General features: G+C 37.9%; 1 protein-coding gene across 1 annotated transcript; it reads left to right on the top strand.

Moving 5' to 3' along the window:
* Positions 1-29,796: 29,796 nt before the first annotated feature.
* On the top strand, positions 29,797-71,681 carry TRHR (thyrotropin releasing hormone receptor). The gene is made up of 3 exons (XM_047782929.1): positions 29,797-30,046; positions 30,602-31,472; positions 70,907-71,681. The coding sequence occupies exons 2-3, from the start codon at positions 30,684-30,686 to the stop codon at positions 71,312-71,314; spliced, it is 1,197 nt and encodes a 398-aa protein (XP_047638885.1). The 5' UTR covers positions 29,797-30,046; positions 30,602-30,683; the 3' UTR covers positions 71,315-71,681.
* The last annotated feature ends 408 nt before the right edge of the window (positions 71,682-72,089 follow it).

The following is a 72,089-nucleotide window of genomic DNA, read 5'->3' as shown; positions in this document are numbered from 1 at the left end:
TAATATTGTAAAAATGGCTATACTTCCCAAAGAAGTCTACAGATTCAATGCCATCTCTATCAAATTACCCAAGACATTTTTCACAGAACTAGAACAAACAATCCAAAAATTTATATGGAACCACAAAAGACCCAGAATTGCCAAAGCAATTCTGAGGAACAAAAACCTAGCAGGAGGCATAACTCTCCCACCTCAGGCAATATTACAAAGCCATAGTCATCAAGACAGTGTGGTACTGGCACCAAAACAGACATACAGACCAATGAAACAGAATAGAGAACCCAGAAATAAACCCAGACACCTATGGTCATTAATCTTTGACAAAGGAGACAAGAACATAAAATGGGAAAAAGACAGTCTTTTCAGCAGGTATTGCTGAGAAATCTGGACAGCTGCATGCAAATCAGTGAAACTAGAACACACCCTCACACCATGGAGCAAAATAAACTCAAGATGGGTGAAAGACTTAAATATAAGACAAGACACCATAAAACTCCTGGAAGAGAATATAGGCAAAACATTCCCTGATGTCAACCTTATGAATACTTTCTCAGGTCAGTCTCCCAAAGCAACAGAAATAAAAGCAAAAATAAATCAAAGGGACCTAATCAAACTGACAAGCTTTTGCACAGCCAAGGAAACCTAAAAGAAAACAAAAAGACAACTTACAGAATGGGAGAAAATAGTTTCAAATGATGCAACTGACGAGGGCTTAATCTCTAAAATATACAAGCAACTTATACAACTCAACAGCAAAAAAGCCAACAACCCAATGGAAAAATGGGCAAAAGACCTGAATAGACATTCTTCCAAGGAAGATGTACAGATGGCCAACAAGCATATGAAAAAATGCTCAACATCCCTGATTATTAGAGAAATGCAAACCAAAACTACCATGAGGTACCACCTCACACCAGTCAGGATGGCCATCATTAATAAGTTCACAAAGAACAAATGCTGGAGGGGGTGTGGAGAAAAGGGAACCCTCATGCACTGTTGGTGGGAATGTAAGCTGGTACAATCACTATGGAGATCAGTATGGAGGTACCTTAGAAATCTATACATAGAACTACCATATGACCTAGCAATCCCACTCTTGGGCATATATCCTGACAAAACTTTCCTTAAAAAAGACACATACACATGCATGTTCATTGCAGCTCTACTCACAAAGCCAAGACATGGAAACAACCCAATTGTCCATCGACAGATGATTGGATTAGGAAGATGTGGTGTATATATACACAATGGAATAGTACTCAGCCATAAAAAAGAATAAAATAATGCCATTTGCATCAACATGGATGGAACTAGAGACTCTCATACTGAGTGAAGTAAATCAGAAAGAGAAAGACAGATACCTTATGATGTCACTTATATCTGGAATCTAATATATGGCACAAATGAACCTTTCCACAGAAAAGAAAATCATGGATTTGGAGAATAGACTTGTGGTTGCCAAGGGCAGCTAGGGGGGGAATGGGATGAATGGGGTACTTGTGGCTGCCAAGGGAAGGGGGGGGATGGGATGAATGGGGTGCTTGGGGTTAATAGATACAAACTATTGGTTTTGGAATGGATTAGCAATGAGATCCTGCTGTGTAGCACTGGGAACTATGTCTAGTCCCTTATGATGGAGCATGATAATGTGCGAAAATAGAATGTGTACATGTATGTGTAACTGGGTCACCATGCTATACAGTAGAAAAAAATTGTATTGGGGAAATAACTATTAAAAAAATAATAATAAAAGGAGAATAGATAAATTGTGTTATAGTGGAATGCTTACATAGTAAACTTTTAAAAGTCAAATGAACTACACCTGGACACAAATTTATGGATGAATCTTAGCAATATGATTTTAAGTGAAAAAAATAAGTCACAGAAGGTTATATACAGCCTAATATTTTCTTTTATAAATCTTAGAACCCCTTATTATGATATAGTGATTCTTAAAAGTACCACAAGGAAAGAATTTTGTCTGGTTCACTGCTGTATCCAAAGTTTTGCAAACAGTATTGACACATAGTCAATGCTCAACACATACCTGTTTGCTTTCATTAATGATACAAGATTTGTCATGTATGTATTTATTTTTTGTTATGTATTTAAAAATATATTTTTTATAGTTCCACTTGCATACCTTTTTAAAATGCAACCAATACCAAAAATCTTTATCAAGCAAATAAAATTAGAGTGACTGAGTGGTTTAACTATACACCATAAGCATTCTTTCTTGTTGATATTTAATAGAAAATTTGGTATTGAAATCACACACTTACTTTTAGAAAAGACAGAGGATCAGAGACAGAATTATTTCAAATTTTTTGTATGATGTAGGGATCCAAGCAACTAATATAACAATCTTTCTCTTCAACTTATAAAATGTATCAAGTGGCAAGGTGGGAGTTGTTTTGTTGTGTTATTTATAAGGTATTTCAAGGAGAGACCCAAATAGACATTTCAGTGCTTTACTGGAAATAACCTACCCACCTACTTCCCTATTACCTATCTATTTATACCCAGTCTTATTCCAGGAAAGATTGAGTGTGGCTTGCAAACTTATGTAAAATACTTAGATAGCATAGATAAAAGCAGAGTAAAAGGAAGAAACAAAGGACTTAAAATGCAACCAGGAAGACTGCTAAAATGTAAAATGTACATCGTAAAGACTTATAATTGCTGTTCCCGGGTCACAAGTTGGCCCTGAGCAGTCTACCAATTTCATGGGAAAATGGAAACCTGATCAGTTCTTCAACACACAAGATTCATAACTGAGAAGCAGCAATGAATCAGGAGAAGTACAATGATTATTGTCATAAGATCAAACAGGATGTGTTCAATCATGTCCTTATATTTTACTTCCGTGTAGGATGATGATCATGGTAGAGAACAATTTAGTGAAAGCAATTCCACGAGCAGACAGTACCCCCTGGTGACTTGCCTTTCCATATTTATTTATTTGCCATAATGGGCATGTGTAGCTTAGAATTACAGTGTACACAGCTCGCAGTTGCTAAAATAGTCTCTTATGTGGAATATTCCTATTTATTTTTGTTTCCAAATTATCATTTCGTTTTTCACATAATATATTTCTAATCATTAAGCACAGAAATAAAAAAATACTCCTGTATCCTTAATGGTGTGGTTCAAAAAGGAACTACCAATAATCTTGACTTATGTTACAAGTTTTTATGTTCGCTGCTCTATAAAAAAAAATGATCTTTACCTTTAAAAATTCAGAAATATTCTATTTCCTTTCTATTTGTGTAAACCTGTGAAATTCAGCACTGCATCAGCCAGAGCACTTGAATTACCCTATTGTTATTTTAATTATTTATGACAAAGAAGCGTAAAGGTTATATTGTTTGACAAAGTCATGATGACTAAGCCAGGAACAGAATTTTTAAAAGGGCAAGTGTAAGATTTTGCTTTTTGACATATACCTGTTTCATCTTATAAAAACAGGGTTAAAAAGAAAATAGCTTAGTTTTTAAATCAACATTGGGAGGGGGATGGAAATTTTAAATTACAATTTAACAAGCATTTATTGTGTAATGGCCATGTGCTAAGCAGTGTACTAGAGGTATTCACACATGTATACTATAGTAAGTATCCTGGCAACAACTCTGTGAAGTGGGTGCTAGTATTTTACAGATAAAGAAGCAGAGGCTCTAATGCTAAGGCCAGGAAATTTTTTCTATAAAGGGAAAGAGATTAATTATTTTAGATACTGTGGGCCACTAAATCAGTGTCGCAACTCCTCAGCTCTGCTGCTGTGATGTGAAAGCCGTAGAAAATACTTAGCCTAATGGGTGTGGCCATGTTGCAAGAAATCCATACCCCCCAAAACAGATGACAGGTCTTTGGACCATAGTTCGCCCATTGAAAACATTAGTAACTTGCTCTAAAATCCGTGGTAACTTTCTCAAGATTACTCAGCTAAAGTAATTAGTTATTGATGGACAAATTTTATTCAATTTTTTTACATTTTATTGCCGTATAGTTCATTTACAAGGCTGTGATAATTTCTGCTGTACAGCAAAGTGACCAAGTCATACGTATACACATATCCATTCTCTCTGATTCTTTTCCCATGTAGATTACCACAGAATACTGGGTAGTGTTGTCTGTGCTATAGGGCAGGTCCCCTTTGGCTAATTGTTATTCAGTTGTTTTTAATCTAGCCAAAATAATGCCCCAGAAAACTTGTTAGAAAAATATTTTAAAATAATCAATAATTGACTAGTAGTTTTATTTACATGTTGACAAAAAACACTTTAAAATGACTCACAAGTATTTATTGAATGTATGCTATGTGCTACACTCTGGATTATGTTCTAAGGACGCAGAGATTAATAAGAGTCTTAGAGTTTATTGGGAGAAATGGGCAAAGAGATGGAAAATGACAGTGCATTACTGAGAGCAGAATAAAATGGTAACTCTTAAGAACGATTTCTGACTCAGCAGATGAATATCCGGGATTTGGCTCCATCCTCTCTCTCACTTTGGCTTCTTAACCCCTCTAACACCAACCTGGGGTTCCTGCTCCACAGTAGTGTTGATGCACCAAAGGTCAAGGCAGGAATGGCTCCTTTTTGGGAAGGTGTTGCTGGACTCAAAGTTGTTGACTTATTGTAGAGCTCTTAGGTAAATCAATCTATAAGGCTAACAAACCTGTGTCTGTGACTATTGATTGTTTTGCATTTTAATGTGAAAGTTATTAGGCTAATCGACTCTCCCCATCAGGAGCAAAGCTTAGAATAAACACAGGAAAGGAAAGGGATGGAGAAAACCCCTGCTGCTAGAGCTCTAAATCCTCTGAAAGGAGGAACCATGAGGAGCCATGTCCACAGCTGTACCTCTCTCCCTCCCACACCCTGCACACATACACACTGGTGCTGGATTTTATGTGAATATTAAAAGCATTGAAAGCATGAAAGTATTAGCCAGGGAACGTGGACATTTCAGGGTTGGCAAAGACTCCTCTAAGAAGAGAGAATAGCATATGCAAAAGGAAGGAAAAAAAAAAAAGGCACGAGAGAGTTCCAGGAACTGGTAATAGACCAGTCTAGCAAGAGTCTAGACTAAGGAAGGAGATAATAAGGAATGAAAGCTAAACATGCCATTCTGAGTCAAAACACAACTCAATCCTTTGGCATCATGAACTTGTTAAATAAATTTTTCCCCTTCCCATGGACTGCGTTAGCATTCTCTAGCATGTCATAATAGCTAGTTAATAAAACAGTTAACCACCTTCTATGTTATTAGCTTTTGGGGGTATCACAACAAACATATCTACCATTTTGAATATAAACAAATATAATTATTTAGAATAAATAACCTATTCTAAGCTTTCCCTAATCTTAGTAACTTTATCTGAGATGTCATGGTTGGGAAGCTCATAAAAATCATTCTACAATTTAAAAATACTGTTAATCAAGCCTGAAAATTAATATTTTCTTTCTTGTGCTTGCAGCAACAGTTCTGAGAGTTTCACTTCAATTAGATATGTCCAATTATAATAAATGCTTCTAATGAGGATTCAAAAGGATAGTAATAAAAGCAAAGGAACAGGAACTCTGAAGAGATAGTTCTAAAGGGCAACCATTATTCACTTTGTTGTAATTCCCCTCAGAATTTGTCATCTCCCTTAAAAGAAGGAAATCAGAATTATATACACCATGTTAATTAGCAGCAATTGGACCTTGGGAGCTTTTTCGGGTGGTTCACATAAATTGGAAAACAAGTGTATATGATGTCATGCATATCAATCTGAGTACTTAGGGGTAATAATATTAATTTTAATATACACTAGGAAAAAAGTGTTAATTCTTCCCCATTGCCCTATGTCCCTGTTGTCTTAGTCAGGTGTACTTGTGAAAAATTTGCCAGAAGATAAATTGTAAAGGCAGTATTTATTCATTTTAATCTATGAGTACATATTTTAACTGTAAAAAAATTAATTTCTCTTAATTACCAGGACATTAACTCTGCCAGATATGGGTTTGTGTGACATAGATGTGAGCCTATTACCTGACTAGACCTTAAGCATTAAAAATCAGGTGTTCTGGCTAGACTTTCTTGTAATCACATGAGTAGCATTAGAATCAAAATCTATTTGAATGAAACCTATAAGCACAACATTTTCTTTCATCAAATTCGCATCTGGCCAAGATGGAGTAGCACATTTCAGCTATAAAATTGATGGTCTGAATAGCAGATAGATTTACGCACAGAGGCAGGAGAAACTTTGACAGATTTGTCCCTAACTAATAATACTAACAAATTTTGCTCTGCTTTTGGTCATAAGAAAGTCTAAAACCTTTAGGAAATTTCACAAGATGTCATGGAGTCAATATATTCTTATTATCTTAGATTTTTTAGTTCCATGGTTTAGTTTAACTCTCAGACTTCTTTGAGTTAGATAGATTGGTTTTATCATCTTATCTTGCTAATAAACTTGACCAATGACACAACCAGGAGCAAGCAGAATTTGGATCCAAGTCTATCTAACTCCAAAGTCTCTGCTTTTTCTTATGTACCTACAAAGTGCCAGTCCTATGTAAGCTTTTCAAAACATGAAGTTAGTGGCTTGGAATATGTAGCCACTTTACTCCTAGTTCTCATAAATCAGTATTATTCTTTCCTTCAGAATAAAAGAGATACTTTATTGTCATGGGAAAAAGTCTGAAATAACTCATTTCTATAGAAAAGTTTATGTAAAGTACTGAACAGAAGAGTCCCAGAATTAATATATTTGTTCTGTGTATTACAGCTGACACTTAAATATCACTGTATAAAAAATTGACACCTATGATTCTCAATATAATCACAAAGCCAGAGAACATCTCCATCTTGAATATTAAACATTGTAAAGAACCTTTCTACAGGGATGTGGCTATTGCTCTAATAAATTAACCATCCATCCCCTCCTGTATTCCAATTATGGAAAATCTACCCCAACAAAATTCCAATGGAAAAAAAAATAATAAGGCACAAAATGAACTACAAATTTCCTCAGGAAAACTGGGGTAAGGAGGTGGAACTGCCTCATGGATTTGACATTTCCTTTTCTTCTAATCTCATTTAGGTCTTCTAACAACACAGGAGTTAGGAAAGCTCAGAGATGGTCACCTAAGGGAAGACTCTGCTTAATGAGAACACAGGAAGGGAAGAATAATGCCTCTAAGATTCTCATTAATAAGGTGCCCGTCTACATTTCTTCCCAAACTCCACCCCTAGCTCTCCAATAACTCTTTCTCCTTGTGGTTCTTCCCAGCTACTTGAAGTCCTGCACGTTCTGGAAATGTCTTCAAAGGAAGAGCTATAAATAAACAGAAGTAACCCCCACTTTCTGCCACATCCTTAACTAGATGCAGCAAAGACGTTAAACACATGGGCTCTGGAACCATTTGGCTTGGTTTTGTCTTCCTGTTTTGCCATGAACTTGGGTATGTTGCGTATGCCTCAGTCCATCATATATAAAATGGGGATAATAACAGTATCTCCTTCACAGAGTTGTGGGGAAGGTGAAAAGTGAAATATTTATAACAGTACCTGGAAAAGGGTAGGTTTCAATCAGTGTTAGCTATGGTTAATATTTTGAAGAAGTAAGTTTAATTCTCTAACTTATACCTATATAATTATAAAAATTCCATTTATACTCTCAGTTTAATTGTGAAAAACAGTGTTTTTGTTCCGGGCTTCATCAGATTCTTATTAAATATTCAGGGGAAAATATCCCATCTGTCTCTGAACAATATTTCAAACCTCACTGGTCACTAACTTCTCTCTACTCAAAGCTTTTCCATGCTCCTACACTTTATGATTATGTCTTTTTCATGAGTTGAAAGAGGAGCATCACATTTTGCCACATTTATTTCCTCTAGCTTTTAATATTAATAATAAATATTGTCATTTATCTATTAATTCACTTTTAGTCACAACCCACCTAATGTCATGCAAGTCATTCCATGGGTTTTTTTCCTCCTGTTGGCCATTAAAACCAACAACTGTTGTTTTAATTTCTTTTGAATCATATAAACAGTTAGATTTACAGAAGTTAACCCAGAAATCCCAGGTTTTTTAGAGACTTTCTAGATCCAAGCACTGAAAGTCCCAGGTACAGAGAACTCCTTTGATCCCGGACAAACTGAGACAGTTGGTATTTCTACATCATTCATATTGAAAAAAATGTATAGCCGTTGTCTTTAAAATATTCCAAACCATTAGAAAATGAAGCACAGTGAAAATGACTTTGGACTTTAGACTCAGAATTGCAGGTTTCAAATAACACCTTGTTGTGCCTTTCACTCTCTGAGACTTCAGCAAGTCAGTCAAACATTCAAGGCTGTCATTTATAAAATGAAATTGGAATGTTGGTCTTCATTACACTAGCTCTGTTGTGAAGGTCAAATGTAGTAATGATCATGCATCCAGGAATTTGATGAAGAAAGTTTCACATATGTTATCTCATCTGATCTTAAAATTTAGTGCTAAATGGTGCTCTTATGAATTCACGGTAATTACTAAAATTTAGAAGTTAAAATGAAATGTTATACATGAAGTTTTTGTTCTTTTCATACAAATATCCCATATTCAACCATATCTGCAAACAATTTTATTCTATATTTAGTCAATATTAAATTCACATAAGAATTCACATCTTCTAGTATTCTAATACTCTCTGTCATGAAAGTCCCAAAACCCTCCATTTAACATTTGTAGCACAAATATCTTCTCAGTTCAAAAGGGATAAGTTAGAAAAGATCATTTTAAATACTTCTGTCTCTCCAGTGAGCTTTTCACCTGTACTTAGAAAGGTGTTCATCTAGGATGACCGTTTTTCCATAAGCTGTATGGTATGCTGTTAGGCAACCAGCTTCTGAGAACAGATTTATAACCATCCCTTTATGAGCCATATGATCTTGAGCCAGTTATATAGCCTCACTGCACCTATGTCCCAGCATCTGTAAAAGGGGAATAATAATAGCACCTCCCATGTACGATTGTTATGAGGATCACATGGTTGGATACAGGAGGGGAGTGTAGAACAATACCTGGCACAATCAGTATTCTAAACAGTGTTTTATCATCCTTATGACTTTACAGCCTTAGAACTGAGAACAAGCTATTGATAGAGTTGGTTACTGCCATCAGAAGCAGTATATGTTACAAATGCTTGAAGGCAGGTGATCCTGGTCATTGTGTCAAGCAAGGCTATCCTAAAGAATAACTCAGGAGGAGTTCCTGTCATGGCTCAGTGGTTAACAAATCCGACTAGGAACCATGAGGTTGCAGGCTCGATCCCTGGCCTTGTTCAGTGGGTTAAGGATCCGGCCTTGCTGTGAGCTGTGGTGTAGTTTGCAGACGTGGCTCGGATCCCGTGTTGCTGTGGCTCTGGTGTAGGCCAGCAGCTACAGCTCCGATTCGACCCATAGCCTGGGAACCTCCATATGCCACAGGAGTGGCCCCCAAAAAGGCAAAAAGACAAAAAAAAAAAAGAATAACCCAGGAAAGCAGCCTAATCTAGTCTAATTTAATAGACTTTCCTGTTGAAAACCTTAATCCCAAACGATTTCCAGGTTTTAAGTGTGCGGAGTCTTCAGTAACTTCTCTTCTCAATTTGAACATCAGGACCTTTGACATTTCAAGTACATACCAGGGTCAACGAAAATAGCCTCTGTCTCTATCTCAGTGCCTTCCATTCTGAATTTTTAAGTTAATAATTTGATTCTTCAGTGCTCCAAACCAAAAGATTCTTTGTTTTTATCCTAACCTTTTCATAGCTTGTCTTCTTCAAGGAAATGTTGCCAGAACATCAATATTTTCTCCATTAGAAGGCTGAAGAATTGGTTTCCACACAATTCAGTAAAAATGTGAGTGTAATTGAAAATGTCTCATTTAGATAGTTAAGCCGATAATTCCTCTGTCATCATCTGTGATCCTGGTGACAATTTGGGACAGCACTCCCCACCCCCACCCAGTCTCTACTGTCACTGCTTTCCCACCCTCTCCTCCGTACCTCACAAATTGTGCAGTGAAAGTCACCTTTCACCACACAAGAGGAGATGATCAATGACTTTGTGCTCTGTATAGTTACTGAAAGTGCAATTACTACTACAGTATCTTCTGCTGAAATGAAGCCTATCATATCTTATTTGGTTTTATTAATTGCTGAAAATTTTCTTTAACTCTATGAACAACATGGCACATACTTCTCAGTTTTATTCATTGGAAAAATAAGGTGGTGATTAGATCTTTGCACTTTCTTCTACCTTGTATATTTATTTATTACGGGCAAATGGGTATGACATCTAAGGCGTATGCAGTGGCTGATGAGAACCTTGCAGAGTAACTGCAGAGCTTGGTGCCCGTGTTCCATCTCATGCAGTTGTACCATTAGTCCCTTGATTCAGCTGAGCCCCATCACAACCCAGGATGCCTTCCTGATTTCCTTCATGGTCTAGTCCAGGTACCAGCAGAAGCATCATCCAAGCATCATAAGATCATAAAGTTTTATACAGGCTCGTATTTGGGTCCCTCCAAACAACTCAATCATTCAGTATTCCCCCTGCTTAAATTTCTCATTAGGGCTCTTCAGAGATCCAGGTTTGGCAATGTATCCTGGATTTATTATTCTCATTTACACTCTTCTTCACCATGTTCCAGACTGCTTTATCATGTTTGGTTCTCCAAATTAATGTTCTCTATGTATGTGTACTATCTTCCTAATAGGAGAACTATTTCTTTATTTTCCTTAAATCCCTCATATTCTGGAGGCTAGAATTCACATCTCATTACTCTGTCCTTCCTTTGATAACAAGAGTAATTAGTTCCTGAGTTTTAATGATTCCTCTTCTATGGATTTTTATGCATCTTCCTCCTTTTAAAAAAATGTGTTCAATTGAAGTATAGTTGCTATACAATATTATATAAGTTACAGGTGTATAATATCGTGATTGACAATTTTTTAAGTTTTTCCTTTATGGTTAGTATAAAATATTGACTATATTCCTGTATAGTACAGTATATCCCTGTAGCTTATTTTATACCTAGCAGTTTGTACCTCTTACTCCCTTCCCCCTGTCTTGCCCCTCCCTCCTTCCCTCTCCCTACCAGTAACCACTAGTTTGTTCTCTATGTATGTGAGTCTACTTCCATTTCATTATATTCACTAGTTTTTTGTATTATATATATATATATAATATTATATATATATATATAATATTATATATTGTATTATATTATCCTCATGTCACAATTCTAAGGTCAACAACAATAAGTGTAGTTTAAGGGAGATCTACTGTGGGTCATATCCTTTATCCACTTCCCACCATGAAATGAAGGGTTTATTACCTCTACTTGGTTTTTCTCTGTTTCACTTATTATGATGTGACATATGCATTTTTTTATAGGTTTATTGGTTGCCTCAACCATTTGAATGTAAGCTGAGTACTGTATATGAAGTGTAACTGCAGTGTAGTGAGACTAATGTCTCACAAATGTGGGGGCATTTGTGCATCCGAGTGATGCCACTTCCTTCAAAGTGTTGTGGGAGATGAAGGCAGTCATGGTGGCTGCTCTAGTTCCAAACAGTTGGGGAGCTCACATCTTAGAATTTGACAGAGACCGTGGCATCTTTTGTTCTTTGTTTGTTTGTTTTCTGGAGTGTTTTGACACTTTCATGTGTGCTTTTTTTATTTTATTTTTTTTCCCATCCTGCTTGGGTAAAGGAGGACCCAAAGAATGAGTCTGTTTTCTGCAGGAGGCCTTGGGGAGACCCAGATCTTGTGGTTAAGAGCTCAGCCACCAGGGACAGAGCACCCAAGTTCAAATCTCAGCTCTGTTCCCATGAGCTGCACAATCTCTGATGAATTTCTTACTATCTCCTTATCTCAATTTTCTTACCAGTAAAGTGGGGAAATCAAAAAGAGCTCTACATCATAGGGCCTAGGCCAGGGTTGAGGCTTTGGGTAGAGTTTAAGTTATTTTCCTTCGGGAATAATGTCCCTGGGAGCAACCAGAAAGGAACGTGACATTAATAAACAAATAAGTATGGGCATTAAACTTCTATTTTTACCTCACGCAATATTCTTAACCAATTAAGTTAAATCTGAATAACTAAGTACTTAGTGATTTTAAAAAAAATTATCACCTGTATAATTAATGTCTTACATCTTTTAAAAATAATAAAATCTCAATAATATAAAGAAAGAGCAGAACAAAGTATTTCTAAATTAGCATTCCTATTTTGAAGCTAAATTAAAAGTTCCTGAGAAATTAAAGGGCAGCATCTAGTTCCTCATTAGCTTGCCTTCAAGACTGTTTAGTCTATGCTCTGTGCTTTGGAGTGATTTTACTGCCTCCCTTCAATAATCCAATGTACATAAAGTTGTGTCAACCTGACAGGTCAAATGCAGTTTGAGGGAACAAATTGGAAAATAGAATCAGTTATTGGATAGTTTTAAAGATCTTCAAATTGTTTAATTACAGCCTTTACTGAATTTATTAAATCTATTTTTATTCCCCATTCATAAGAGAGTGGTTATCCCCAAACCACCATGTAGAAACAAGACTGCCATCTGCTCTAGCTTGAAAGCCTTAATGCAATGGATCCCTTGGGCTCCATGACTCACTCGGACCAATCCAGCATGTGGGCCATGAAACTGTTCACATGCTCCAGATATGTTCATTTGCAATGGGGTTTTACAGAGGTATGTGGATTCAGACTTGTATATGGCTATGGAAAAAAAAAAATAGTTTCAAGCAAAAGTATGCTTCTTTATTACAAAGTAGACGAGGATTTGAAGAATTCAAGTAGTTCTTGGTTGCCTCTTTAGGCACTTTGCAACTCATGGTCACAGGTAGAATATTCTGATGACTGGCCTTGGCCATGGCTCTTTGATTCATTCTTCTTCAAAAGCATACATTTGTTATAGGCAAGATATCCCTGCCTATGTGACATGTGCAACCCCACTTTCTGATTCTGAGCATTGTACAAATAGCCCTTGAATCTAATTTATATGATGAGCTTGAATCAGACAAGAGGGATACCTTTATTAATGCACAAACAGAATTCTTTCACATCCAAGATGAAAGTCTGTGAAGTACATTTTTTTGCAATGGATTTCCTCTATTGCTTTTCCTTTTTTCCTATTATTTGCTTTCTTTCTCCTGTTTCAAAGTGTTAATCTGATGCTTTGAGAAAGTTTCCTTTAAAAAATTTAAGATGCTCATTATGAATTCAATGTAGGCATTCAAAGGAAAATCTCTAGGACTCCTGTAAGTTGTATGAGATGCGAAGAGCACTTTTGTGACTGATGTGATAGTGTATTTTGACCTTCAGAACAGCAACAGGAGTGTCAGTAAGAGGTAACACAGCAGACATACATGGATGTTATATGGGCATGCAAAAAGATAAAGCATTGTTTTCTAAAATGCATTCTACTCGACTAGGGCTTGAAATACACACATACTCACACAAACACAAGGTAGGAGAAGGGAAGAAGAAATTCCATGGTCAAAAACATCTGGGAAAATCTACACACTCTAACCCTTCATAAAAACTCTCAATATACTTTATTACCTTAAAAGGCATGAAAGTGTTCTCTGGTGAAGAAATCTGTTTACCCCAGGACTTCCCCAAGTGTTTAAACCACAGATTCCTCATCACTTGGGATTAGCAGGACTTGTGTTTTCAGTAAAACACTTTTGGAAACATTATCTCAATAGTCACCAGTTAAGGCCTATATCAAGAATTAGCTGATGTATTAATTTTAAAAATAATTATCATGTCAATGTTAGTCATATTTTTCCTGTGAAGTTATTTTATTTCCTCAAATGTCATTTGCGTTGGTTGAACCGCCGTTAAGTTTAGAACACTGGAATGTTGAAGTTTTAGCTACAGAAGCTGGGAGACAAGCCTTGTTTAAATCAATAAATAATTACTTTTCTAACTGGATTACTAATTTGACAGTGGTCTTTGCCTCTTCCACTCCTGGGTAATAATCACAGTTGCCACTGCATGCTTCCCATGTGCCTGGTGTGGAGTGAATATTATTTCCCGACAATCATACAGTTAGGTAAGATCTTCCTCATTTTATTAAGAAGAAAATGGAACATCTAAGATGTTGAGGAATTTCACTAGTAAATAGAGAGTGAAAAACTGACACCAGATCCCTTTGTCTCCATCTGCTTTCCTCTGGACCTCACATAGCCTCCCTCTACTGTGAGCTTACCTACCTTCTTCTTTTAGGCAGAATATTATGCTTACATCCAAAAGAAAAACACAGTGGTCCTACTGGTTTTAAAGGAAGAAAATGGGCTGTGGGCTGTTAACCTGAAACTAAACACTATCTGTACACACACACCTCTTTCATCACCATTATCACGCTTGCACGGTTAGTGACTTGCTCTTGGCCTCCTTTACCAGTTTGTGAATGACTATGTCTTTTTGTCTCAGAACTTACTATAGGACCTTGCAAAATTACAAATACAATAATATCTAACACTATTGAGCAGTTACTAAGTGTCAGACCTTGATTTAGATGCTTTAAATGTATTGATTCATTTTCTCCTCACACCAGCACCATAAGATAAACACTATTATTATCTTCGTGTTACCCATGAGAAGCCTGAGGCTCAGAGAAGTTAAGCAAATTGTCCAAGGTCACACCCCTGGTAAGTGAAAGGGGCTGTAAAAAATTAATAAATAGAAACCTCAATTAAATAGAGTTGGGAGACCAGAAGGGGGAGCTCCCACACCCCCTGAGGAGAGCAAAGCCCAACTGGAAGAAAAAGACTCTTCTGGAAACAACTCAGCCAATTTAAAGCCATGGACTCTGGTTACTATAGCCCTCCCAACTTCTTTTTCTCCTCTATAAAAGTGTTCTTTCCTTGCCATGTGGGGAATTGCACGTGTCTTACCATGGTTGCAGACCCTGAATTGCAATTCTCTGCTGATCCTGAATAAGTGCATCTTTGCTGGAAAAATATCTGGCAGTCTGTTTCAGGTTAACAGGGCCAAGGTATGAGCATAATAGGGACAAATGAACTCCCTGCTGAATAATTAACCAAAAGGCTCACCTTCCTTGAATTCTTTTTTTTTTTTTTGTCTTTTTGTCTTTTTTGTTGTTGCTATTTCTTGGGCCGCTCCTGTGGCATATGGAGGTTCCCAGGCTAGGGGTTGAATCGGAGCTGTAGCCACCGGCCTACGCCAGAGCCACAGCAACGCGGGATCCGAGCCGTGTCTGCAACCTACACCACAGCTCACGGCAACGCTGGATCCTTAACCCACTGAGCAAGGGCAGGGACCGGACCCGCAACCTCATGGTTCCTAGTCGGATTCGTTAACCACTGCGCCACGACGGGAACTCCTGAATTCTTATTCTGTTCTTTTGTACCAGTCTAAGAACTTTTTATGAATTATGGCTTTTATTCTTTCCAACAATTCTAGGAGATGGGTATGATAATTATCCCCCTGTTTGGTTTTGGTTTCTTTCCACAGAAAAAGATTGAGCAAAGGGAGCCTTAATAACTTATTTAAAGTCACAAAGCTTGTAAGCGATGGGGCCAGGATTAGAACTGACTCCAGAACCCAGGTTTTTTTGAATGATTTGAATGAATGAATAATATAATTAAGTTTTTTAAAATGGAACTAACTACACCACAGCTCAGTAGAGAATCATCCACCTAAAAAAGTTTCCTATGAATCACATACCCATGAAAATCACTAGTCTCAGAAAATATCTGACATCATTTTTAAGAAGCAGTAAAAGGTGTTGATAGTGGGCTCCACCATGAAATTCTCCAAAATGACACTTGGATTTTCCTAAGTTAGAATATTTTGGTACATCATTCTTTCTGATGGCTTGTACCTTAAAATAAAATTAATGAAATAATGGAAAAAATAAAAATCATTATAAAATTTTTAAAAAAAATCCTGCTGTATAGCACTGGGAACTATATCAAGTCACTATATCGTGGAGCATGATAATGTGAGAAAAAAGAATGTATACATGTATGTGTAACTGGTTCACCTTGCTGTACAGTAGAAAATTGACAGGACACTGTAAACCAGCTATAATGGAAAAAAAAATCATTATAAAATAAAATTTAAAAAAATTAAGATGATGATTGAGCCTCTGGGGAAAATTAATTTGCAAGATTTGAAAACAGTCATCAAAAAAGAAAACAAATTATCAGAAGGACAACTTCTAGATATTTTAAAAATTTCTCCCCCTCACAACAAATATCCCTCTGCTCTAAGCTTCCCTAAAGGACCAGAAACCAGAAATAAATGGGAAAAGTTAAATGAGGAGAGAAAATATCAAACATCATAAAAACAACTTTTTATTTTCATGGAGCAACTCTGGGAGGGCAGTTCTCTGCTGCCCAATAGCTGAATGATGTTCACCAAAATTTGCCTCTCTGGATTTATGAGGTATAAAAAATGGCCATCGTAAGATCCGAATATGACGAGACCAGTCCTGAAATCACTGCGTCAACATTTAGAAAGTGCCATGGAAGGCAAATAAAAATGATTAAATTTTGTGTGACAGAAGGTGCCGACACGCAAAGCACCAGCAACCGTTTCCACAGGGAAGTATTTATCATCAATGGGCCATAGATGGTGGCCAGGGCAGGTGGACGAAAGGCAGCCTGTATTGCTTTGGTGACTGCCGAAGAAAGGAGGGGCCAGTATATTCCCACCATAAGTCACATTGGCTTTTTTCATGGATATCAAATCTTACGACAGACTTCAGTCCAATTCCACCATCACAAAGCATCTCCCCTCGTGCCCCGAGGATGCCGAACAGGAGCCTGCTGGCCAAGGCAACCCACTGCCTGTTATTTTAGTGGCCCAGGAGCTAAGAGTAGTTTTTACATTTTTAAATGGTTGGGAAACAAAATCACAAGAAGGATAATATTTTGTGACACATACAATTCACACATTTGTATGTGATTCAAATTTGATTTCTCGTGAACAGCAGTGTGAAACACAGCCCATACTCCTTTATATATTGCCCATGGCTGCTTTTGTACTGCAACAGCAGAGGTAAGCAGTTACAACAAAGGTTAGTATGGCCTGCAAAACCAAATATATTTATCTTCTGCCTATTACAGAAAAAGTTTTCTGGTGCCTGGTCTGTGCAATCTTGAGTGAGGGCTGTTGGAGGACTCTCCAAATCTGCCTTACCTAGGTGACAACCTGCTGTCCAAGAAACCTTCCTTTCCATCCACTGCCATCTGTCTCATTTTTCAATCTTTGCTCCTGTGTGTGAACCTGACACACTACCACATTTCTGCCATGCCACCAATAGGTTAGCTTATTCTGTTTTGAAATAGTTGGGTAGAAGTATAAGCATGGCACACCAGCAAAACTAGATGAGGGCGTGCTACAAAATGAAACTAGAAGCAAAACTAAATTTCCAAAGTATAGTTATTGTGACTTTTAAAATATTTGAGGAGTTCCTGCTTTGACACAATGGGATTAGTGCTGTCTCTGGAGCACTGGGAGGCAGGTTCCATCCCCGGCCCAGCACAATAGGTTAATGAAATGGCATTGCTGCAGCTCACAATATTAGGTCACAACTGTGGCTAGGATCTGATCCCTGGCTTGGAACTCCATATTCTTTCTGCAGGGTGAACAAAAAAAAAAAAAAAAAAAGAGTCAATGTTCAGGTGGGAAGGGAAAGAAATAAAATCTCTTATTTGAAATTAATTATATGGCTTCCATCAAAGAATAGAAGGTTAAACTATTGTCCCCCAAAAATGGTCCCTTCAGCTGATGATCTAATCACTGAACCTCCTTCACTGTGGCTCAGCAATTCTCGCCTGAGAATCAGAAGACACAAGTGAGTCACTTGCTGTATGCATGAAACAGCAATCAAGGAGGAAAAGCAGAGGTAATAGGGAAAGTAGTGCCTCAGCTTCCATGATCACTGGATTTCAGTTATCTTAATAAATTAATTAAAATCCATGTTTAATTTAAACATTAGTTTGATAAAAATTGCACCTGAATACTTCATGCCTGGCTTTTATCACCCAGGAATTGCTATAGCAACAGGACAGGAGCAGTATTTGGCATTTCCTTAACCGCAATTAAGGGGGTAACCAATAAAAGGTGAACTTACAACAAAAGAACCATGAAATATACATCATTAGACCAGTAGAGTCTTGTGTTTTCTCTTGTGTTAATATGCATTCCAGAGTTACAGAGAGCAGGAAGGTAAATATAATGATTATCTCTGAAGAGGATATATTGCCCTGTGCGCTCAAGGGGATTTATCTGCATATGTATAGTGGGTTTAAAGGTCCCCAAGAACTTGATTCTTTGACATTATGTGGGTTTTTCTGCTCTGTTCCTTCATGCAGCTCTTAGCCTCCTCACGCTCCACAAGCTAGTGGCCTTATGTGTGTGATGCCCAAGAACTTGGGCCTTTTCCACACAGAGGTAAACCAACAAAGGCGAGCTAGATAGAGCAGCCTTGCAGGCTTCCAGTAAAGGCAGTTGAACAGACATGTTAAAATACCAGAGGCACAACCAGAGGGCCCAACTTCCCAACCCAGGTCCAGAAGGCAGATTTGTCCAGCTGCAGAAAGGAAACTCACCTTTTCCACTTTGATTCCCTCAAGCTGTCTGAATAGGAGACCCACCATAGCATGACACTGGACTACCTGAACCTTAAACATCCTTTCTTTTGATTCTCAAGAAGAGCCCAAAATACTCTCAAACATTTAAAACCGGAACATGTTAATTATCCCAACACCTATACGTTATAGATGAGGAAACAAAGATGCAGAGAATTGAAGTAAATTTCCCAGGGTTGTTCAGCTGACACTCAAGGCTTCCATTTCCACTATACACACACCTCGCCTCCCTGCTCTTCCAAGTGAGAAACCAATTCTTTTTTTAAAATGACACTGGATCACTGCACATTGTACTGAACTCCAGTTTGCAGAAAGTTAATGCTGCTTGTTGAAACATTGTTAAAAGCATGAGTGTAGAATGAGAAGAAGATATTCCCATGGCTATTTCTGCCCTGGGAGGTGGTGGGCAGTTGCCTTAATCTAATTGATACAAGCAAGGAAAATTGCTGCCTGCAGCATCTCCCACAAAAGGCAGTCAGTCAGTCAATAGAGTTTCGATCTTTGAGGTACACAAAGCCCCTAGGTAAGCCGATTCAGCCAGAATTTATTAGGGGCAGGCATAATATGGTAGAAGTTTTCTTTTCCCAGCTGCATCAGTGTTCAGTTACACATATGCAGTGGAGCCTAGGGGAATGCAGCTATTTTGGCAAGGTTCAGCATGTCTTCAGTTATTAGGAAGATGTAGAAAAAAATGTTTATTTCCAAAAACATTCTCATTACTAGGAAACATGTTAGTAAGTACATTAGGGCAACCCATAGTTCCATAAATGTGCTCTGCCCTGCCACCCCTTCCCTTTATTATTTTCTACATCATTTTTGTGGAAGTGTAGTTGATTTACAATGTTGTTAGTTTCACCTATACAGCAAAGTAATTCAGTTTTTATGTAGTAGTGTGCATATCTTAATCCCAAACACCTCATATGCCCCCTTCACGCCCCTAACATACACTCTTTTCTCAGTCTGAAATCCTCCTTCCTCTTCAGGTCCAGAATTGGCTTCTCCCTGAGCCTTTTTCATCCTCCAGGCCAAGTTGGTGCCCACTCTTATATACAACTGAAAACTCATTTCTTCATGTTTTTATTGTTGAACTTTGAAGGTCAGATTTTGTATTTGCTTGTCTTTCCTACTGGACTGTAAACTACTGAAAAGCAAGGTTTTCCCTTTATTCCCCACAATATTTGGAATAAGTGGATGCACAGTAAATATTTATTTTCTGAATGAATGTCTTGTGAATGGCACTAAGTGAAGTTTTTGGTCATCTGCACATCTCAGCAGTTCACAATTTTTCTCTCCCTAAAAACATGCCCTTGAACACTTTGACCTCTTACTGCTTTAAATACACTTACCTTCCTCTTTCATTCTTAAATTGATTAAATCATTTGGCTAAAATTCAGAAGTAAGCTGAACATTAACACTGGCTGTGATTGCCAAGAGGACGGAAGGTCTACAAAGCTAGTACACTTGCCCGCGGACACTGGGTTGGTGGGATTTGCACATCTTCTCTTCATCAGAGTGGCTTTCAGACTCTTGTCCCAGACTCACGTAAGCTGTTCATCTTATATTATCGCCATGTATCCCATAGATTCTAGAGCCAGACTTCCAGGTCTGTCCCCTGGCTCTGGAATGTATCAACTCTCTGTCCTTATGAAGTTATTTAAGCCCTTGGATTTCTCACCTGCCAAATAGAGTTGGTAATGAGATTTATCTCCTAGGATTGTCATGAAAATTAACTGATTTATCATACATTAAAATTCTTAGAACAATATCAGGCACTATAACAATGTCAGCTACTATATTATTACTTGTATTTATTAAGGGAAACTAGAGGTTTATGAAATAATACTTACCCATATTTATCTGCAATCTAAAGAAGCATTTGTCATGAAACTTGAAACTGATTTCACAACCCAATTTTGGGCCTCAACATGCGGTTTGAGAATAACAGTGCATAGCACTTTCATTCTCTTCTTAAACATTTATTTAATAGAGCTTGGTAAATGCCAGTCATTTGAAGGATCCTTTAGAACAGACAGAGAGACTCTAAAGCTTCAATGAGAAAGAGTCATAAGAATGGGCATGCCAGTCCTCCTGATTTATTTCAGGAAATTGTTCAGCAAAAAAAGGAGCTACACTGTACAGTCCACTCATCATTAAATAGATCTGAATTCTGTATTTTCTCCGGCACTTCTTTGCCATACAGATGGGCATCCCGTCTCTGTAGATGGTCCTGCCACTTCTTGAAACCAATAAGTACTTAGCTGGGTACAACTTTAGAGAACCAGGCCTCAAAAATCACCAGAATTAGAAAGCAGCCTTTTTCTTCTACTCTAAATATAGTAGCCATTAGCATTTACTCAGTACACTTTTATGTGGGCATAGTTCTAATAATTTTAACTACTACTTCATTTAGTCCTTAAAAAAACCACCCAACCATATGAGATAGCTATTATTATCCTTACTTTTCAAATGGAGATATCGAGGTGCAGAAAGGTTAAATGACTTGCCAAAGTCACACAAACAGTAAGTGAACTGGGGTAAAAGACCAACTGTTCTGAGTCAAGAACCATGGGCTTTGGATATTTCGGATATGCTTTTGCAATAGGGCTCTATGTATGGCCAAGGATGGAGTCAGGCACTGTATGTGTTACAGAGTAGCATTCACCATGGGACATTCTCAGAGAAAAACATGGCACCTTCTGCTGCCCACTGAGAATTTTCTAGCCACAGAAACTTCCCTGTAACTGAGCTGGTTGATAGGGGCTATTTGTCCAACTCTTACTGCTCTTCTTTCTCCCGGGCCTGAGTCCCGTTAACCTTCTCCTTGGTCTTGTGAAATTACTCCATACTTTTTCACATAGAATTAGTCACTCCTAACACTGTACACCTCTAAAAATGTGTACATACCTCAATTATAGCTAACACACTGCATTATGATCAGCAGTTTGTATAAGTCACCCCTGCCAGGCTGGGAGCATCTCTGTGCTTTTCATATTCACATTTCTATCTATTGTGTCTGGCAGAGAGCCTGTCAAATAATTGGCACTCGATAAGGGAGCATTTAAAAAGTGTGAGTGGATGTACAGGTGGCGGGACAAATGAACATTTACACTGAAGGTGAGAAATCACTCTGCGATGTTGTCTCTCAATTCATTCACCACACTTCTTTCCTGCCATTGTTCTTCAAAGAGGATTTCCCAAAAGACTGGAAAGTTTGAGAAAAATTATAATGAAATACTTCAGAAACATCTGCCTTAGAGGAAATTACTATGATGATTTCACAAACTGAAAATTTGTTCCACATTAATGCCTCTTTTTTTTTTTTTTTAATCATTTCTGGTATTGAAGTGGCCTCTGATTCTCTAAAATGCTATACTTTTGATTTTGGCAAGTCTTACTTCTCTCCTTCAAACAAATCAGTATTTGCTCTCACTGTCACTCCCAACAAGCCCCAACCACCTTCTCCAAGGGTTTGGGCCATGTGTAGGGTGTCAAAAAACATTTCTTCATGGAAATGTGGTCCCTTCTGTACATCGGTGCTCAGAGAATTTCATCAATAACATCAGCTGCCACTAATAGCCTAATGATTAAGTGACCAGATTTTATTCGTAACCATTCTCTTCCTCTCCTTTTTTAAAATAATTATATACAATTTCAGTATTCTGTGCTCTTTTTTCTGCCTTAGTATACTATGTAAATAGTTCCTGATGACTAAAACAAACCTTTTTTTCAAGGTTTCACAATCATTATAATTTCAAAGATGTCAGTAAGAATTTCAGTGCCATAGATTTCCTCATTTGTTATGAACATAATTATGGTGAATGAATAAACACTTGCATTTTGTTAATTAGTTCATAAAATTACAGAGGCATGAAAACATTTAATGTTATAGTTCACATTTACTCAGTTTTAGGAGAGTGATAAGACACTAAGTTGTCCATAGAGATATATCGTAGCCAAACCACTAAAAAGCCCCATTAGATACAGGAAGGCATAGTTTATAACTTAGAAATTTAAAGGTGGCATGTGGTGGTTTAGAAAATTTAATGATACCAGTTTTATTTTCCATGAACACATTATATGTATAGAAAATAAATATAAATAACTCTTACCACGTGTCAAGAGCTGGACTTAGTGCTTAATATGTGTACTATGTCATTTACTCATCACATCTGTTCTATGAATTATATTTTAAGTCAATCATTTGGGAAAGTTAATTCAGTCATTACTGAACAATTTGCAGTTCACTTTTATATACTCTGTGCTGTATTCTCTCTGCTGCATGCTAAAGACACAAACACATAAAGCACAGTTCACTTTCTAAATATAGGGTTACTTTCTGCTTTGAACTTCTTATGTGTAGCCATTATGTAGATTTGTATGAAAATGAAACACTATGTAAATTCATATGAACATGGCAATCATTTTGGAAACATTTTAGTATCTTCTTAAAACTGTAAACATGTATAAATTTACATCCCAACAAATTCATTCTTGGAATTTGGTGATTCTTATCCCAGAAAAATGACAAATTGTTTCCACAGACATTTTATTTGCATGCATATTAGTGGAAGGTTTATTCATTATAACCAAAACCTGAAAATAATTAAAATATCCACCAACAGGTGATTGGGTAAAATATGATATATCCAAATATCCATACAATGGAATATTATACAGCAATAAAAGGGGGCAAACTATTGATTCATGTAACATAATGGATAAATGTAAAAAAAAAATGCTTATTTTTAAAAGCCAGACACATAAGAGTATATTTTGTATAATTCCACTTATGTGAAACTCTTAAAGGAAAAATATAGTCTAGAGTTTGAAAGCTGAACATTTACCAGAACACAGAATTGTTCAGGGGATAAAGAACTGAACAGGAAGGGCCACAGGAAACATTTTAGGATAATGGAATTTTTCTGTATCTTCATTGTGGTAATGGCCACAACATTTTATGTATTTGCTAAAATTCATAAAACTTTACATTTAAAGCGAATTATTCTTATTTTACGTACATTGTACCTCAGTAAAACTGATATACGTATCTGGGAAGCAGTGCTATGTGTCTGCATCTGTGCATGTGACACAATAAGAGCTGAGGAACTGAAGGCCAAATACAAAGTTGATAGGCTTAGTAGGCAAAGAAAGTGCTTTATTGGTAAAGTCTTACACATCTATTTACTTTTAAGGATATAAATTTGAACTTGAGATTCTTAGCAGCCAGAATATGCTATGGTCAGCTTACAAAATGGAATTTTATGATAATTGCAGTAACTTTTAAAAATTATATAAATTTTTAAAAATAGATTTAGTGTTCCATGAAGCATGCAACAAATCAAGATAAACACAAGCTTTGAAGTTTTGAATAAAATTCTTACTCTTCAATCTTTTGTGTAGGTCATGTTCCCAAGTGACACTTTGGGGAAACAGTTATAACTGGTGTTAACCCTTCCTGACCATCCTTCACCGGACCTGAGAACAGACAGTACAGACTGCTGAAGGTAAGGAATTATGTGTCTGTGTTTTTTCATTTTAAAATATGTTTAGGTTGAGTTCTACTGTACTTTATGTTTAAATCTATTAAGATCCTATTTTCTCTGCAAATGTGGACACTAGGAAATGGAAATATAATAGTATATATGGTTGAGAAATAAAAAGGAAGGGCAACTTGTACCAAAAATGCACAGTTTTTTTTTTTTTTTTATTGGCCCACACCTGTGGCATGTGGAAGTTCCCAAGCTAGTCAAATTGGAGAGGCAGCTGCTGGTTTACACCACAGCCACAGAAATGCAGGATCCAAGCCACGTCTGTGACCTATGCCACAGCTTGTGGCAGCACCAGATCCTTAACCCACTGAGTAAGGCCAGGGATCGAACCCACAAACACTATGTTGGGTCCTTAATGTGTTGAGCCACAATGAGTATTCCCCAAAATACACAGTATTACCATACAGCTTATTTACTTTTCAGATTCTATGCCTTTTCCAATAAGCACAAACACAATTTCATAATCCCGTTACATAAAGTATTTTCCTTTGTTGATCAACAGCCAACAGTTTTCTCTAGCTAATATTTAAATTTCAGGGGAGAAAAATGGATTTTGACATCTATTCTGTAAAGTTTTCCAAATGTTTTATTCTACTCCAGGCTCTGTGATGAAGTTTATACCTGAACAGAGGAAATTTTGAAAGATCCTTAGTTCAATGTCTAGATGACTCAGCATCAAACCCTGAGTTGATTTGTTTTGCAACTCCTGGAACCCAGACCTTCTATCCCAATTCCAATGACCTAGTCTTCTATGGTTTCTGTGTCTGAATTTCATTTTAAAAGACTGCACTACTCTATGCTTCTAAACCTAGAAACCTGCATAGTTTTCAATTTCTCTCAGGAACCAGACTCTGCCTGTGTTCTGTTGCCTCTGTTTTCTGATGTTGTCACCTTTCTGAATCGTGGCCAGTGGCCTGTGTATAGTTTACTTCATTTCCCTGGCCCTCCCACAGCCTGGGCCCCCACATCCCATCACTCTCTCACCTCCAGAGACCAATATTTGTTGGTGTAGCTCAGTGGATCTTTTTTTTTTAATAATGGTTTTTATTTTTTCCATTATAGCTGGTTTACAGTGTTCTGTCAATTTTCTACTGTGCAGCAAGGTGACGCAGTTACACATACATATATACATTCTTTTTTCTCACATTGTCATGCTCTGCCTCAGTGGATCTTAATTAATCACTGTACATAGCAAAAGTTAGGCTTCACTTCCTGACTGACTAAATAAGAATACCTGGGAAAGAGACCTAAGAATCTGTATTTTTTAGAACTCTCCAGATGATTCTAAAATTCAACCAGGGATGAATAGAGGGAGGTATGGAATTTCAGGAGGCTCAAAACAAAAATAATCAATTTATAACTTTCATATACTTCACTTTGACCATTTTTGAAGTGTCAAAATGGGTACAAAATAAACAATAATAAATAAAAGATCAAACTTTTAAGTAAAGAATCAATACTTGAAACAAGGCAAAAGGAAAAATTCAGAGTATTGATGCTGTCTTTAAAATGTTGACATTTTATTTCTCATAGACTTTTTGCATTAACTTTAATTTTTTAAAATATTGCATTAAAATATTGATATTATTAGTTACTGAGATTTATGGCACCCCCTTAAATTCTGCCCTTGCCTCACCCTAGTCTGGCTCTTGCAGACCGCTGACCTAGCTTAATGCTCTACACTATCTCTGACCCCAGTGCTGCTTGACTACAGTGAGCATAGACCTTCTCTTTCCCAACATTCCCTGACCTGCCAAGCCAAGCTCCAGGTGTGACAGCATGGACAGGGAGCGATAAATACAAAGAAAAACAAGTCAGCTGCTTTTGTCCAGAGCCCCAGTCTCTTTCTCAGGCCCTAATCTAATCTGAGGAAATACACCAAAGCACAAAATACTTAGGAGGGCTAAGCTGATATGTACATTTCTAAAACATCCTCTAGGTGATTCTGATTCATCATTGCTCTCCACCTCCCACACCAGAACTACTGAGCTAGATCATGTAGTACAGTATCACTCAATGTGTGGCCCACAGACAAGCAGCCTCAGCATCACCTGGAGTTTATAAGAAATACAGATACTCAGGTTCCACCCTTCAGCTACTGAAACAGAAATTTGGGGTCAGTTTCATCCAGATTTTAATAAGCTCTTCTGGAGATCCAGATATGTGCTACCTAGACAGCTAAGATAAATTTCAGATACCAGGGTAGGGCTTTCCCGAATTCCTCTTATGTCGGAATTCATGTGTAGAATTCTTCTTGTGTGAAATCATCTCATCCACTTTGTCCCAGGGACAGAGACTTGGCCAAATAGATAGTCTCCCAGGGGCATCCAGGAAAGGGAAAACCAGATACTGAGAGCAAGCTGTCTGGTTGGGAATGCCAAAGGTGGAAAGCAGAAGTGCTAAATCGTTCCTCAAGTGCAAGGGTCAAGACTGAGTCCAGCCAAGGGAAAAAAATGTCCCAGCTTGGCGTCCAAGGACATTCTTAACAAAAGAGCCTATAAGCGTGATGCTCATCTTCATTGTGGTATGCTCACTTCCAAGTGGCACGTGAGTGAGAAGGGCTGACCAAAGGCATAAGGTCGAAGGAAATGGGCAAGGCTGAGCGCGGGCAATGAGAATGTGTGCACCATCTACTTGCTGTAGCCAGGATTTAGCAGCCTTTTTTCAAAATTGATGCCACTGAACTCTTTACAAAGGATGTATTTCTCTCTAGTCAAAGGTACTCAAAAGATACAAAAATTGCAGGTGATTAAAGTTTAAGATGATACTGTGAGAAAAAAATCTCAATCCAAATGTAATGTTTAGTCTAGCAATTCCCTAGTTTTGTTCAGGTCTTTACGCACAGGGAGCATCAATTAGCTATTACCTGACTGAGGTTTACAAACAACCTTCGTTCTGAAATCAGTTACTTTGAAATTATAATTTTTCAAAGGCATGAATTTGATTGAAAACAGAGAGGAGGACCATCGTGGACAGGCAAGTATGAGATGGTGAAGGCAGAAGCTGGACTCTTCAGAGCTGAAAGAACAAGTTACAGGGGAGGGAAGGAGCCAAGGATGGTCTGAGTCAGCGCAAAAGGAAGGCTCCTTACTGCAAAAGCTGCCTGGTGGTCATCAGTGGTTGTCTCATCAGCAGCTCATACTCCTCACGTTCAAAGTAGAATCATAAAATCACCCTCGGCAGCTCTCCAAAATCCTTGCCATTTTACACAGCCGGGCCTTATACATCCTGTCTCCTCCAGTCAGAATATCGTCATTCATCCCATCAATCAAAAAAAAAAGCTGTACTTTTCTTCAAGACTGTTTTCAGATCAGACCACTCCCCCATCACCCACAAAAGCCTTCTCCTTCATAACTTAAACCTTCTCGATATATCTGTTCATATCTGTGACTGTTCATTAGTCTGCTTTTCCCAAGAGACTGCAGCCTATCTGAAGGTAAAAACAAAGTGTTATATATTAGGTACCTGTGCATAGTAAGAGTTTGACGATTAAGTGCTACAAGAATGAATAGAAACATAAAATACAGACTCAGAATGATGTCCCTGCACAGAAGTGCTGAAGAACGCGCTGTGGTTTGGATGACAGTGGAGGTGTCGAGCAGATAGCACTGTGAATGTTCTCTCCCCTCATCTTTACTACCCAAGTATAAGACTTGATGTAAGGTCTCTTTGGGAGCCCTGAAATCTCACTAACATCCTGGGGCAAATAAGAGAGGAAGATGTGCTTCATGAAGTGTGACTCTTCAAGAGGCCTTTCAGATTGGAGGTAGTGGGGCTGGGATAGGGCAGGGAGGCAATGCCTTCGAAAGCATTTTCCACTCCAAAATGCAGAGGAAGAGACCAGAAACAAAGTGTTTAGAGTAATCTCTGTCCTCTAGGGCAAGGAGAGAAGTAAAGGGGACACCCATTACCTAGTCTGCTAAACCAGTTAGAGAAAAAAACTAGAATGTGGACAGAAATCCTATTCAGGATGGAAGAATTTTACATTTGGCTGGTACCATCTATTGTCTCTCTCAGGATCGTGAGTGTGACATAGGGGTCGTTAATTTGTAAGTACAGATGATTTGGAAGGAGAAGCAGATACTCAAGGAGCCCTCAATGGTTCAGAGAGTAGAATTCACTCGTTATGATACAGACCTTCACTTTCATACCATTGTTACCTAGCCTTGAGCATGGTTTTGATACCCCTATGGTCCTGTCTACTCAAAATCTATTCTTCCATTGACATCTTCTAAAAAAAGAATATCTAAACTTCTTAAAATAGAGAATCAACCCATTCGCCATATAGGGAATTAAGTTAGAGCTGTTTTTCATGGTCAGTCTAAAACAAGAGAGGACAAACATTAGCACTTGGTGTATTCAATTAGTGCCTGGAAAAGAAAGACATACTTTCTGAGATCCTATTAAAAAGTATAAAGATTTGCCCATGGGCTACCTTAGAGAACTAAAAATCATACAATCATGCCAAAAAAAATTTTTTTAATAAAAAATTTAAAAAGAAGAGTTCGGGGAAGTTCCCGTTGTGGTGCAGCGGAAACAAATCCAACTTAGTATCCATGAGGATATGGGTTCAATTCCTGGCCTCACTCAGTGGGTCAGGGATCCGGCATTGCCATGAGCTGTGGTGTAGGTTGCAGACACAGCTCAGATCCTGTGTTGCTGTGGCTGTGGTGTAGGCCAGTGGCTGCAGCCCTGATTCGACCCCTAGCCTGGGAACTTTCATATGTCATGGGTGCGGCCCTAAAAAGCAATCAATCAATCAATCAATCAATCAATTTTTTTAAAATCATGCTGAAGTACATTTTTCAAAAAAAAAAAAGATGGTTTATAAAGTTTTGTTTCTGAGGTGTGGTACCCAAGTGGCCCTCATTTAGATTTCCAGTGAAGAGTTTTCCACCCAGAAATAAACTGACATAAAACACTGCTGGGGGGGTCATATGGTGGGTGAGGAGGGGAGTGGCATCCAGAGCAATCAGAGAGATTCTAGTAAGTGATGCAGAGCCAGAGCTGAAAAACAAAGTTCACAGATCATATGTAGGTTTAAATTGATTGTTCTTAGCTCAAACAGGTTTTTTGAAAATAATCTTTATAAGTCTCAGAAGATTGCAACTGAAATGGTTTAAAATCAATTTTAACTCATTTTCCATTCATATAATATGAGAGGAGGGAGCCAGTTTCACTGGCTCACTGGAGAAAGAGTCTGAGGATTTTCATAGTAGAGAAAGAAGTTGATTTCAGCTTCTTTTTTCAGACAGATATTTCAGGTTCAAGGGCTGTGTCTGGATTGAGAAGGATTTGCTATCCCCAAAGTCCTATCAAACAGGGAGTGCAGGGCTGCTCAGATACTGGAGTTCCTATAGAACTTTAGATTATAAATAACTATAAGACCAGCTGCTTCTGGACCCCTTGCTTGTGATTTCAGCATTCCAGATTGAGAACTGTATCATTAGCACATTTAAAAGTAAATCCTTCAAGGGAAGAAGATTATGAATCAGCGAGGACTGACTGGCATTTGTGAGTGTGAGTAAGTGTGTGTGGTATTGTGTGTGTGTGAGAGAGAGAGAGAGGAGGGGGGGAGACATAGCGAGCATGTTCTCATTAGGGGACGATCTATGATTTGACAGCCTCTCTGCTGCTGCTCCTGCTGCTGCTTCTGCTGCGGCTGTATGGTCTGTCATCAGTTGGAAAGGGCTGTGAGGGTTTAGCGGAACCGCAGTTCTGAAGACGGAGCAGTGCTAAGTGGTCTCCCAGTCAAACAAAGTAGAGGAGGTTTTCTGCAGGATTGGAAACTCTCACTTATTCATTTGCCTGGAAAAGCAGGCAGCACTACAGAGGAAAAGGTAAGAAAAGAAATTGTTCTCTGTTGGGTCTGTAAGCAGGGGGCATGGGGAGATGTAGGTTCAAAGGCTTGCTGTTTTGTAGCAGGGGGATCTCACCCTTTGAGAGGAAAGGAGGCAGATGCTAATTTTCTGTCAAGCTTGATCATTGAGCCTCTTGGCTCCCCCCACCCGCTGCCCCCTGCAACCCCTGGTATCTTTTTCTTCTTTATTGTACTTTTCCCAAGCATCTGAGAGATTTCTTTGTATTTATTTTTCAGATAGCAGATATTGTTTAGGTTTTTTCCATTGAGCACTCTCAAAACAGGGAGCATTTTCTGTGTCTTTTTTCTTGAGCATTTTTCTCCTTTAAGAGGAAACCGGTCCTTTTTATGGTAAGGTGGTCAAAACAGGTACTCCATCCTACACTAGAGTTTCAATAAATGGAGTTTTCAGGAGTACCTATGAACCCAATTACTGCAGATAAATGGGAGATGAAAAGAGAGGATGTGAGAGTTACCTGTGACTTGATCTGAAACGGTGACTCTGTGAATGAATCTGGACTATAACTCTTCACAGGGGGAGAGAACCACTGCGATAAAGGCAGGGCGCTGGGAAGATGTGTTGAAAAGGGTTTCAGAGAAACCTCAAGCCACTAAAGATGGAAAACGAGACAGTAAGTGAACTGAACCAAACACAGCTTCAGCCTCGGGCAGTGGTGACCCTAGAATACCAAGTGGTCACCATCTTACTCGTGCTCATTATTTGTGGTCTGGGCATCGTGGGCAACATCATGGTAGTCCTGGTGGTCCTGAGAACCAAGCACATGAGGACCCCTACAAACTGCTACCTGGTGAGTCTAGCAGTAGCTGATCTCATGGTCCTGGTGGCCGCAGGCCTCCCCAACATAACGGACAGTATCTACGGTTCCTGGGTCTATGGCTATGTGGGATGCCTCTGCATCACTTACCTCCAGTACTTGGGCATTAATGCCTCCTCTTGTTCAATCACAGCCTTTACTGTTGAGAGGTACATAGCAATCTGTCACCCCATCAAAGCCCAGTTTCTCTGCACATTTTCCAGAGCCAAAAAGATCATCATCTTTGTCTGGGCTTTCACATCCATTTACTGTATGCTCTGGTTCTTCTTACTGGATCTCAATATTAGCACCTATAAAGATGCTATTGTGGTGTCCTGTGGCTACAAGATCTCCAGGAATTACTATTCACCTATTTACCTAATGGACTTTGGTGTCTTTTATGTTGTGCCAATGATCCTGGCCACGGTCCTCTATGGATTCATAGCTAGGATCCTCTTCTTGAATCCCATTCCTTCAGATCCTAAAGAAAATTCTAGAACATGGAAAAATGATTCAACCCATCAGAACAAGAATTCAAATTCAAAGACCTCTAATAGATATTTCAACAGCACAGTATCTTCAAGGAAGCAGGTAAGCAAATCTGAACCTCTAAGTCCACCAAGTAGGTATGGGAGAGATGGGATCCCTTATGACATGGGATCAACTTTGCCCTCCTTAGCTGATGGCAAAACCAGAATATAATCATGCAGATATTTCACAGTGTAAGCTTCTGCTTTACATATTAAATCCATCTCTAAAACAACTGAAGATCTAAAAATAGTTGGGAAACTTGATGGTACATCTGCAGGCACCAGTTCCAATGCCATTAAGGAATAAGGAAATACAAAAAGAGACCCGAGAATTCCACCTTTAAATGTTTGGGCCTCTCTGAGAAAAGTTCTGAAAATATTTAGACCATTTCTGGCTTCCATAGGGAACAGCTGAGTATTTTTAAGAATTCTATTGTCTGACAAAGATTTGACAAGATAGTTTGAGAAAAGATGAGTCAAAACAATAATGAGAGTGAGAGAAGTTCCTGGGCTTTTTTTCTTTCCTTCTTTCTTTCTTTCTTTTTTTAATTTTAGTGGAGAAAGATTCTATCACCTTCTCCTCCAGGTCCCTGCAAACTGCCCCAGCCTGCAGAAGCTCAAAATATACTCTACTCAGGAAACATTCTAATAAAAAGGCTAACACCAAGCTCAATCTGTTACAAAGAATGATTGAATTTTTTAAATATTTGCTTTTCCTGCTAAGAATAACTAAAAATCCCTTTATGTCTCTGATCTCCTGAATGCCCAGGTGGTTGCAGTTGAATAGTGGTTTTACATGAATGAAGTGCAACTTTGTTTCAGTAGATAGGGTTCATAAGACAATATAGGAATAAAAGTACTTTTCTATCACATGCACATTTATCTATATTTACACAATTGTTTTAAGTTATCTATGAATTTAGCTTTCCGTCCCTTTTCCTTCTTTGTTGAACAGAATAAACAAAGGATAAACATCCTCAGAGCTGAAAAGAAAAACTTGGAATCAACAATACTGGCTCTTTGGGCTGAATTTTCTCCTTTTTTTTTTTTTCTTTTTTTAAATCCTGCAGGAATATAGTTCTTCGTATGTGCATAGATACAAACTAAGTGTAATTTTTAAAATATGCACATGAATCATCCATACTATCACTCCCTAAACTCTAGATTAGCTGAAATATGAAAAATGTAATCAGACATTGGGCACACAGTGAAATAAGTTACTAATAAATGTGTTTTAGACATGCGTAAAATGAATAATGAACTATCACTGAAAAGAAATGTATACATTTTAAATGATACCATGATACTTGATTTATATAATATTTATTATTACAGATGCCTAGATGATAGAAAGGAAAGACCTGAGCAACTCTTGCCAGCTCTTAGATTTCTGTCCTTTGGGTCTAGCAGTGATATCTAATACAAGGCACATTTGGCCATCTATTTCCTAAAACTTAATTAAGGGAGATTTAGAGAGATTTGTTGGCCATCTGCCAAGACAAACATTAACAAATACAATAAGAGAGTAAAGAATATGTACATCTCAATTAGAGACTAAACATGGGTTAATGTCTGCAGCAAAGAAGGTCAGAGAGTAAATTCATTCATTAGACTCTAATTTATATTCTTGTTATGAATTCTAAAAAATTGTTTGTCTGGTCTAATGTCTTCCCTTTCAATTACTGTCATTAGTACCTATCAGCATTACTAATGTGCTTTAAATTGCTAATTGTGTTACACATTCACACTCTTATTTGAAAGCTGTTACAAATAGGCTGTCCTTATAGAGGCTGAGAGGCAAAAGAAAAAGGCAAGGATTTGACTCCAAACAACTTGGGATTTAAAACGCCAGGGTTCTCATCAAGTTTGGATGTACGACACTGCATAAGCAGAATTCTCTGAGCCTCAGTTTCCTCATCTTTAAGGATGAGGATAAATAGCAACAAGGGCTGGCATGAGGGTTCAATGAAATATCTTACAAAAGACATCTAAAAGGGAGCATTGGTACACCTGAGTGTTTAGCCTCTGAATATATATATATATATATATTTATAAATATATATATATAAATATATATATATAAATATATATATATAAATATATATATAAATATATATATAAAAATATATATATATAAATATATATATATAAATATATATATATAAATATATATATATATATATATATTTGTCTTTTTAGAGCCACACATGCAGCATATGGAGGTTCCCAGGCTAAGGGTCGAATCAGAGCTTTAGCTGCTGGCCTACACCACAGCTACAGCAATGCAGGATCCAAGCCGCATTGCGAACTACACCACAGCTCACAGCAAGGCCAGATCCTTATCCCACTGAGTGGGGCCAGGGATCGAACCTGCATTCTCATGGATACTAGTTGGGTTTGTTAACCTCTGAGCCACAACAAGAACTCCTTTCTGAGTATTTTAATCTGTTGGCAACTGTAAGGGAAATAGAGATTTATCCTTTAAAATATACATTCACCATTTAAACATAGAACATTTATTGAACAGGTGTGTATATGATATAGTAACAGGTGTGTATATGATATAGGAACTTTTTAATAATTAGGCATTTGGAGTTGTCACAATAACATCACTGTCACTTAGCATCAGGAGCTTGGGATGCCAGATGTCCTGAAATGTACTAGACAGCCCTGCACAATGAAGTGCCCTATTACAAATATCAATAACACCCTCCTTATGGAACAAGGGATGCCATTATAAATCAATAGAAGTGCACTGAAGTAATATGCCTGTAATTCAGTCTTGATTATAGATATGATGGGAGTTCTGAGAAAAGAAAGGAATCTATTGATCTAGAGGGATCAGAGGAGCCTTCATGAAAGAGGTAGAATTTGAGAAGGTTCTGGAAGGATGAAGGATAATTTGGAAACTAAAAGTCAAGAGGGATAGCACTTTACACAGAAAGGACACAGCTGGGATGAGAATGGTATAGGTTTAGACAGGGGCTCAGACTGCAATGTGTAGAGGGGATTTTTATTGTATGTAGTGATTTGGTTGATGAAAATGAATGATGTCTTTGGGGAAACAGCAAAAAGTAAGATTGGATTGACCATGTGTGTGTGTGTGAGAGAGAGAGAGAATAAGAGAGAGGGCTATGGAGGATCCCAGGTATCAGGGAAAGGAGTTTGAACTTAGTACAAGGGCAGCAAGAATATGAGTGGTGATCAGGGGGCGTTGATGAGGAAAGTGATGTTTGGGGATGATGAATCTGACAGCTGTGGACATGGGAGATTTGGAAGCTGAGAGACTGGTGGCAGAGGGACCACTTTGAAAGTTGTTGGCTGTAATTCAGGCATGAAGTAGCAAGCCTCTAACAGGAGAATTTAAAGTAAGGTGTGAACCAGAGAGATGTTTCAAAGAAAGAGAGGGTGTTATGTGAACATGTCAGATACAGAGGCTGAAGAGAGGACAATTCAGTGTGGCATCAGGCTTCTGAGTCTGGAAGAACATTAGTGCCCCAATGAATGAGTGAGAGCCAGGAAGGGGAGTCAGTTTTGTCCAAAATCAATGACCCCTGGATCTGGCTTTTTCCTCTTCTGAAATGGTTCTTTTTTTAAATTTTCAAAAGGTTCTAACTTCCACCTCCTATAACCCAAGAACTTTTATTCTAATATTTTCTTTGCATGTTTTTCTTTCAGGCAAGTTTAATTTACATTTTAATAAATAGTCTGTTTCAACCAGGTCTTTCTAACCAAGTTATTAAAGTCAAATGTGCATAGCCTAAGAGAACTACATTTTAAGAGGAAATAAAATAATATTTATATGGAAGGAAAAATGTGAGGTTTCTGGTTGTTGATTTGTTTGCTTTTAACTATTATCTCCTCTGCAGAAAATCCCAGCAAGAATCTTTTTTTCTTCCTATTATTCAGATTCAGTTATATTTTAGGAAACTAGCTAAATATTTGGTAAATTCATTGAAACAAATTAGTCTGAATAATTGTGGAGACAAAAGCGTTATCTGACTGACTAAATCTTTTGCTTTACAATTGGTTGTTTTGATATTGAGGAGACATAGTTTAAATTATCATGTTTGTCACATTTCAGCACCAGCTATACATTGCCAAAAGATCACGCTCAGTTTAGTCAATTCAGGTTTTCAGTATTGTGTAGATAAAATGCCTTTATCACTGACTGTATATTTCAAAGGAATTGACTGGATCTTTTGGAGACACAGAAGTACTTTGGTAAAGGTCTACACTATGGACAAACACATTCAATTCAAATATTTGCTTTCCACGTGATTCAGGGTTGTGTGGAATATTTTATAGATCTGGCTACCAGTTTCATTTTCAGTCAAGTCACTCTAATACACTTTTTTTTTTTTTTAACCAGTATACCTGGTGGAGCAACTGTGTAACATAGTCCAAGTAGAAACTCCAAGAGTTTATGGCCAAATTTTCATTTTGTGTTTTATTTGACTAAACAAGCCTTTAAAATACCAGTTTTTGTTTCCATAAATTTCTTAAAAGCAAGCCTTCAGCCTTACCAGAGGAATGTTGGTAGCCCGAGGACCAAAGCAGCTTTCCTTTGAAAGCAATACACGCCTTTTGTTTATTGCTGTTGTTGCCACTATTGCTAATGATGGTAAAAAAGCAATCGTGTGTATTATAGCAAACACAGAAAATTAGGAATAAGAAAAAGGCATCCTTCACCCCATCTCTCAAAACCACAACTTACTAGCATTTAGTTGTATATTTCATATGTTTCACTTGATCTTTATAGTCAAAAGATAGATATATAGTGTTATATGCTGCTTTTATACAAAATGTTGAAATTAATATTCTCAAAAATAGCACAGAGTGAAAGAAAATGGATAACATCATGATTCAGTTTTCTCAGCCTCAGTTTGCTCAGTAATAAAATGGGAATAACAACTCCTCCATAGAGTTATTCAAATCAAATGAGAAGCATCAGACAAAATTCATGTTTCTGTCTCTCCTCCCACCTGTACCTTGAGCTGCCCTCCATCACTTCCATCCTTGTCAGTGCCCTCCGCTTCCTGAACCCCACCCCCACCCCCAGGAGCCTCCTGACTCTGCCTCTCTCTTAAGCAATCTTTAGTAGAAGGATGTGCTCATGGAAAATGAAGTCCTCGGATAAAGAAAGGGCTTAAATGTGTCTTTCCTCTTTTCCTGCCTCTCTTCAACTCCTGCTTCCGGTGTTATTTACTTTTTAAAGAAGAAATCTAACAAGGAAAAGCACGTAAGACACAAAGGAAAGGAGTCATCATGGTGGGATATCAGGCTCTAGGACTGACTTTTGGAAACATTAAGTCCCTTAAGTTGTATGGGTAGCTCAATCGATGATTAACCTTCAAAGGCAAATTAATGATATTAAACTTTAGGATTAGGCCTAAATCAGAGGCTTCTCTAGTTTAATGGGACTCTTTTCACAGTGTTTTCACAGGTTTGCCCTTCATTTTCCATTGTTTTATTTTATTTGTCTGGGTCAAACTATATCCTTAATAGTGTAAAGATCTCTTAGATGGCAAAAAAAAAAAAAAATGCAGTTTTTGTCACTTACCACACAGATATCTAAGTGTGGCATTTTATTTTATTATTAAAGAAACGCTTTCCATTTTCTGATTCACATCCTATGTAAGGAAGAACTACATCTGCTGTGAATTGCCTCAGCGAAAGTGCCCTGCTGTTACATATTTTGTGTCCTTTGGTTAGATGAATGAACATTGTTTATTCCCAATTTTATGCTTGCCACTTTGAGACATAATTTTACCAGTAGAGAAAAATAAACTTTTCTATATGCCTACACAAAAGGAAGAATCTTCACTCCTACAGAATTCTCAATTTGACCACACACCAAAAAACACCTTAAAATCAGCTACCTTGAAAATGACTAAGTACTTTATATTTCTTTAGGTAGCCTCTTGTGAATTCTTCAAATTGCAGATATTCCAAGTTCCAGATGGATGAAGGCCATGTTCTTAGTCTCCTTTGCTTGTTCTATGTGTTGGGGAAAGGATGAAAAATATAAAGCTCGAGTTATGTCAACATTAAGCAGAATTTTACAATAGGTCACTTTATATTCAATATCCTTTTGGATTTACTGGAACATTCACTCACGATCCAAAAAGCATCTAGCACTCTCCTAGGTCTGGAGGCCACAGGGATAGATAAAGACAAACCCTTCACCTTTAAGGAGCTTGGCCATGTACACAAATAGTCCTGAGCAGACCATTATGTTCTGCAATAGAGGACATAGCATCCATGAAGGGAAAAGCCATATGGGGGAGAATGGGGGAAGGCTCCAAGGAGTACTTGGCACTGATCTGGGCTTATAAAGATGGGCAGAATCTCCAAAAGCAGCAATAAAGAGACTGGGAGAAAAGGAATAGAGTTCAACAGGAAAAGAGGCATAGATAGGGAGGTCTGGGCACGTTCAGAGAGAGAATAGTCTGCTATCATTGAAGTGGGGCAATGAAAGTGAATGTCTCCTGAGGAATGTCTGAACTAGACTGTGGTCCTGCCACATCTAACTCCCATCTCTCCTCCCCAGCCCTGACCTTTGTCATTCCACCTACTTACATCCACACCTGTGGTTACAGCTCCCACCTGAGTCTCCAGCACACAGCTCTAGCAAACCATCTCCTGACCCACACACCAAATTGGGTTTTGGACATGTGAGTACCTCAAATCCAGTATGTCTAAAACTAAACCCATTATTTTCCCTCATAAATCCCTACCCCTTTCTTCCTTTCTTTCCTATTTTAGGCTTCCAAGCCACAAATCTTGGAGTCCTTCTAAGTACCTTTCTGTCCTAGGTACCCACCCCCAGTCTAGGTAATACCCAAGTGCTGGTGACTCTAGCTCATAACACATATTTGGCCTGCTTTGTCACACTAACATTGTCCTAGTTCACCATTTCTCACCTGCTCTATTCCAGAACACACCTCACTAGGCCTCTCTGACTCCTATTCCGCTGTCCCCCAAATCACTGTGCACACTGCTCACTAAGGTGTTTCTCCAACAAACAGATATGTTATCAAAATGCTTTTTATAGTTCCCTAAGGCCTAGAGTTTAAACATCTTAGCATAACAAATAAGATTCTGGCTCCTTCATATGATTTTAGCTTCATCACTTGTGGCTCTCCTAACTGACACTTCATGCTCCAGTGACTGAATTATTTGTAGTTCTCTGAACTTGCTGTGTTCTCTCAGCTGGAACACTTTCATCTGGCAAACTCCCAATTATCTTCCAAGTCTCAGATCAAATGGTGCCCCCCATGCATTCCATCAAGCCTCCCCTGAGTTTCTCAGGCAGATGTATAAACCAAATGCCTAGCTATAACTATGTACAGTAAGTATTCTACCTGTGTTTCCACAGTACTTTGCAGACACTCCTGGTTTAGTCATTCTTGTGTATCATAGTTGTCACCTGTTAGTCTTCCCATTGTCACTAACATCTGTAAGATGTTAGTAAGATGCCTGTATCCCCGATGCCCTCAACACTGAATATGGCATGGAGTAGGCTCCCCAAAGTGTATTTAGACAGTCATGTGTTCCAACCAAAGAATACAGGCTTTGCAAGAGCAGGTGGCTGGCATGTCTTTCCAAATCTGTGTTCAGTGACATCACACAGGTTGCTTAAAATTGGTCATGGTTAGAGTGCTAACCTTGTATAAATCAGCAAATGTGACATATCAGGGCCCCTCCTGTTTTGTGAAGAGCCAGTTGTTAACTATTGGTCAGTAAATGTGTGTGTGTGTTGTGATAAATGAAAGTGTAAAAGAGTACATGCATGCATACTTTGGGGTGCAGTCAATTCCAACACTCTCTTTTGCTCCCTGAAAAATTGTTAATTTTTTTATGCTTATCCTTCTCTGACTTACTCTGAAGAACAATGATAATCACTATCTCATGGATCTTTCTGTAAAATATGAAATACTGCCACTCAAAAACAATCAGATTAGTGTTTGGGGGTTGCGTGTGTGTGTGTGTGTGTGTGTGTGTGTTGATATATACCCAGGAATGGAATTGCTGGGTCATATGGTATCTCTGTTTTTAGTGTTTTGAGAAACCTCCATCCTTTTTTCCGTAGTGGCTGCACCAACTTATATTCCCACCACAGTGTATGATGGTTCCCTTTTCTCCACATCCTCACCAACATTTGTTATTTGTGGCCTTTTGAATGATAGCCATTCTGATAGGTATGAAAAAACAAAAAACTAATTTGAAAAAATACATGCACCCCAATGTTCATAGCAGCATTATTTATAATTGCCAAGATATAGAAGCAACCCTAGTGTCTATCAACAGTTGAATGGATACACACACACACACACACACACACACACACACACACACACACAATGAAATACTACTCAGCCATAAAAAAGAAGGAAATTTTGCCATTTGCAACAACATGAATGGAGTTAGAGGGTATTTATGCTTTGTGAAATGTCAGACAGAAAAAGACAAATACTGTGATATCGCTTATATGTAGAATCTAAAATGTACAACAAATTAGTGAATATAACGAAAAAGAAGCAAAAGAAACAGACTCACAGATACAGAGAACCAGTGGGGGGAGGGAAGAAGAGAGGGGCAAGATAGGGGTAGGGAATTAAGAGGTACAAACTCCTGTTTATAAAATAAATATCTGCAAAGATATATTGTATAGCACAGGGAATACAGCCAGTAGCCAATACTTTATAATAACTATAAATAGAATTATGAATTACCATATTGTACACCTGTGACATATAATATTGTACATCAGCTATACTAAATTTTAAAAATTAAAAAAAGTTGGAAAATATAAAATTAGGCTATAGCTCTACAGTGTGCACAAGAGGCAGCAAGGAACAGGTGAACACCGTACATAAGGCTGGAGAACAAACCCCCAACAGAGAAGAGTTACTTCTACTTCTGAAAAACAAGTAGGCATTCACTAGGCCAACATGAAACTAGCAGAAGTAGTCATTTACGTAGGCAAGTGGAGTCCAGGGTAAGACCTCAGAAGTCTCTGTATGTCATTGAAAACCTCTAAATTTGGTTCTAAGGCATCAGGGAACCACTGAAGGACTCTAACAAGAACAGTCACAAACAGGATTTGACTTTAACTTTTTATAGTGAAGCCAGCCCAGAACCAGGAGGCTTCTGGAATCTAAGCAGGAAGCAAAGGCGGCTCGAGTTAGGGCATAACAGGAGAAAAGACCAGAAAGGATGTAAAACAGTAAAATCATGGGATTTTACTACTAATTTGGCAAATGAAAAAGAGAGAAGTTCTTAAAGGGAGTCCCAAGTCCTCAACTGGAATGGCTAGACAGACAGGCAGTGGTGTCAGCAAGCATGGCACCGGCAGAGAAGAATTATATATATATAATATATATAATATATATTATATATATATAATTATCCTTCCCCATAGGTGCAGGTGTGTCGCTTCTCCCATGTATATCAAGCTCATTTATACTTTGCAACCTCGTGCATGTGCCTTTTCCCACCTGTAAAGCCCTCCCCAGTCAACACTCCCACACCTCTCTGAAAAGTTCAAGTTCCCAGCTTAGGCTGCAGTTAGATTGTTCCTATCTCTGTAACTTTGGATAAGTTATGTTACTTCTTGATGCTTGGGTTTTTTTGTATGTAAAATAGGATATTAATGATACCCACTCATAGCGTTGCTGTGAGGAAATCCCCAGTACAAAATAAGAATTCAGTAATTCTTTTTTTTTACTATATTTAAGTAATATTTAAAATATTATTTACCCCTGCCTTATTCATGAAATAACAAAAAATGTATAGACTGGTAATTCTTTCCTGAAGAAGACAAAGTGTAGAGGTTAGAATAGCTGTGGATCTTCCAGGTTCATCTAACAGCATGTTCATAAAGTCAGATTAGTAAATTTTTTGAGCTCCTGCTATGTGCCCAAAGAGAAATACCTTAGGCACATTAAGTTCATATGAACTAGCTCAGTATATCTTCACAACACTCCTGAAAAGTAGGAACTAACAGTAGAAGATATGGAAGCACAGGCAAGCAAAGGGACCTGCTAGTTGTGGCAAAGCCAGGATTTTAAGCCAGGACACCTGTTCCATTTCAATCAGAGGGCAGGAGAAAATCAAATCAAGGTGAGATGGTGAGGGTTAAAGTAAATTTCCTGGAGCTGGAGATTTGGTCAGGGTTAAAGAAACTGAGAGGAGAAAGGTTGTTCCAGTTAAAGGAGGGAGTCGGGAAGGATATGACAGTATTATCAATAGGAGAAAAAAGCCCAAGATTTTAAAAAGTGTGTTCTGTCTGAGGAATAGTAATGAGATTAGCTGGATGTGGGCCAAAAGTTTATGGAAAATAAATTGGGAGGCTGGGGGTGGATCAGTGAGGTCAGAAAACCAAGCATAGGACCACCGGCACCTGCCTTCCCAAGTCCCTGTGATGCTGTTGAGCAACACCAAGGAAACCCCAGTCTTTAGGACGCAGCTCGCTCAACCTTGGTGTTCCCCTTCCAATGGGCCCTCATTAACCTCTGCCCATCCACTTACAGAACTGTCACTGGTTCCCTTTTAAGCCATAAATGCCTTTTACTCTTCTCAAGTCATTACACCTGGATTTTTTTTTTCATCTGAATACCACACACCCTCCCACCACATCCAACTTCTAGTATTTCCTCAATTCCAGTCTTAACACTTCCTCTCTGCACTGTGGACCAAGAGTGTGTTCTCTCAGCCTCACCAAACTATTGCATGAGCTTCCTGATCAATCGCCCTACCTCTTAATTGCCCTCTTCCAGTTCATCCATCCCCCAGAGTGCTGCTAGAATCATCTAAACACAAACTTGAGAACATCACTCTGCTGCCTGACGTCTTCCAATACCCTTATTTCCTATAGGTCTAAATCCAAAGTCATTATCATAGCACACTGGGGCAGTTATGTTCTGCTTCATGCTTACTTCCCCAAGCTCGTCTCCTTCCTGTCCCCAACATACTATTCTACAAGCAGTTTCTTCATCCAGCCACATTCTCTCCTGCCTCCATGCCAATATGATTCTCCCCTTGCTGCAAGCATTCTGTACAGATGCAAGAACAAAGTGCTGCAAGTGGAAGGGAGAAACATCCATCCCTGCCAGCAGAGAAAAGGAAAGCTTGCTCTAAGAAGTGATCTATGAGAGTGTGAATTGAAAGTAACAGGTCAGGAGTTCCCGTAGTAGCCTAGTGGAAACAAATCGAACATCCATGAAGACGTAGGTTCAATCCCTGGCCTTGCTCAGTGGGTTAAGGATCCAGCATTGTTGTGAGCTGTGGTGTAGTTTGCAGACATGGCTCGCATCTGGTGTTGCTATGGCTGTGATGTAGGCCAGCAGCTACAGCTCTGATTCAACCCCTAGCCTGGGAACCTCATATGCTGCGTGTGTGGCCCTAAAAACACCAAAAAAAAAAAAGCAAACAAAAAAAAGAAGAAGAAGAAAGTAACAGGTCAAAAGGGCCTGCACGCATCATGTTGTTGTAGTAACTTATTCAAATGTCTCTCCTCCTCCAAACTGCATATCCCATAGTGGCAGAAACATTTTTCCACTCATTTTTGTGTCCACAGTCCCTGTCATGGTGCCCAGGGACTGAACTAGTAAAGACTATAAAGGATGATGAAAGTAGAAAAATCAAATATGACTAAAGCTTTTTCCACGAGACTGAAAATGGTAAAAATTGTCAAAAGAAATGTTAAGGGAACTATGTGAAAAACACATCTTAAATCTTTAGTTTAAGATGGGGATATGGAAATTTTAGATTATAAGTATTTAAGTTTTAGAAAAATTTAGTGAGTAGTCAGGATCAGATATTGCATCTGTGAGACATTGGACTAATGGAAAGAAGGTGTGACCAAGTTCGGATTGATTGATTAATCCTTTTTATTGAACTGAAGTTGGCATACAATATATCCATTTCAGGTGTGCAATATAGTGATTCAACACTTATCAATATTATTAATTGATCCACTATAAGTCTAGTAATCATCTGTCACCATACAAACTTATTACATTATTGACTGTATTTCCTATGTTGCACATTAATCCCTGTGACTTATTTATCTTATAATTGGAAGTTTATAACCCTTAATCTTCTTTACCTATTTCACCCAATGCATCATCACCATGCCCTTTGCTAACCACCAGTTTATCTGTATCTATGAGTGTGTTTCTGTTTTATTTTGTTTGGTTTATTTTCTAGATTCCACATACAAGCAAGTTTCATTTTATTGCCCTTGACAGGTATTGTAGTTTTTACAAATTGAAGATTTGTGGCAACCCTGTGTTGTTGGATGATAGTTAGTGTTTTTTAGGAATAAAGTATTAAGGTGTGCTAATGTTATTGCACAGTTAATAAACTATAGTATAGTGTAAGCCAGAAATTCATGTGACTCACTTTATTGTGATATTCCCTTTATTATGGTGGTCTAGAACCAAGCCTGCAATAGTTCTGAGGTATGTCTGTATAAGGAAGTTATACAGTATTTGTCTCTCTCTACCCCACTTACCTCACGTAGCATAATACCCTCTAGGTCTATCCATGTGTTGCAAATAGCAAGATATTCTTTTTTATGGCTGAGAAATATTCCATTGGAGATTTCATATATATATATATATATATATATATATATATATATATCAGTCACCTTCTTTATCCATTCATCTGTGAATGTGAATGGATATTTATGTTGCTTCCATATTTTGGCTGTTTTAAATTATTCTTCAGAGAGCATAAGAGTGTATGTTTCTTTTGGAATTAGTAGTTTTGTTTTCTTCAGATAAATACCCATAAGTGGCATTATTGGATCATACAGTAGTTCTATTTTAATGTTTTGAGGACCCACCAAACTGTCTTCCATGGTGACTGCACCAATTTATAGTCCCACCAACAGTGCACTGGGGTTCCTTTTAATCCAAAGCTTGATATTTGCCAATTTGTTGTCTTTTTGGTAACAGCCATTATGACAGGTGTGAGGTATTATCTCAAAATGGTTTTTTTTGTTGTTGTTTTCATTGAAGCAAAGTTGATTTCCAGTGTTGTGTTAGTTTCTGATGTACAGCAAAGTGATTCAGTTATCCATATATATATATATATATATATATATATATCTTTTTCATATTCTTTTTCATTATAGGTTATTAAAATATATTGAATATAGTTCCCTATCCTATACAATAGGACTTTGTCATTAATCTTTTATATATAGTAGTGTATATCTGTTAATCCCAAATTCCTAATTTATCCCTTCCCCACCTTTTCCCTTTGGTAACCAGAAGTATGTTTTCTATGCCTAGGAGTCTCTTTCTGTTTTGTAAATAAGTTAATTTGTATAATTTTTTGGATTCCACATATAAGTAATATGTGATATTTATCTTTCTCATCTTATTATGGTTTTGATTTGCATTTCCCTGATATTAGTGCTGTTGAGGTTCTTTTCATGTGTCTGTTGGCCATCTGTATGTCTTCCTTTGAAAAAGGTCTATTCAGGTTCTCTCTCCATTTTTCAATCAGGTTTTTTTTTTTATGTTGGGTTGTACATGTATTTTGGATACCAACCCTTTGTCAGATATATCATTTGCAAATATCTGCTCCCATTCAATAGGCAGCCTTTTCTTTTTGTTGATGGTTTCCTTCACTATGTGAAAGCTTTTTAAATTTGATGTAGTCCTATTTGTCTAGTTTTGCTTTTGTTGCCTTTGCCTAAGGAGGCAGATCCAAAAAAAGATATTGCTAATGGAATTCCCACTGTGGCTCAGCAGTAATGAACCTGACTAGTATCCATGAGGACGTGGGTTCAATCACTGGCCCCGCTCAGTGGATTAAAGGATCTGGCATTACCATGAGCTATGGTGTAGGTCACAGACGTGGCTCAGATCTGGCATTGCTATGGCTGTGGTGTAGACTGGCAGCTGTACCTCAGATTTGACTCCTAGCCTGGGAACTTCCATATGCTGTGGGTGTGTCCCTAAAAAGACAAAAAAATTAAATAAAATAAACGAAAAAATATTGCTAAGACTAATGTCAGAGTATATTGCCTACATATTCTTCTAGAAGTTTTATGGTTTCAAGTCTCATATTTAAATATTTGATATACTTGAGTTTATTTTTATAATGGTATAAGTAAATGGTCCACTTTCATTCTTTTGAATGTACCCTTCTGGTTTTTCCCAACACCATTTATTGAAAGGACTTTTTCCCACTGTTTATTCTTTCCTACTTTGTCACAGATTGACCAAATCAGTGTGGGTGCATTTCTGGGCTCTCTATTTTGTTCCATTGGTCTATGCTTCTGTTTGGGGCCAGTACCATACAGTCTTGATTACTATAGGTTTGCAGTATTGTTTAAAATCGGGGAGTGTGACATCTCCAGCTTTCTTCTTGTTTCTTAAGATTGCTTAGCTATTTGGATTCTGCTGTGATTCAAAGGTTTATGTGCTTTACTTCTGTGAAAAATGTCACTGATATTTTGATAAGAATTGCATTTAATCTGTATGTGGATTTGTATGTTTTAATACTACTAATTATTCCAATCCATGAGCACTATGTATCTTTCTATTTGTTCATGTCTTCAATTTATTGCATTAGTATCTTATAGTTTTCAAAGTAAAGGTCTTTTACTTCCTTGGTTAAATTTACTCCTAAGTATTTTATTATTTTTAATGCAATTATGAGTGGGAGTGTTTTATTAATTTCTCTTTCTGATAATTTGTTATTAGTGTACAGAATGCAACATATTTTTGTGTATAGATTTTGTATCCTTCAACTTAACTGATTCATTTATTAGTTCTAATAGATTGAGATGAAACTTTATTGTATTCTATATATAGTATCACATCATCAGCAAACAGTGGCAGTTTTAATTCTTTCTTTCCAATTTGGATGCTTTTTATCTCTTTTCTTGTCTGATAGTGTTGCCTAGCTAGAACTTTCAATACTGTGTTGAATAAAAGTGGTGACTTATAGAGGACATCCCTGTCTTGTTCTTGATCTTGGAGGAATAGCTTTCAGCTTTTCATCATTGTGTATAATGATAGCTGTGGGTTTTTCATATTTGGCCTTTATTATGTTGAGGTTTATTCTCTCTATACCCACTTTGTTGAGAGCTTTTATCAAGAAAGAATGTTGAATTTTGTCAAATGCTTTTTCTGCATTTATTAAGATTATCATGTGATTTTTATTCTTCAACTTGCTATAGCATATCATACTGATTGATTTGTGGATATCGAACTATCCTTGCATACTTGGAATGAATCTCATGTAATCATGGTATATGAACCTTTTAATGTATTGTTGAATTCAGTTTGCTAATATTTTGTTGAGGATTTTTGCCTCTATTGGCAATATTGGCATGTAATTTTCTTTTTCTATAGTTCCTGTATCTAATTTTGGTATCAGGGTAATACTGGCCTTGTAGAATGAGGTTGAAAGCCATCTTTCCTCCTTAATTTTTTGAATTAGTTTGAGAAAGATAAATAGTGTCTCTTCTTTAAATGTTTGGTAGAGTTTACCTGTGAGGCCGTCTGCTCCTTGACTTTTGTTTGTTGGTAGTTTTTTATTACTGATTTAATCTCATTACCAGTGATTGGTCTATTCAAATTTTCTATTTCTTCGTAATTCAATCTTGGAAAATTGTATACTTCTAGGAATTTATCATTTCTTCTAGATTATCCAATTTGTTAGCATGTAATTGTTTATTATTCTCTCTTATGATCCTTTGTAATCTGTGGTGTAGGTTGTAACTTCTCTTTCATTTCTCATTTTATTTGTGCCATTTCTCTTTTTTTCTTGATGAGTCTGGCTGAAGGTTTATCAACTTTGTTTATCTTTTCAGAGAACCAGCTTCTAGTTTCTTTGATCTTTTCTATCTTTTTAGTCTCCCTTTATTTCTGCCCTTATATTTATTATTTCCTTCCTTTGACTAACTTTGAGTTTTGTTTGTTTTCTTTTTCTAGTTTCTTTAAGTGTAAGGTTAGATTGTTTATTTGAGATTTCTCTTGTGCCTGAGGGAGCCCTGTATCATATGAACTTCTCTCTCAGAACTGCTTCTGCTGCATGCAACAGATTTTGAAAAGTTGTGTTTCCATTTTGATTTAACTCAAGGTGCTTTTTGATTTCCTCTTTGATTTCTTTGGTTGTTTAAATGCATGTTGTTGAGCATCCATGTGTTTGTGTCTTTTCCAGTTTTCTTCTTAAAGTTGATTTTTCATTTCATACTGTTATGGCTAGAAAAGTTTCTTGATATAACTTCAGTTTTGTTAAATTTATTGAGACTTGTTTGAGGCCTAACATGATGTATGCTAGAGAATGTTCCATGTGTACTTAGTAGAATATGTATTCTGCTCTTTTGGAGTGGAATGTTCTATATATGTATCTATTAAGTCATTATGGAATAATGTGCCATTTAAGACCAATATTTCCTTACTGATTTTCTGTCTGAATGATCCATATGCTAATGTAAATGGGGTGTTAAAATCTCCTACTTTATTGTATTACTGTCAGTATCTCCCTTTATATTATTTAACATTTGTTTTGGGCATTTAGGTGTTCCTATGTTGGGTGCATAAATATTTACAGATGTTATATTCTCTTGCTGTATTGATCCTTTTATCACTATGTAATATCCCTTTTTATCTCTTGTTATAGTCTTTGTTTTAAAGTCTAGATTCCTGATTTAAGGGTTCTACCCCGATTGCTTTTTGTTTTCTTTTGCATGGAATATCTTTATCTTCCCTTCACTTTCAGTTTTGTGTGTCTTTAGATCTGAAATGAATTTCTTGTAGGCAACATATATATGTGTTTTGTTTGCTTATTCATTCAGCCACCCTATGTCTTTTGATTGGAGGATTTAGTCCATTTACATTTAAAGCAATTATTGATAGGTATATACTTGTTGCTGTTGGCAGTCACTTAATTTTTCACTTAATTTTTAGCACATTCTAAAAGCACTACAATTTTCTACACCCCTACATTGTACCTTTTTTACATTATATTTTATATCTTTTATTTTGTGTATTGTTTTACTAATTATTTTAAGTATAGATGATTTTACTATTTTTGTCCTTTAACCTTCATGCTAGCTTTATAGGTGGTTGATCTACTACCTTTATTCTGTGCTTGCCTTTACCAGTGAAATTTCTTTCTTTGATAATTTTCTTGTTTCTTGTTATGGCCTTTCCTGTTCCATTAAAAAAAAAAAGTCCCTTTAACATTTCTTGTAAGACTGGTTTTGTGGTGATGAACTTCTTTAACTTTTGCTTCTCTGGGAAACTATCTCTCTTTCAATTCTGAATGATAACCTTTCAGGGTAGAGTATTCTTGGGTATAAGCTTTTTTTTTCCCCCAATACCTTAAATACATCATGCCAGTTCCCTCTGGCCTATAAAGTTGCTGCTGAAAATTTAGCTGATAGTCTTATGAGAATTCCCTTGTACATAACTTGTTGTTTTTCTCTTGCCACTTTTAAGATTCTTTATCTTTAACTTTTGATATTTTAATCATAATGTGTCTTGGTGAGGATCTCTTTGGATTCATCTTGTTGGAAACTCTCTATGCCTCCTGGACTTAGATGTCTGTTTCCTTTAGCAGCCTTTATTTCTTCAAATAGGTTTCTGTATTTTTCTCTCTCTTTTCTCCTTCTAGGACCCCTATAATGTGAGTGTTAGTACACTTACTGTTGTTCCAGAAGTCCCTAAACTATAGCTATTTAAATGTTTTTCTTTTTTCCTTTTGCCATTTTGATTAATTTCTACTACCTTGTCTTCCAGAACACTGATCTATTCTTCTGTATCCTCTAAATAGCTATTGGTTACCTCTCTATATATTTTTTATTTCAGTTACTGTGTTCTTTGGTTCCAATTAGTTCTTTTTTATACTTTCTATCTCTTTGTTGAAGTTTTCACTGAGTTCATGCATTCTTCTCCTGAGTGTTGTAAATATTGTAAAGATGTTATGGCTATTACTTTTAACTTTTTATCTGGTAAATTCCTAATCTCTGTTTTATTTAGGTTTTTTCCTGAAGTTTTGCCTTATAATTTGGAAGTTATTTCTTTCTCTTCATTTTGCCTAATTTTCTGTGTTTGTTTCTGTGTATTAGGTATATCAGCTATATCTCTCCAGTATTGAAAGGATGGCCTTATGTGGAAGGTGTTCTGTGGGGCTCAATGGCACAATATTCCCTGGTCAAAAGAGCCAGGTGCTCCAGGGGTATCCCCTGTGTGGGCTGTGTGTGCCCTCCTATTGTGGTTGGGTCATGAATGCTGTGGATGTGTCAGTGGGTAGGGCTGGTCCCCAGCCCAGCTGTCTACAAGGCCTGTCTGCAGCTGCTACAGGTACATTGATATGAGGGTTACCCCTAGTGCAACTGGCTGGGAGACTTAGCCTTAGTTGTCGTGTTTGGAATGTGGGGTCTGGCCCCCTGGAGCTGAAGCCAACTTTGGAGGGGCCATCTGGGCCCACTGTGTTGAGCGGGGTGGGTCCTGGGGAATGCCAGGACAAGGTGTGTGGTTTTAGCTAGGTTGATGAAGCATGACAGAAATGGCACCTGCTAGCACAAGACCAGCTAAGTGAAAGGAGTGTTAAAAAAAAAATTGCTCTCACCAGTGCTTTCAACCCCAGAGAAAGTGCCACCAGATCCCTGTCCCTCTAGACCCACCCTTGTATTAGTGAGTCTTCTTCAAGTGTAACCCAAGTTCTTATCAATCTGCTGACTCTGTGCTAGGACTCAAAGGGAGTGAATTTATGCAAGCCTTTCAAGATCGGAGTCTTGGTTACCAGCCGTCCTGCACATAAATTCCTCTGGATTTCAGAGTCAAAGGTTATGTGGCCTCATCTTCCTAGTACAGGTCCCCTGGGCTGGAGAGTCCAATATAAGGATCAGACCCCTCACTCTTCAGGGGGTACTCTGTGGTTGTGATATCCCTCTACTTGTGGATCACCACTCCAGGGCTGTGAGTCCTGACTAGACCTCATCTCTGCCCTTTACCTTTCTCACTGTGGCCTGTTCTTTACAACCTTAGTTGTAGAAAATCTGCTCTGCTCATCTTCAGGTTGTTCTCAGAGATAATTATTTTATATGTAGTTGTAGTTTTGATATGTCCCTGGGAGGAGAAGAGCTCAGGAAGCTTCCTCCCCCATCACTTTGATACAGACTCTGGCTAGAGTTGGATTTTTTTAAGAGAAGGATAAAAACTGAGTTTTGGAGGACTGTGCATTAGAAGGCTGGAAGAGCACTGAAATCTTTACTACAGAGATAAACATTGTTTTTTTCCTCTCTTAGAACAGCCAGAGAGCCAAAGACATAGTTTTCATAAATGATCCCAGCTAGGAGAGAAAGTAAAGAAATAATGAGTCAAGGAGAGAGAGAAGGTTCAGTTAAATGAAGAAGAGGATTTATGTAAAACTGATAATTCATGGCCTTTTGCCTCTAGAGTTAAACACAGCTCTTCAGAGCTGCATGGGAGGCACCTGGAAATAACCTGAATAAACTAAAATTTAAATGAGCTCTGAAAATTAAACAAGGCTAAATACATGTGCACATGGAATAGGATGAATAATATAAAACAACTGACATCCATATTCAGTTGAAATAAAAATAGGTAATATTATTTTGGAAAAGAAAATACTGCAACCTTTTCTAAACCACACTGGCGACTTTTAGCTATATCCCTTGGAAAAGATGGCCTGAACATAATTACATAGTAGCTGCAAGTAAGTAAACCATCCCATGTCTCTCCTTGGATTCTATGCCTCTGTTGTTTGAGTTTTATGGGGATTTATGACTATGGGAGAACTCAGCATGCTTTCTGCAGGCAGCAGGTTTTAGCTTGGAAAATAAGGAAGTGACTCAGTGAGAGAGGTGGTGCCACCATGAGAATAAGCGAGGAAAGGGACTGAGTAAATGCACAGCACCCCATGCGTTTTTAAAGATCATTTGTAAAGCCAAGTGACTCAAGCCTCCATGTGCAGGAATGACATCCTGCCATGTTTCCTCTGATAAGAGGTCAACTTTGTGACTGATTCTACTTGGCAAACATTTGAAAGATTTCACTTACAGAAAATCGGGGTGGGGAAGAGTGGGAGAAAAGAGTACACTGAGATATTTTCTGCTCTACCAGGAAGGATAGGAGTAGGCTCAGATTCGGGGTAAATTTAAAGGAGAAATATATAACTAGAGACTATGAAAGTGCTACCGTGGACTAGTAGGAAAAAAACATGAAAGTAAACTGATCATTAGAGCTATAAAGAAATAAGTGTTATGAGAGGAAAAAGCACAGATTCGTGTTACCTGACCCCGATGGCTTGGGGAAAGGTGGGCACCAAAAGGCCTTCTGGAAGAGAAGGCTCCTAAGTTGAACCTTTTAAATTAATAGAAGCTTAGTGAGTAAAGAAGGGAAGGAAAATGGTTTATGCAGAGGGAATTATACAGGTGAAGGCCAGGAGTCCAGGAAGAACACAGTCAGGCCAAAGAACTGCAAGTAGCTCATTAAGACTGGGCAACAAAAAAGGAGACTAATAGGGTAAGCAGGGGGACAAGAAATAATGTCTTAATCTAGGATATTGAGGATTTGGACAATATTCTAAAGGCTATGAAAAGCCATTGGAAGACTGCAAGGCAAGCATTATAATTAGATTTATGCTTCAGCATGATCCTGTTTTCCATGTAGGCAAAGGATTAGACCAAAGTCAAGGGCATTCGTTAGGAGAGTGCTGCAAAAATATAGGTGAGATAATCCGAATAATTCTGCAAAGGCCTACCATGATAAGGCAAATAGCAGTAAGAAGAGAGAAAAATAGATATATTTGGAATAGAATCGATAGATTTGATATATGTATTTGTGTAGAAAGGAGGAGAGAAAGGAGTCAAACACTTGAACCATTGAGAAAGAAAGTGGTGTGACAGTTGAGAGTCTGCATTCTGGAATCTCATGCCCATACAAGTGCCCGGAATATGGAAAAAACAAATGTTATTATTAATCAGATAGTATAATTTGCCTAAATGAAGACAATTAGTAGAGGAATCTCTTTCAGGGGGAAGAGGTTGATCATGTTAAACTCAAGTTTTGTATTCCTTGTATTTAAATTTTTAATAGAAGACCAGGGCGCCATTAGAAATAAAGAACTAGAACTCAGAAGAAATATCTGGCCTTGATATGTAGATTTGGGAACAAATCAGGTTTGTTGAAGACTCCAGAGTAGGTATAATTACAGGAAGAAATTTTGAGGAATAGAAAGAAAACCCTGGAGTAGCTGGAACTGTAGGGAGAGTGGAGTGAGCAGCTATGAAACAAACAGGAGGAACTGCCAGAGAGGAAAGGAGGGGAAACAGGAGGAAACTGAGTCACAAAAGCCAAAGGAAGAGACTTTCAACTATGGTCAATAAAGAAGTCAAAATAAGAGCCTAAAAAAGCACTCCAAAATAGACATCAGTAACCTTTGTGGGTAGCATTTTGATAAAAGTCTCAGGGGAAGTAGATCAGATTTCATGGAGCTGGCAAACGAATTGATGAAGGGAAAAAACTGGAACATAAGAGTAAACAGTTGTTGTAACTAACTTGATTATGAGAGAGAGAACCGTGATGACAGTGAGAAGTAAGATAGGGTATTTATATTGGTTTTACTTGTATTTTATTTCTTAATATGAAGAAACCTGAGCCTGTTTAAATCCTAAAAGGAAGAGCTGGTAGAGTGGGAGGAATTACTTGTAGATACACAAGCGAGACTGAGCATTGATAGAGCAGTTCTCAAGGATGCAGGAAAGGATACCATAAAGCGTGTAGACAGAGCTGTCAGCCTTGGAGGGAAAGGGGCATCCTTCTTTTCCTTGTCAGCAGGGTATGTGTCTAATTCACTGACCCATTCACAGCACCTCGCACTGTGCCTGGCTCGCAGAGTATCCAATAAATGTTTGGTAAATAAATAAATGGAAAAAGAAGTGAATTAAAGCAGGAGTTAATGAGATACAAGGAAGAGAGATGAGGATGATCATGTTGCAGGTCAGTTTTAAGTTCTGGGGGCAGGAAGTGGTAAGTTCTCATAAGCAGAACTCTGTGTTTGCAGTATCAATTGAGAATGAAGAGGCAGTGGCAGAGGGAGGGGATATAGCAGTTCATTGTGGGAAATGAAAAAGGCAGATGACAGAATGATGACAGGCTTCAGTCCCATTTCTGTTTAAAACAAATGAACCAGAGCAGTAGTAAATTGCAGGTGATCTAACTTCTTAGTGATGTCTGAATAATTGCAGTGGGCCTCTTCTGGGACTTATTCCCAGTATATGCATTCTCTAGCAGATTAGGAAAATCCATTCTTTTGTTTGGACAATCAGTTCTTTTTACATATGGTGCTCTATTTAGAGGAGCCATTTCATTGCCATCAAGGTTGTTTCCTTTTCTGTTATAGCAAGCCACAAACCCACAGTCAGTTCAATTTCATTTTTAGCACTTCATTCCCCTTCACTGAGGCAACGATCTTATAATAAAGGGCCAGATTAGATCAGTTGCAATGCATTGTCACAGGGCAGGGATTTCTACATTTGCCAAAATTGCCGTCTGAAGCCTTGCCTCCAGGTCGATAGGAGCCAGGTGCCTCAATAAACCCCTCAGTCAAAAGCATTGTGAACAGGACCAGCTCATGGGCAGTAACCCCTTCCTCACCATCTAGAGACAGATCTCCCTTTTATCTGCATCCTCAGCTGAAATGCCTAGTGTTCATCCAGTTCTTCCTTCCCCTCAAACATCTTGGCTTTTGTCACTTTATCTTTAAAGGATTTTGGAAACAGGCTTAAAAGCAATTAGCCTTGAGACAAAAGCAACACACTCTATTTTGTACACGGTCCTTGACTTTAAGTTTTCTATTGACTTTATCTCAAAGAAAGAGGGTATCAAGAGGTGCAAACACCCTTAATAAACAGGGAATCAACACAATCAAGGGTTCTTGACACTCCTTGTTCAGATGCACACGTACTGGGTTCTTATGCCTCACTAAGACCCTTGAGATGCTAAAGGCAAAAGCCAGAGAGGCTCCACATGAGAACACTTTTTTCAAAATCAGCGCTACTCTCTCCTCACACTTCAGCATCACACAGAATGTTTGTTTATTCCTTAGGAGAGTTCTCCCATCTCAAGAAATCTGTGACAGCCACTCAAAATCCAATGCAGACCCAAAATTCAGACAGGTGGAAAACTACTGTTATTCACCATGGCTTTTAAGCTAATGAATAACAGTTTCTGATGCTGGCTCCACCCCAACTCCACCCATTTCCTCAGAATTATTAATCAAGAGATGTTATTAAATCACATCAGGCTTATTGTTTCCATCCCAAACATGCTTTAAAATAGGCACTTAATCATGCATATACCACAAATAGAAAAAGCATGAAGACTGAAACACCAAAAGAAAATTTAGTGTCCTATTGAGCTCATTTAGTCCAAAGACAGGAACTTCTGGGCTGTGAATTATCTTCTCACATAATTTTTAGTGGCCATTAACAAGCTCTTTGTAGCATTTGAGGAAAGTACACTAATTTTGGCAAACTGGTATCTAAATGTAAACCCACTTTCAGATGACGTTATTATCTTTTTAAGTTACAGAGTAAAGATGTTATAATTAGGATTCTATTAATTCAGTGAGGCCATCTTTCTGCCTCAGCTAAATTGACCCAGTACAATCCCAATATTAAGGATTGAGCCAAATTATTTAGTAAGATGGAGGAATATAAGGTATTCTTTCAAAAACACCATTAACTTATCATAAAGACAACTTGAAGAATTGTGCTTAGCAAGGATAAAATTCACAAAACCATTTTGCCTAAAGAGAAATAGAAATACCTGCTTTCAGAAGTAAAATTCTTAGGTAGTATTCCTGGGGGAGATAGTCTGCACAAAAGCCTCTGTAATGTGTAGTGATTTCCTTGTGTGCTAACCTGTCTGTATTTCATATATGTGCCCTGTTTATAGTCATCATAAAGATTTGAACATATTGGAGTTGCCATTTGAGCTCAGCAGTAATGAACCTGACTAGTATCCATGAGGACACAAGTTTGAACCCTGGCCTTGCTCAGTAGGTTAAGGATCCAGCATTGTCTTGAGCTGCAGTGTAGGTCACAGATGAAGCTTGAATCCCACATTGCTGTGTCTGTGGTGTAGGCCATCAGCTACAGCTCCATTTCGACCCCTAGCCTGGGAACTTCCATATGCGGTGGCTGTGGCCCTAAATTTAAAAAAAAAAGTTAAGATGTTAACATATTATATCTTAGAAATAAATTGTAAAATTATCAACCTTTTCTCCAACTCCCAAACCCCTGAGGAGCAATACGTTTTTCCATCAATAGCAGAAGCACATCCCAACACAAATTCTAAAGTGGAGGCAACATTGCCGGCTCTCCATGAGTATGGAGGGTTCTGAAAATTTCAAATGCTTCTTAAAGCCCTCCTCAAATCCTCCCCACCCCAGGTAAGTGTCATTGTTTAAAGATTATGGCTTAGATTCCTCACTTAGCATCATACCCCAGGCCACTCATCTCATCTTCCTCCCACCAATGTAGGAAACAGTCTGTCCCACTTGTGAGAGGTCAGTGGTTTATTAACTTTTCTGATAGGTAGTATTACTGAGCTCTCTCTCCACTGAGCCAGGCATGTTTCTTGGGATTTTCATATATTGTCTCATTTGTGCCTATGACATAGATAAAATTTCTCATCTCAGTTTTAAAGGTGAGGGGTCTAAGATTTAGTAACATTAAGCTCAGAGTCCCCAATCAAAACATGAGAGAGCAAAGAGTCTAATCTTAACATCCAAGCTAAACCCTCTAATAGCAGCGCTGCACTTTACCTCCTCACCTTCCTAGAATCTCAGAGATGAGTGGGCCTATCTGCCTAAGAGAAGGGGGACTTCTTCTGTATGTGACAGTTAAGTTGATTCACTGACTCCACAAAAGGTGTTGAACACCTGCTTGAAGGTTCTAGGCAGTGTTTAGACCTTGAGAACACAGTGTTGAACAAATAAGACTAAAACCCCTGTCCTGTGGAATTAACATTCTAAGGAGGGGTGGGGGGAACAGGGAATAAGTACACATAGTATATAAACAAATACATATAGTGTATCAGATTGTAACATATCACATTATAGAGAAAAATTAAGCAGATAAGGCAGATATGAAATACTAACTAGGAGGGATATTGTTTTAATAGGACAGAGATATAAAATACCCCATTTTCGGAGTACAATGTTATTTTGATTCTACATGCAGGCATTAGTAAATGTCATTTATAAATCAGTGCCTGAAACAACAGGATTTTTCCCATTGATGAAATGTGAAAACAGCCTAGCTGGCCTACATAAGCCATTTGGCTTTTATACACAGAAGTACAGCATTAGTTGTACTATTTAATTATATTTCGGAAACTTGTATAGCACTTATTCTAAAAGGAAATGCATCCTATGTCCTAATTCAGAAATGAAGCATTTCCCAGCAGTGGGAATAGGGACCTCTAGGTAGGTCAGTGATGGAGAGAGTTTTGTGATGAATGTTCCTTTACCCAAATATGGTGTGAGGCCTCTTCGTTTTTGTGAGAGAAGGCATGACAACCTCTATCTGTTCTTCTCAACTGGAGAATAAGAAAGAGTTGTCTTTTTAGGGACTGGATATGAGACTTCTGTTTTTTTTTTTTTTCAGTGACAGCCAGAGTGGTTAAAGAACAGATCTGTATGAACCGCAAGTTTCAAATCCCAGTTTTACCCCTTGAGAGTGATGTATGAGTTCTCTCATTTGTAAAATGAAATGATAGTACTTTCCTCACAATGCTATGGTCAAGGTTAAAAGAGCTAATATGTAAATGAAGCACTTAGAACAGGACTTGATGCATAGTAAGTACTGTTTTCTGTTATTAGTTTCAAAAGTAGCCTTTGCTTTTCTAGCATTTGCTATGTTCCAAGCACTAGTATAAGCACTTGATATACATTATCTCGTTTATCCAAACAAAAGCCATGGGAGATAGGTGAAATTTCCTTCACCATTTCACTGAAGAGAAAACTGAGACTCAGAAATAGTCTCAGTAGGGCCCAACGTCTAACAGTTGGTAAGCGGTGGGGCCAGGATTACCAACACAGAGAGACTGCTGTAGGAGAGGAGTATTTGACATTAGTAAATTAGGAGAGTTGCCTGTAAAAAAACCCAAGGGACTTGCTTGCATAGGGAAGGAGGGCCAACTACCAAGAAACGTGTAAATAACTGGCTCCTGGACTGGTTTCTGTGTCAATCCCGACTTAATCACTCATAAGAGCGCACATCTTCTGGAAAAGTAGCTCCCAGGATTATTGAAAGTATAGAGCTACTGTCACATTTGCAGGTGATATTTTTCAGAGAGGTCACACTAGCCATGACTCTATCATAAGAGAAATCAAATTTTACATCAAAATTATAGTCTACAAGCTAAGAGCCAGCACTAATCAGTTCATATTTCTCATAAGCTCTGTTAATACTTTGATGAAAAACTTGAGAACAAATTATTCATAAATCATAACAATAGTTTGAAATAGGTTATATGTCATTTGTTGATTTATTAAAAACATTCAATCTTTCCATTGGTTGGCAAACTATGGTCATGGACCAAACACAGTCCTACTGCTTATTTTTCTATATAAAGATTTAATGGGGAGTTCCCGTCGTGGCTCAGTGGTTAACGAATCCGACTAGGAACCACGAGGTTGCGGGTTCGATCCCTGGCCTTGCTCAGTGGGTTAAGGATCTGGTGTTGCCAGGAGCTGTGGTGTAGGTCACAGACACGGCTTGGATCCCCTATTGCTGTGGCTGTGGTGTAGGCCGGTGGCTACAGCTCCGATTAGACCCCTAGCCTGGGAACCTCCATATGCTGTGGGATCAGCCCAAGAAATGGCAAAAAGACAAAAAAAAAAAAAAAGATTTAATGGAACACAGCCATACCCATTCATTTATGTGCTTCTCTGCCTGCTTTTATATTACAATAGCAGGGCTGAGTAGTTGAAACACAGACTGTATGGCCCACAAAACTAAAATATTTATTCTCTGGCCATTAATAGTAAAAGATTGCTGACCCCTGAACTACTCCTCTTTAAAAGTTTATTTATAAAAATAAATACTTAGCACAGGCACTGGTAGATGACAGGTGTTCAAAAATAAATGATAAATATATACTAAATAAATGCATTTGAATACCACAGGATTACTCAAAACAGGAAAGTTCAAGCTTATCACAGCCAGGCTAAGTTAGCAGCTAGTAGATCCCCTGCCTTCATCTTGACTTTGTATCCCCTAAAGAAAATGCTTTGTCCATTATGTGGAGAATCCTTGATCTCAGTAGGTCTGAAAATACAAATTTAAGATGCAGAGTGACATCTAGAGAAATAGTTTTCTATAGCTTCATGAGTGACAGAGAAGCCACAGATGAATAAATGTGATAGCAGCAGATAAGACAGAACAAGAATGGCTATCAAAGTGAGATTTATATCTTTTAAAAGTGACTTTACCTTACTTTAGAATATATTAACAGAGTATCAATCAATGTCCAATAATGGGAAATGAATTCAGAATAAATCATATTGAGCTATCATCTCCTTAGCTCTTTACATTTCCTAAGTTCTTCATAACAATATATCTAACAATTCTTTATTTCTACAGACTATTTCCTGGAAAATTTTCTTCAACATAATTGTGGTCTAATCTATTATGACCCTTTTGGAGATTGAATCTTTACACATTGATTTCAATATTTAACTTCAAGCATTTTTTGATGCCAAACCTTGCCTCAGGGGCTAGAAATAAAAAATATGCACTACCCGTTATTCCCACCAAGATTATATATACCAGGAAAAACAACAGATCCAAAATAAGAATGACATTCACCCTCAGGGCTGGAGGTATCAAAGAGTCACATGGAATTCCATAGAGGAAGCAAAACTTAGAATAGCATTAGTATATTGTTTCTTCATTTGTACATTCTGTTCTTTCCTAAACATTTTTTGCACCTATTAGGTGCCAGGCCTTCTTATTGTTCCCTATAAGGTGGGACAGGGATCCTCACAGAGCCATCATTTTAAGAATGAAGGAGATACCATAAACAAGCAAATAAAGCAAGAGGATCCTTTCAAGAATGTGATTATTAGTACAGATAAAATAAATAGGGAGAGGTGAGAGAAAGAAACTTAGAGGAGGGTTAGTACCCACCTCTCTCCCTAAAAATATTAACTTCTCTGGATCTCTGTTTCTTCATATGAAGAGAATACCTACTTCATAAATACTGTAAAATAATTCAGTAAAGTCCCTGGCACTATGCTTATGAGATGGGAAATCTTACCACTCTAAATGGAAAATCAGCTGTTTTTGAGAACCATATTCTGTGCTAATCCTTTACATAAATTATTTCATTCATTCTTTATACTTGGATCTATTTCACCGGAAGAGTGTACTGAGGCTCAGAAGCAGACTGTCTTGCCCAATGCTATACAGATAGAAAGAGGTGGAACTAGAATCAGAATCCAGCTATGTCTGGCTCCAGAACTTGGTCCCTTAACCACTATACCAATATTTCCTGGACAATATCATCAAAAAGAAACTAAAGATGTAATAATCTGTGAGGAAGGCTTAGGCCTCAGAGCACAGGGCCAATATGCCCTGGTTTGCATCATACACTTTATAGATTTGTGTCGGTTTCTAGTCAAATGAGCAAAAAGCAGATAAATGCAAAATGGCTTTGCTCAAGCAGTTAGGTCAATACAGGTGATAAAGCTAACACCCCTTACCAAGGAAGCAGATTTCAAGACAGAATAAAGAACATAATATCTCCTTTATTAGAAAGGTATAGAATATGTTACAGCATGTTCTCATGTCTTCCTTGCCATTAATCTTCACAACTATATCTTCCCATAACAAATGCAGACACCAGGGCTCAAAAAGCTTTGAGTGGTTATTAGTGATAACGTTAAGATTTCAGGGAGTTCCCGTCGTGGCTCAGCAGAAACAAATCCTACCAGTATCCATGAGGATGCGGGCTCAATCCCTGGTCTTGATTAGTGGATTAAGGATCTGGCACTGCCATGAGCTGTGATGTATGTCCCAGACGCAGCTTGGATCTGGTGTTGCTATGGCTGCGACATAGGCCGGCAGCTGTAGCTCTGATTTGACCCCTAGCCTGGGAACTTCCATAGGCCACAAGAGCGGCCGTAAAAAAGCAAAAACAAACAAATCTTCGGATTCTAAGTCCCACGTTTAACACATCAGAAATTTAAAGTCAGTGAAAAATGCTTGCTGAAGGAAAGATAAAAACCACTTCCATTTTGGCCATCTCTGCGGGTTCTTTTAGGACAATGAGAAAATTAGCTCTGAAACTCCAGACAGGCCCAATCATGGTCAGGCTGCCTCTCCAGGCAGAGACACAGGTAGAGAAGGTGTTGGCTGCCAGGTGCTCTCAGCCCCATGAAGGACTTTGTCCAAGACCTTAAGAAGAAAGATGACCAAATGCCCACTCAAAGTTTGGCACCCCTGAGAGCTTCACTTCTATTTAGAGTTCACCTCCTCTCCCCTCCATCATTCATATTTTGCATTTTAAAATATTCTCATTGATTTCCCATCCCCTGCTGGGTGAGCAGCTGAGGGATTGTTTGTCTGTATTACAACCTACAATGTCACCCTTATGATGCCAGAGGAGTACAGGGGAGAGAAGAGACTGGGAAGTAGCTCCCTCAAAAAGGATCAACATCTTCATAGAAGTGTGATAGCCAGTAACTAGATGAAGACTCAGAGCCAGCCAAGATGCCTCATTCAGAATTTCCAAGGTCTAGATCCAATGATAAAAAGGATCAAAGGAAATAAATATACCCTAGGCACAAAGGTAAGTAAACCAAAGCAAGCCTTATGAGGATAGGTTTTTCCACATGCTTAGCCCTTCACCAATAATCTGCCTGAAAGAAAGAACACTTAGAAAAGGCTAAATCAACCCACAGCAGATGAACTGCAACATTGTTCCAGCATGTCTCATGAAGGAATTCAGATTGACATTTTATTTTCTAAATTGAGATATTATAATTTGAATCCCAATTGTGCCAGCTGAGTTGTTTTCCTTCCCAGCATGTTTCCAGATATCTACCTCCTGTGAACAAGAAAACGTGCAAGCAACAGGTGGGAGGCCAGCCTTTCATCATCACAGTTATCAGACTCTTTAATCAATCTGGACCTCCATGCTACCATAGTTGCTAGTGTTGTGGCAAGTTTTACATCTAATCCTGGGGTCTAGCTGCAAGTGTTCCTTAGCACATAGCTGCTTTCTACTCTTAGCAGAAGAACCAGAAATCCAAAACATTCAAAAAACATGTTCCATCAAGACTTAGTAAATAGGAATATCTTTGTTAGGTGCTGAGACATAAACCCTTGAAAAGAACTAAAAACTAGTTTTCCTTTCTTTCTTTCTTTCTTTCTTTCTTTCTTTCTTTCTTTCTTTTTATTAATATCATCTGGGCTCTTTTTTTTTTAATTGAAATACAGTTGATTTACAATATTGTGTTAATTTCCAGTGTACAGCAAAGTGATTCCAATATACATATACATTCTTTTTCATATTCTTTTCCATTATGGTTTATTACAAAGTATTGAGTATAATTCCCTGCGCTATACAGTAGGAGAAAACTCTTCATTTCTCCCTTCCCCCTCCCCTCCTCTGGTAACCATAGGTTTGTTTTCTATGTCTGTGAGTCTCTGTTTTATAAATAAGTTAGTTTGAATCATATTTTAGGCTTCACAAATAAGTGATATCATGTGGTATTTGCCTTTGTCTGACTTACTTCACTTAGTATGATGATCTCTGCATTCATCTGCATTGCTGCAAATGGCAATATTTCATTCTTTTTGGGGCTGAGTAGTATTCCATTGTGTGTATGTGTGTGTATATATCTATTCTTTATCTATTTATCTGTCATTGAACATTTAGGTTGCTTCCATGCTTTGGCTATTGTAAGTAGTGCCACTATGAACATTGGGGTGCACATATCTTTTTGAATTAGCAGTTTTGTCTTTTCTGAATATATGTCCAAAAGTAGGATTGCTGAATCATATGGTAGCTCTATTTTTAAAGAAAACTCCATACTGTTTTCCATAGTGCCTGTACCAACAATTTTCATTGCCAACAGTGTAGGAGAGTTCCCTTAAGAATTAGATTTTCATTCTCCCCACTCCTCTGCACATACAGCCTTCATCAATTCCAACCTTAAAACATGGGTTTTTGGGGTCCCCCCAGTTTTAAAAACTTCAAGAGAAAGGTATTTCTTCCCCAAATTCAAGGTATTATATAGTAAAGAGGATAAGGAGATTTTGAAGTCAGATATACATGTCCTTAAAGTATAGCTTTGTTCCTCAGTGTATGAATTTTCTCAGCATCCATCTTATCCTTTGTAAAATGCAGATAAAGTAGGGCTATAATGAAGAAAATGCCAAGCAAATTGCCTCGTATGTAGTAGGCACTTCATAAAAATTAATTTTCTTCCTCTCCTTCATCTATCAATTCCTAGTGCTAGATTGGAACACCTTTTGTTTTCATCCAGTTTTCCTCATTCTAGTTTGAAACATGTTAAGAAATACTGCACAGCCCCCATCTAATACAGATTCTCAGAGATTCTCAAAAAGTGAGGCTCACACCAGTCAGGGTCGCTATTACCTTGAGAGCCATTGGCATAATTTTGCCCTGAACCCTAGCTCTACCAACTGGGACAGCTCAGTGTTCCATCACTTTTTCCCACTCCTCATGCATTTGTGCCTCTCTCTACCTTTTGTGCTCTTGAAAGAAAGTACAAGCTTTGAGGGTTCATCTCACATCGAAGTTGGGTGCAGAGTTCTGCCCATTTCCACAAGAAGTCACTCACATTGGCATGGGATGATACTCCATATCCTTGAGAAATGGAGGGGTCACTGCAGAAGGGTCGCATGGTGTTCTACACAGAAGTAAGCCATCCTGTAACTCCAGCTCTCACCTGTGCTCTTGTTTCTTAACCACCAGCAGTGCCAGCTGTGGCTCTACTGGCACCTGCAGCCTCCCTGGGATGTGGAGTCCAGTTTCCCATCCCCCTACAATTGTCTCACTCAGGAAGCAGCTCTTCTTGATAGTTCTACCTTCCTCAACACCCCTAGGATTGTGAAGAAAATTTTTAGTTTCACTGGATGCAGCACACTTATAAATGTATACTTCAAAAGCCTTATATCCTCATTTTTTCACTTAATCTCTATTTCTCCTTCCTCGGGATCAAATACAGTTTCTCTACCATGAACCTCTGCTGATATTTTATGAACCATTTTAATCAGAGTAGAGCCCAGAAAATACTCCAGCGTTTTTGCCAGAATGACTCTTCTGAACAGAACATTTCGATATAGTACTTGACAAGTGGAGTCAAGAACCTATGCATTAGCATCCCTGTGTGGCTTCTTGTCAAGAAATCTCTAAGTGATCCACAACACAGGATATGACAGTCCATGATCTCTCCACCATGAATCACCACTCAGACTTTATTCGCTTTTATTATATTTTAACTGACTTTGAGTTGATTCCAAACTCTTTTTCCGGCCCCATCATTCAATTTTTAAATCCCATCGGTGATCTCACTCCAAGATATGAAGCACCCCACATTGATTCTAACTGTCTTTTTGAAACTATCTTTGCAAACACTTAAGTCAAAACAAAGTGTAACAAGCTGAAAATGGAAAATTCCAGAGCCCCCCAATCAGTGTGGTAGATTCAGGTTTGTATAATTGTCTAGTCCAGTTTTTTTTTCAATTGGCTCAATTAATGTAATAAGATGCAAAGGGTCATCGATCACATTGATTACAGGCCATCTGAAAGCAAAATATCCCCAGTAACAGAACACTTTCTAAATATGCAGCAAAGCAGGAGAACATGGATAGACTCCAAACACAGAACATATTGTTACCCTTCAAAGAATGGCATTAGAAGATTAAGGACTAACTTTTATATCCATTAACCAAGAAAATGTGTCCAGAAGGAAGTACACTTCTGAAGATGAGACTATTCCAGCCAGAAGCGTAAGAACTGGAGTACTTTGCTAATTTAAAGAGCCCTCACATACCTCCACAATTATATTTTAACACTTGCAAAAAAATAAGTACTCAGTGAAAATTAAGCTGCACAATGAACACATTACATCACAGGCATATGTACAAAGGACTTCTTCCAACTTGTTGTACGATCCTATAAAAGTTACTTGTTGATTTATTTTGTTCATGAAGCCAAAAACAGGGCTTTAGCATTGTAGAATGTGGGATCCAATATTGATAAAGAGCCTATTCACAAATTAAAGTTACTTGCTATAATGCTTTTGATGATCACTCATTATGAAAGTGGTAAATATTCTTCAAATATGTTTACTGATATGGTTGTCACCTCCTGTTATACAGCCATGCCTTTTTTGTTCTAAGAAAGCTTTTTCAGATTGTCTTAAAATTTATATATTTTGCCACTAAATGACAGCCAAATGTTTGAGTGGGCTTTGGTATCTTTTACTAAATACTTTTTGTCTGGCCCTTCTTTTGGAGATGTCCATAGATTTGGTTTTTAAATTGATAGTACTCCTGGAAAAGGATTCAGGTATTTGCTTTCTTCTCAAAGTGATACCTCTATATCTTTCTATAACTCCATTTCTTCAACAATAGTTCAGTCATAGTGAACTTGAAAAGAGAAAATAATAGTAGGTCTGGAAGCCAGGGTCCTAGGTCTAGAGATACACCATGTTCTTAGTTAGCCACAGTAAATTAAAATAAATTCTAGTAATTTCCTCAACACTTCAAGAAATCGTAACAACCTCTGTGAATGCAGCAATTAAGATGATTACCAGCAATCACTGTGATTAGGCACTGAATCTCTTGCTATAGTTCATCATCATCTTGAGGGCTACATATGCTCCAGGTACTATTTCCCTCTGCTTGGCATTATAACCCCCAAATAACAAAACCCAATTATGTGAAAATTATCACAAACATGTCTGAATATTGAGTTATTTGTAACATAAGTTAGATGTTCTTAGAATGTTCAAATTTGAGAGACTTTTGAGAGAAATCCAGGTTGTATATTTATGGATTGGAATATGACAGTGAGACATTAAGTCATGGGACCTGCCCAATCTCCTCAAAGCTCAGAGATGGACTGTGGAACCAAGACGCTGGATTCCTGCTCCCTTTTACAAACTCACTGCAGTTTGTCCCTCACAACATGTAGAAGGACTATGCCACAGCCTTTGTCTCCCAAGGGAGAATGTCTAGATAATAGCTAGACCCATGACCATGCACAGAAGTTTTTCTGAATCATATGTAGAAGCAAAAACCTTTTTTTTTTTTTTTTCTGAATTAGTTCAAGAATTCTAGCTAAATCTCCTGGAGTACTGAGATACCAGTCAATTCTCCATGACTTCCTAGGCAGACTAATAAACTGATTTCTGATAATTAAAGCAAATGTCCTCAGATTCTATGTAACTGCGTCCTCATAAATTATATTCTGTTACTTGGGCTATAACCCCAAAAGTTAAAGTTTCTGTTTTATTTCTTTATTCCATCTTATTACTTTCGCATTTTAAATTTTCTTATTTTTTTCCCTTGGAAGTAGATTGGTATGAAGGATTCCTAGCTGCCTGTTACAATAATTTTCTTCTCCCTAGTCAGTACTCTCTAAATCTAGCACTTCAGTTTCGGGCAAAAATCATGTGTAATTCCTGCCAACAATATTATCCTTTCCAAATATTTCATAATCATTATTTATGGCAATTAGAAGTCTTCAGCTTACTATTTATGTTGATTTTTGTAATTATATAGAAGGAAAAACCGTTCAATAACTATCTTTGCTATTTATGTATGAGCTATATGATCTTATTTCTTGGCTTTGAGCTCAGCTTCCATTCATCCGTGAGATGGGAATAATAACAACTGTCCTACAGATCTAGCAGAGTTATGAACAGAAAGTGGTTTAAGGACAATGAAAATACTTTATTAGTCCCAAGGAATTAAAACAGTTAACTGCTATCAGGACTTTATTCAGGATCAGGGTATTGACAAGAAAATGACATTTTCTCCTGGATTATCTTGATAGCTTAGATCAAGTGTGGCTAAGAAAACAAAGGAGCAGACACTGGAAAATTAATTTTGTGTCTACACTTGAGAAGAGGCCAACCTGCCACTTGTGCACTGAACTCTGTTCCCTACTCAAGGACATATTTCCCCCATTGTCTTCTTTCTTTTTCTTCGGGATCATAAAATTTCCCCTCTCTATGGGATTATTCCCTAAGCAAATGAAGATGCTGTAATATCTCTCATCTTTGAAAAAAGATAGACTTCATCCTCATCTGGCAACCCTTCTGCTTTTCTATTCCTTTTTCCAAAAAAAAAAAAAAACTCTCAGAAGCTATGTTTATAATCACTATCCATTTTTCCCATCTTCTCTTGAACCCCCTCCAAACAAGTTTGCCTGATAAATAAAAGTTTTTATGCATATAGATAAATAATACTTTTCTCAAAAAACACCCTTTTCCTCTTACTTATGCTTTTCTGTCTTATAGTTGTTTTCCACGTTACAAGAGCAACCTACGAGGATTGTCCCAACTGTTTTAGTTTTATCTTTCCACTTTATCTTTCTTGAATCCTAATGTATCTGCAAAAGTATTTAGTACTTTTTTAGGTATTATAGTAATAATTACAAGAATAACTTCATAATTATATCAAATATTAACTATTTAATATTCTTGAATACTCTATAACTTAAAAAACAATATGCAAATCATCAATTCCACTCCTATACCTATATCCAGAAAAATAAAAACATAAACTCAAAAACTTATATACAAATGTTCATAGCAGTATTATTCATTATAGGTGAAAAGTGGAAACCAACCAAATGAATAGATAAATTAAATATGGTATAGTCATAGGATGGAATATTATTGAGCAATAAAAAGAAATGAAGTACTGATATATGCCAAAATATGGATGAATCTTAAAAACATTACGCTACGTGAAAGACAGAAGTCATACACAAAAGACTGCATGATTCGAATCATATGAGATGGTCAAATCTTGGAAACATAAAATATATTAATGATTGCTTAGGGCTGGGGAAAGCAGGGGGAAAGTGGAGAGTGACTGCCAATGGATGTAGGGTTTCTTTTCAGGATGATGAAAATGTTCTAGAATTAGATTGTGGTAATAGTTGCACAACACTGTAAATATACTAAAAACCCCTGAATTGTACACTTTAAATGGGTGAACTTAATTATATGCCAATGATATCTCAGTAAAGCATACACAAGGTTAACATCCATAATTGTAAGTCAGGTTGATACCTTCTGCCCTTGATGTGCTGTGTTAAGAGCAGTAGTTCACCTCTGTCCCTTCCTCCAAAAAATCCCAAAAATGTAAACATCAGCCAAACTCAAATTGAAGGATATTCTGTAAAATGCCTAACCAGGATGCCTCAAAAATATCAAGACCATCAAAATTAAGGAAAGTTAGAGAAAATGTCACAGCCCAGAGGAACCCAAGGAGATTTAACGACTCAATCTAAGTGGCAGCCTGGAGAGAAGTGGAGCTACCTCTTTCTCTAGCAAGCTTGTGGAAACCATTACAAAGCCATCCTTTCCTGTGGGGTGCTTGGCATTCCTTCTGCTAGGACAGAAGGAGAGATGCAGCTGCCAAAGCTGATGCAGAGTGTTGAGTTCTAAAAATGTCAGCTCCATGGAGCTAAAAAGTCATTGAAGGAGTAGGCAGCCATTTTTGCAGAGTATATTGAAGGCAATGAAAAGAGGTTGTAAAAATCAGTTGATTGAAACAGTGTTTAGCTAGAGAAACTACCTACAGAGATGGCTGAGGAAAAGAATGGGAATGGGAGGGTCTAAGCTGGACAGGCCTCTGTCCTTGGCCACTACAGTGAAGGATTATCTCTTTTTGTGAGAATCAGTTTGAAACTTTAAAAGCACCTAATTAAATTTTGTGAAGAGTAAAATGTATATAGTTGGGCTTGCTTTTAAAGTTTCAAACTGATCCTCACAAAAAGAACTCGGAAGAAGATAAATGTCTTGGTGACAATATGGAGATAACACAGTAGAAATCTCATTAATGAAAATGCAAAAGACTCACAGGAAGAGCCAGTTATAAGGGAAAGAGCATGGGCTTTGGCTTAAGCAGACTTAGCTTGAGTCACAGCTGTCACTTAATAGCCATGTATCTTTAGATGAATCACATATACTCCCTAAACCTCAACTTCTTCATGTGCAAAAGAGTCAGTTCTAGCTTGCACACTGTGAGATCAAATAAGATCATGTTTACCTATCTTTATGATGAGCCATCACAAAGACTCAAATGTGGTACTAGCAATCCAATTGTAACTCAAGCCAGGGATTCAAATATAGGATGCTTAGTCCTTGGCAGGGAGTGGGAAGATGTTGGCAAGTGTGAAGCAGTGACCTGATGTCAGAGAACCAGGAGTACCAGGCAGGGGACAAAGGCAGGGATGTGAGTGATGATGATGACGACAAAGATGATAATTACTAGGGCTCCTTCCAAAGCTCAGAATGTTTGTCACTTTAATTTCCTAGGATCAATTAAAATATTTACTCATAATCTTAAAAGCCAGTTTAGGAAAAAGCAGGCTTCCATTAATCTCTTGTCTGAGTAAATCCTCCTTATCTACAGAGATAATTCAGAATCTCTGGCATGTTTTACCTGATAATGCATGAACCAATGTACAAATCATCTCTTCCCACTGAACAACTTCCCTACCCAAGGAAGCCAAATCTAAGGTATAATTATCCTGCATGCCCTGAGTCAGAAGTGCAGCGCAGGGAACAGTGAGGGAGGGAGACCAGGAGGACGTGGAGCACAACTTGGAGGTCAGGGAGAGCTTCGGGAATGTGATCAAAGGGCCCTGGAAGTAGAGGAAACACAGTAACTGAGTGGTGGACAGCTCATAGATGCCAATGCAAATTGTAGAAGTCATTTAAAAAAAAAAAAAAGATAGTCATGGCTCAAAAAGAGGTACAGGCTACGTGTGCCCATAAACCAGAAGTCTTAATGCAAATGATATTTGGAGAGTTGAGGTAGGAGGCAATTACTATAGAATAACAGTGAGAGGGAGCATTACCCCCACACAATGCAAGATGCATGGGGAGTTCCCTGGGAGGGAAAATATGCAGTTAAGGATAAGACAGAGCTCCAATTTCTGGGGCTAGTGGAGGAAAAGAAGGTATTCTAACTCAAAAGAGTAAGATGGATTCTACTATCAGGATTAAGTACAGGTGAGGGGCTGAATTTTTGGAGGTATAATGACAGTATAGATGCCGAGTTGTGGAATCCTTATTTCTTCACTAACGAATTTTAAAATCCCCCTCTAAAAACAGGATCGCTCTTGATGCAAGAATAGGATAGAGTTTTGTGGGGGTTTCAGAGAAATAGCTGGAACATTAAGAGGAATGAAGGAGGAAGTATCAGCTTCTTCTATTTTGAGTAGTTTTCAAGTTCAGAACATCCTGAAAGTCTGGGCTGAGGAAGTTAAAAATTTTCAAACTCTGCAAGAGATTAAAGATAATTAAAAACTTACTTCAGGAGCTCCCGTTATGGCTTAGCAGGTTAAGAACCCTACTAGTACCAATGAGGATGTGGGTTCGAGCCTTGGCCTCACTCAGTGGGCTAAGGATCCAGCGTTGCTGTGAGCTGTGGTGTACGTCAAAGACATGGCTTGGGTCCTGCATTGCTGTGGCTGTGGCATAGGCGGGCAACTACAGCTCTGATTCAATCCCTAGCCTGAGAACTTCCATATGCTACAGATGCAGCCCTAAAAAGCAAAAATTAAAAAAAAAAAATTCAAAATGTAGGACATGTCACTTTTGAAAAAGTAAGTAAAGATGGAATTAGACCCTAGATCTCCTGATGCTAATCATAGACACTTTGGGAGCCCTGAGTAAACCCTGAATAGCCAGACTGTGATTTCAGCCATGACAACTGCAGATGGTTTCTGCTTATAGAGAACATTGCCCTTAAGGTGCCCACTGTCCCCTGATTGTCTCTCCTCTTCTCTGCCTCAAGGTTCTCTCTAAAATCCCCAGCGGTTTCCAGGCAGGAAGTATGGGGCATCCCTCAACAAACGGGAGATGGCAGTCAGTGGGTAGATGCCTCAGCCTCCCTTTCTCTGGACGGATGATCCTGAAGTACATTACTTGGTCCAAAGTTGCCTACAGTGGGAGTTGTCTCAAAAACCCACATCCTAATTGGCTTCTCCTCTCCTGTCTCACTCTCCTATGTGCCTTTAAACCTGCTTCCTGGGATCCTCTCCCAAACAAACTGCTATCACATAAATCCTTGTCTCAGACTGTATCTCAGGAATTACAGGTTGGAGGAGGTGAGAAGGGGAGTTATTTTATTTCCATTTTTTGGTTCCATTTTGCTTTAATTTGTGTTTGCACTGCATTTCTTTTTCTCCATAGGTCACCAAGATGCTGGCCGTGGTTGTCATTCTGTTTGCCCTTTTATGGATGCCCTACAGAACTCTTGTGGTTGTCAACTCGTTTCTCTCCAGCCCTTTCCAAGAAAATTGGTTCTTGCTCTTTTGCAGAATTTGCATTTATCTCAACAGTGCCATCAACCCAGTGATTTACAATCTCATGTCCCAGAAATTCCGTGCAGCCTTCAGAAAGCTCTGCAACTGTAAGCAGAAGCCAGCAGAGAAACCAGCTAACTACAGTGTGGCCCTAAATTACAGCGTCATCAAGGAGTCAGATCATTTCAGCACAGAGCTTGATGACATCACTGTCACTGACACTTACTTGTCTGCCACGAAAGTGTCTTTTGATGACACCTGTCTGGCTTCTGAAATAACCTTTAGCCAAAGTTGATTCATAGAGTAGAAGAAAATGTATGACAAAGAAAATGAGAATCCTGTGTGGTTATCACCCCAGGAGAGAAAATAGCCAATATTCATGTAAAGACAGAGCAGATAAAGTCTTTGCCGATGCTCTAACAAACCCTGGCCCAAGATACCTTAACCCAAGAGAATGATTCACATTTTCCTTCTCGTATCAAAAAATATATATCATAAAAAATTGAGCAGATCTGTGAATGATCCAAATGGTAGAAACTCAAAGGGTAGCCCAGTCCATTTAATTTGAGAAATTTACTGTATTTTCCGGGGCTATGAAGTTTAGTTAAAATGTAGACATCAATTTGCCTTACTCATAATACTTTATCAAGTGTAATTTTTCATCCCCCCACAAATTATTTATACATTTGATAATGTACCAACATGCAAATTTAATGTTTGCATTTAGCATTTCATTTTAATGACGTATATAGTGCTATTTCATGAACATCTGAGACTACAGGGAAAATAGGGAAAACATTTTTTATTTATTGAGTAAAAATGAGATTTCAAATGGATATGTTTGCTGTATGAAAAAAAAGTCAATGTCATAATGCTTATAAAATTTTGAGTTGATTTTTATGTCTTACAAAGTAGATTCATTCAACTTGAATGTAAATAGACAAAACCCCAAACAGCCAAAAATGCAAACTGAGAAGACGTGTAGATTTGATATTTAGATAACCCACCTTTTCACGCTTCACGTCTTCTAAAAGATGAGTGGGACAAGAGAAATATCGAGATTAAATAAC

The sequence above is a fragment of the Phacochoerus africanus genome, chromosome 6 (assembly GCF_016906955.1).
Source record: "Phacochoerus africanus isolate WHEZ1 chromosome 6, ROS_Pafr_v1, whole genome shotgun sequence".
Lineage (NCBI taxonomy): Eukaryota > Metazoa > Chordata > Mammalia > Artiodactyla > Suidae > Phacochoerus > Phacochoerus africanus.
This window is presented reverse-complemented; position numbering and strand designations above follow the sequence as displayed.

Excerpts from the sequence above, each read along its gene's own strand:
- TRHR (XM_047782929.1), top strand. The coding sequence starts at position 30,684 with ATGGAAAACGAGACAGTAAGTGAACTGAACCAAACACAGCTTCAGCCT. Across the intron at positions 31,473-70,906 it reads CAGTATCTTCAAGGAAGCAG|GTCACCAAGATGCTGGCCGT; the intron begins GTAAGCAAATCT and ends TTTTCTCCATAG.